Source organism: Vipera ursinii (assembly GCF_947247035.1).
Source record: "Vipera ursinii genome assembly, chromosome: 9".
In the NCBI taxonomy this organism is placed as follows: Eukaryota; Metazoa; Chordata; class Lepidosauria; order Squamata; family Viperidae; genus Vipera; species Vipera ursinii.
The window spans coordinates 18081739-18142686 of record NC_139523.1 but is presented as its reverse complement, the minus strand read 5'-3'; the positions used below and the strand labels follow the sequence as shown (position 1 = coordinate 18142686).

Genomic DNA, 60948 nt, shown 5'->3' with positions numbered 1-60948 from the left:
CCAACATTATACCAAATATATTCACTAAGCCCCAGAGCGGTATGTACCCTGTAAGGTGGACTCCACTTCCCTGTGCCTGCCACGTTCAGAGCCCTGACACGGATCACGTACACGGTGCCGGGAGTCAGGTTTTCCAAGTTCTCTTCGGTCTGTGAGCAGAACCAATGGATATCTTTCCCTTGGCCTTCTAGCTTAGCCTCCTGCAATTGCAGTTCATAGAAGGAAATCAACTCACCGTTTTGTGGGCCTGCCCAAGAGACCTGCATAGGAGAGAGAACTGGAATTTGTACTGGAACTCACAAGCAGGGATCAACTTGTCTACAAACGTAATTGCTTCCCGAAAACTTGGGTTAACATTCCTTTTATGCTGGTGGGGAAATAAGTTGGAGCATTGCTGACGAAAATGGGCTTATTTCTCCTCATTAAGGGGGGAAAAATGGAAGAACACAAATCAGGAATTGGACAGGCAAGTCCCTGTGACTTTCCTCATTGTAAATTTGACCAACTGGATTCACACTTCATCCTAAGCCATCCTGGAGTTCAGTTAGCTGGTTCCTGCTGCACACTGTTATAATCTGTCAATCATTATGTATGGCTTAAACTGTAATTTGGAGCAAATCACAGTTAAAAGACAATATGGCTTAGTGCATCGTAGCACCCCATCCATTGTGTTCTGACAACTATGGCTTAGGATTGCTTTTTTTTAAAAAAAATGTTTATTGAAGTTTAAAAGGAAAAAAGAAAAAACTAAGGAAAATATACATAAAAATAATAAGTGCAGAAAGCAGAAAGGTGGCAGGGGGACGGGGAAAATATATAAAGAAAGAAGAAATATAAAGAAATCATTTCCCCCTTCATCAAAATAAGTACAAACAGGTTGAGTAACTTATCACTTTCTCTAACAATTTCAACCAAAGTTTTCTTCATTCCATATCATCTTTTAAAACTATGGCTGAGGGCAGGGGTAGGCAACCTCGGCTCTTTTATGACTCGTGGACTTTAACTCCCAGAATTCCTGAGCCAGCCATGCTGAGGGGAAAGGAAGAGTTTCCAAGCTGAGCCATGCTGGCTCAGGAATTCTGGGAGTTGAAGTCCACGAGTCATAAAAGAACCAAGGTTGCCTACCCCTGGCTTAGGGCAGGAGTCTTCAAGCTTGGCAACTTTAAGACTTGTGGACTTCAACTCCCAGAATTCTTCAGCCAGCATGGCTGCCTGAGGAGTTCTGGGAGTTGAAGTCCACAAGTCTTAAAGTTGCCAAGTTTGAAGACCTTTGGCTTAGGGCTTGAGGTTATATAAGAAACAAGCTGTGATGGCTTGCTCAACAAGCAAAGGTTAGCAAAAATCCCGTTTCACCCCATGTCCAATGACGAAGTTTGTTCGTTCATGCTCAGGAGGCTCACCTTAGCATTGATGGTGCTGACCGTGTGCTCCTGGATGATGGGCTGTGGCGGCAACTGCACATACACAGGGGACTCCGATCCACTGTCCGAGGCACTGGTTTCTCCATCGCTGACGTCCAGATTGATGAGGACGCTTTTGTTCCTGGTGCTGTCCTTAGAGCGGGCTGGTGGAGGCTGGCGGCCTTCTTTCTGTGGGACCTTCATGCCGGCCAGCAGGTCATCCAAGGTGTGAGGCAGACTGCTGGTGGAGTAGAGGATGTTCTTGGAGCTCTCCCCAGGGTTGATCAGACCATAGCTGGAGGTGTCGCTGCTGTCACTGGTGGGCATTGAATCATTTCTGTAGAGCTGAAACTGAATGGAGGAAGAGAAAGAAGAAGAAACAGTTCCCCACTAAGAAGCAGACCTGACGTCTTCTCCTACCTTCCTGAGGCATCTGCAGGGGGAACAAAAACAGCAAGAGGGCAGATCCACTTTTTTTTACATGTCTAATATTTTGATTTCAGGGTCACAACTGTCATTTTGATTATTTTGATTCCTCTTTCTTTCTATCTTCCTTCCTTCCTTCCTTCCTTCCTTCCTTTCCTCCCTCCCTCCTTCCTTCCTTCCTTCCTTCCTTCCTTCCTTCCTCCCTCTTTCCTTCCTTCCTTTTCTCCCTCCCTCCTTTCTTTCTTTCTTTCTTTCTTTCTTTCTTTCTTTCTTTCTTTCTTTCTTTCTTTCTTTCTTTCTCTTTTTTTCTTTCCTTTCCTCCCTCCCTCCCTCCATCTTTCCTTCCTTCCTTTTCCTTCCTTCCTTCCTTCCTTCCTTCCTTCCTTCCTTCCTTCCTTCCTTCCTTCCTTCCTTCCTTCCTTCCTTCCTTCCTTCCTTCCTTCCTTTCTCCACACAAGTTTTCCCCAAGTCAGGAACCTCACCTTGACTTTATATCCCTCCTAGGGGTCACATTGAAGGGAACAAGCAATGACACCAGATACAAAATAGTCATGGCCAAATTAAAAACAGAGATTTGATCCACGTATGCATTACATACATTAGAAAGCCACCTTATGGTCCAGTGAGAGTTCTAGGAAGGCCAGTGTAGTGAAGTGGTGAAGACACTGAAGTGGGACTGTGAAGATACTGGTTGAAGGGCCTTAGGATTCCATGGTTGATTTGGAGTCAGCCATTCCCTCTGAGGCTAATCTATCTCATAGGCATGTTGTAGAATTAAAATAAGAGGAGTCTTTCCCCATTTAATTATACCCCAGGTAGGATGTAATTATAATTGTAAATAAAATAGCATTCTCTCTTTTTGCTTTACAATTCATCACTTACCATTTTCTAGAGGGGTGAGGTCATGCCTTTAAGGAAAAAAAGATTTGATAAAAGTTCCTTATTGCAAGATATGATGATCAGCTCTGAATATGTTTGGACCTTTAAGGTTGCATCTGGTTACTGGAACGAGACAATGTGAACCCTTCAGATTATTACAATGCTAAGAGACTTTTCAAACTTTAAATATGTTAATTCCCAAGTCTACAGAATTCAATTTTAGGACATACATCCAGTTCACACCCGGGGGGCGGGGGGGTTGGTAACAAATGATGCCAATGACACATGACACACACACGTTATTGTGTTAGTACTACTCTTACATCATTGTTGCCAAAACTCACATTAGTATTAAGTCATAGTATTCATGTGATGATGTCACCACACGCATGTTCCACCTCCATGGAAAAGGACGACTAAGAGGAGGAGGAGGAGGAGGTGGCAGCCAAGGTCTATGGGGTCCTTGGTGCTCTCTGAGCTTTGACTGTTTTATTGCACATGTTTCATGATTCAACTAGGAAACCTCATCAATGCTAGAAGGGAGTGGGGTTTGTGAAGAGGAGGAGGAGGAAGAGGGGGAAGGAAGGGGAAGGGGAAGAAGGAGAATAGAATAGAATAGAATAGAATAGAATAGAATAGAATAGAATAGAATAGAATAGAATAGAATAGAATAGAATAGAATAGAATAGAATAGAATAGAATAGAACAATAAAGTTGGAAGGGATCTTATAGGTCATCTATTCTAGTCCAACCCCTGCTTAAGCAGGAGACCCTGTATCATTTCTGACAGATGGCTGCCCACTCTCTTCTTGAAAGCTTCCATTGTGAAGCACCCACAACATCCAAAGGCAAACTGTTCCACTGGTTGGTTGTTCTCACTGCCAGAAATTTTCTCCTTATTTCTAGGTTGGCTCTCTCTCATTGATCAGTTTCCATCCATTGTTCCTTGTCTGGCCTTCATGTGCTTTGGAAAATAGGTTGACCCTTTCCTCTCTGTGGCAGCCCCTCAAATACTGGAACACTGCTATCATGTCACCCCTGGTCCTTCTCCACTAGGCTAGCCATGCCCAGTTCCTGTAACCGTTCTTCATATGTTTTAGCCTCCAGTCTCCTAATCATCTTTGTTGCTCTAGATTTGTAAGTCTACCATATGTTCACCCCAGCAACACTAATGGAATCCAAAATTGTTCTCTGTCTCCTCTGCCCTGATTAAAAAGGGCTCATCAGAACACCAACCCTGCTTTCCAAAACATCTCCTCTTCTTCTCAAGTCACAGAGCTAGAGCTGACTTACCCCCACCAGAGGCTTCAGAACTAATAGAAACACCATCACCTTGAGTGGCTGTGGCTCTGGAGACCTGGCCCAGTCAGGTCACTATTTGCTTATCTCTCATTATGCCACAGTGATGCCCTTTCCCATTATGACCAGGTGTGCCCATAAGGACAGGTGTGCCCTCCAAAGTCTAAGACCCAGAGTCCTTTTTTTTAAAAAAAATGTACACAGAGGGTTCAAGCAATGCTAGGCATTCGCACACACTCCATTGGAAATAAAACATGCACACTTTTGGTATACACAGCCGTTCCCCCCCCCCAGGAGGTGCATTTTCTACCAGTATGCTCCAGGGTGGAGATCTGTGCATCTGGAGAGTTGGTGTGGTGCAACCGTAAGACAATCAGGGTGGGGGATCCATGCTCCTTCAGAGGTTGCTGAACTCTGCTTCTTACAGTCACACCGAGTAAAAAATGCAATTTGGTAAGCTATAAAAGACAACAGGCTGATCATCCAGAATCCAACAGCTACAATATTAACCCCTTTTTAGTTTATCCCAGTGAGTCATATGCTACTTTACTCATGTGCATCGATAATGCTCAATCACTTTCTTTTCTTGAGAATGGATGCCGTTTGCAACCTGCCTTTTGCTTGAGGGGGGGGTGCCATTCCCTACTCAGTTGTTGTTTTTTTTCCCTCTGGCACCATTTGGGGCTCAGCTTGGCTTTGATTTTTTTCAATTGATGGCAAATATTCCGGCTTCATTCCATGAATAGTATGCTGTATTTTTCACTTTCCAACTCAGAAGAACGGCTCAGCTAAAAAGAAACAGTTCCAAACATCAAGAAGACAGCAGGGATTATTTATTACATGGATACAGATGCTCACCTCACACAGGTGGCTCTGGCTGACACACAGCAGTGAAATAAGAACACTGTTAAAATACAGCGTAAACAGTTAAACTGCCTCCAATACCGAGTACAGTATGACTGGTTTTTGCCCTGTGAACCGATATTTGGGAACTGGCGTTTTCTCGATTCATACTGACGATAGGCTTTATTTTGCCCTAGTTCTCCGTTTCTTTTTTGCCCAGAAAAGAATGTTCCAATCAATAAAAACAACTAGTGCCAACTGGTCTTTGATGGACCTCAAACCCTCAAAAGCCAGCTGATTTCCTGATTCTATTTTCCCTGGTGAAAACTTCAAATGCTGCTCCAGTGCATAAGTTGGAAATTGAAGGGGGGGGAGGGGAGATACCCGGTGTTTGGCTCAGATGTTCTTACTCTATGCAAGGGTCAAGTTCAGGGGCGCTGCTCTTTTCTTGGCTTTCCCCCATCCCCTGGGCCAGTTCCAACAGCTGCCCAGGCTGGTTGCCCAGGTAATTAGTAACCGAACCTACAAATCTCTTCTTCCCCTTTACCTCTGAAGCGCTTTTGCTGAACCCACCCGCACCTGCTTTTGCAGCAGTGAGTCATCCACGGACCCCTCCCCTTTCCCCCACTCCTGCGGCAAATGGTTCATTTACTTTGGTCTCCTGAAGGCTCCATATCCCACCACTGGTGAAAAGGCCTTCTGGATTCTCTGGGGTGGCAAATCTCACAGACCCAAGAGAGATCAGTGGGTTTCCCTGATCTGCTCACCTTTGAGCAGCTGAACCACGTTAGACTCGGTGAATCTGATTTTCTGGATTTGCACGGCAATTCGATTTGTTTTTCACACGGCAGGTTTAAGCAGGTTCATTCAGGACAAACCTGCTGCGTTCACACCACACATTAAGCTAGGTTAGTATTTAACTTACTGTGGGGTTTGGGAGCTTAGGGCATGGTACAAAGTGAACTGGCACGACTGTGCTGTTATGGCATCATTTACAGAACTGCTTAACTTGATCATTGAGCCAACCTTCTTCCTGTGACCCCCTAAAACACAGTTGGATAATTTGAGGGCTTGTCCAAACTCAGTTAATCTTCCTTTCCTTTCCTTTCCTTTCCTTTCCTTTCCTTTCCTTTCCTTTCCTTTCCTTTCCTTTCCTTTCCTTTCCTTTCCTTTCCTTTCCTTTCCCCTCTCTTCCCTTTCATACAGTGTTTGTTGTTGTTGTTGTTGTTGTTGTTGTTAAGCTAACTCTGACTCTTATCTTTGTAGCATTTTCAAAAAGTCCGCAGTGTTTTTTAGTTCAATACAAACGGTGGCTGAATATTTGATTCCAATCTGCATGAGAGTTAATGTCTCTTTTATTTAATCATACCCAGTTTGGTTTTGTGGTCAAGCAGTTCTGCTGCCAGTTGGGGAGGATCCTCACTAGGCAGGATGGGACACCATCAAGAGATCCCAGCAGGGTAAGGTAGACCAGAAAGCCCCCCCCCGCCCCTTCCAAGAAACCTCACTGTCTTGGGAAAAGGCGACCCAACTACTTCTGTACAAGAGCTTATTCATAAAGTAGCCGAACACTCCAAGCAGACTGCTCGCTTGGTGGGGAAAAAACTGATTGATGTCCTGCTTGGAGGGGGAACTGCAGTTTTTTTTTTGGGGGGGGGTGTTTAAAAAGAGCCTTGGTGGAGCAGTGGGCTAATGCCTCCTTAAGTAACACCAGCTGCCTACAATTAGTGCAGGTTTGAGTCCCACCAGGCTCAAGGTTGACTCAGCCTTCCATCCTTCCGAGGTAGGTAAAATGAGGACCCAGATTGTTGGGGGCAATTAAGCTGACTTTGTAATAATGCCGCTTGGGGTGTGTGTGAAAGCCCTAATAAGCAGGCATATACATAGAATGAAGGCTATTGCTAAGCACATTGGTTTGTGCTTAAATTGTAAGCCGCCCTGAGTCTTCGGAGAAGAGCGGGATATAAATGGGATATAAATAAAAATAAATAAATAAATAAAAACAGGTGGGAGTCAGTCTCTCTTTCCCTCTCCCTCTCCCTCCCTGTTTGTGTGTGCATGTGTGTGTGTCTGTAGGGGGGACTTGCGCTGCCATCAGCTCCTCCTCTTTCGCTGGCGCAAGTTTCTTGGCTCCTAGGTGCGTCCTCAGGTGGGTCGGACAATGGGCTCTTTCAGAAAGCAGCGGGGCTGAGCGGGGGTGTGTGTGTGTGGCGGCGGAGGAGAAATTGATGAGCTGCTAGGGCGCTTTCCTCGCCAAGCGACGCCTCTGGAAGAAGGCGCGCTTCCAGACGGCGGCGGGGGCGGCGGTTTCGCAGCCTTCTCGCGGGCGGCTGTCTTTGAAAGCCGAGGATCCCCGAGAGGAGCCTGCCGAGCTGGGCAAGGGGCCCCCACAGCCCGAAGCATTCGGATCCCAGTTCCAGGCTCCCCGGCACCCTCTCCTTGCTGCCCTCCAACTTGGCCAGCGGGACTCGCTGCCACACTCCCAAGGCCCGGCTCGGCTTCGGACGGGCTTCCCTGCGTTGCCAAAAGGTGGATGGACCTGGAAGGGGTCAGACGTGGCGCCGCTGCTGATCCGAACGGCTTTGCTTGCGTCCTCTTCCCGGGATGCTCGGCTGAGATGCGCCTTGGCTCCCTAATTTAGGAACCCTACAACCAACCAACCAACCAACCAACCAACCACCCAGCCAGCCAGCCAAGCCAAGCCAAGCCAAGCCAAGCCAAGCCAAGCCAAGCCAAGCCAAGCCAAGCCAAGCCAAGCCAAGCCAAGCCAAGCCAAGCCAAGCAAGCAAGCAAGCAAGGAAGCAAGCAAACCAATAATCTCTCTCCATCTGTCAAGGAAAGGCCAGGATCCCAGCCTTGGAGTTTCCCCATTTGGGATCAAGTCCCGACGTTCCAGCTCGGGGATTCGGCCTCGCCTTTGCCTCCCCGCTTTGCTCGCCCTTCGCTTTAACAGAGGGAATATTGAAAAAAAGCCAACGCCCCGCCCACCGCCGCCTAGCCCCGCCCACTGGCTTGCGCCCCCTTTCGCGTAGATCCCTTCTCGGCTCCTCTGCCTCTCTCTCTCTCTCTCTCCCTCTCTCTCTCTTCACAGGTACCACACCTGCCCGGTCGTCGCTTCTGCGATCTCCCGGCTCTCCTGCAGCCTTGGCGATCGGCCCAGGAGGATCAAGGCAAGAAGCGCCTCTCAGCCAGCAGCGCCTCCGGTCCCGGCGATGAAGAGCGCGCCTCCCTGGGCTGGAAGAAGGCGAGTTCCCCTCGGCTGGGCGCATTTCCCCCGCAGTGCTTGAGGCGGTGAAGAGCGAGGTGAGGGTCCTAAAATCGCCCAGCAGTTGGGGCTGCAGCCTCCCTTCTCCCGAAAACCCGGTTCTTTGGAGAGCAAAGTTTGCCCTGTCTTGATAACCAAAGTCTGCCTGCCTGCCTGTCTGTTTTGTGATGATCAGATTTGCTCCTCACACTTTTCATAGATTACTCCTGTGTGTGAGAATTGCTCTTGCGGCTTTGTAGAATATTGGTAAATGGATCTCAGAGACCCAGTTTGGTGTAAGGGTTAAGGCATCAAGCTAGGAACCAGCAAAGTAGTTCTGCCTTAGGCACAAAACCAGCTTGAGTGGCTTTGGGCCAGTCACTCTCTCTCAGCCCCAGGAAGGAGGTAATGGCAAACCACTTCTGAAAAACCTTAGCAAGAAAACTGCAGGGACTTGTCCAGGCAGTTGCCCAGAGTCACAAATTCTCTCTCTCTCTCTCTCTCTCTCTCTCTCTCTCTCTCTCTCTCTCTCTCTCTCTCTCTCTCTCTCTCTCTCTCTCTCTCTCTGTGTGTCTCTCCCCCTTCCCCCTCCCTCTCTTTCCCCCCCTCCCCCTCTCTCTTAATTAGTTAACTTGTGGGAACAAGTCGCCAGCTACTTTTTCTACACCCCCATCTTAGGGTCAGAAATAAAGCCACCAAGGCTTATAGATGCTTCTAACGCTTTTAAAAATTATTTAATTTTTGAATTAAGGTTTCTGAAACAACCCTTTTTCCAAATTTGCATCGTTGACCGATAGATAAAAGGAGCCAAGTTGTCCTACCACACCAAATCTCGTCAGAAATGAACTGCGTTAAAAACAGTTGTGTCGCGCTGATCTGTTTTTGGTCAACTCTCCTGAAACTCAGCCGCTTTCCTCAGATAGGCCAGAGAATCAGTTTGTTCCACAGCAGTCCAGTTGTTTGCTTGGATTAACCCTTGACTGTTGTGTTACACCTCAGTTAACTTTTGCTGTACTTCACTGGAGCCAAATGTTTCTTTAGAAGGCGAGGCAGGTTACTCGAAACTTGATTTGGTGTAATCGGACCCAAATGAGAACTATCTAAATGTTTAAATGTGTCTGGATGTGGTGTAGGGGGAGAATTCAGAAAAAGTTTGTCTTCTGATAAGTATCCATAGTTATTTCATCACGATAAAGTAACTATTAGATTCCGTGGCATTGATTTGTCCATGTCATTGTAATGCCACCAGAATAAATATTGCTTGTGGCTTTCTAAATTTATTCATGCTTAATAAATTAGTTCAATAAGCCTTTTGCCTAGATTCCACAAGCCATTCATATCTAGCCTTTAGTCAGAGGCACTCTGTATGAGTTGTAATACTTCATAGGGCCACTAAGTGGCCACCAAGAGCCACAGAAAACCCTAGCTCTTTGCTACCCACTAGTGACCATCCATATTTAGTAGCCCTACCTTGGTGATGACCAAAATTTGACTCCAGAAGGGATGGGCAAAATCCCTTCTGCTGTGCCCCTTATTCTGCAGGTGGTTCCTAGCAGGATTATCTGATGTTGGGTCAGTTCTGATAGCATCCTAAACCTGAAACCCAAGTGATCAAAATACAAATGTTGCATTCATTTATCAAGCTATGTTCAAACAAATAAACCACGCTATGGTTTAATAGAATAACCTGGTTCACTCAGCTTGCTTAAATGATGGCTGGGTTCTCTGAGCATAATGACAGAATTACAGAGTTGGAAGGGACCTTGGAGGTCTTCTAGTCCATCCCCCTGCTCAACGTGGAGACCCTATACTATATCGGACTGGTGCCATTGGTTTGTGTGTTTGTGTGGCATTTTAGACTCTGCAGACAGTGAGCTTGGCAATTTTGTAATTTAAATACCTGGGGCTAAGGAGGATTCTCAAACATTTTAGAAAGATGATCTGAATCCATAGCAATAAATGATTCGTCCTCTTTTAAACTTCACCTTTTCATCAAATGATATGCTGTTTGCTCTGATTCCCTTCAATCACTAGTATTCTATGAATATAGCTAAGGTAGGTGTGGATAATGGCATTCCTAATCTTAATGTCTTCTTTCCTTTTGAATACTTTTCTGAAAAGGATTGTAATATACGACTGTGTCTGCATTTTGGATATGTTCTTCCCAGTAAAACAGCTTTCACTAGCAGAGATTGTCAGATGTTCTCCGATACACAATCTTTTTGCTCAAGTACGATACTGTGCCAGACATTCTGGGTGGATTCACATCACTTCCTTGATTTGGGGAATCTAGTTTTACATCATGCACCGAACAAAAGAACCCTAAGGGGTTGGGATCCCACAAAATGCTGAGTCAGTAACGCAACGGCAGCACCCTTACCCCAATGCAAACTCAGCAGTCTCAGCATTTTATGCAAGGATTGCATGAACAGAACCACAAATATATTTTAGGATAAAACTACTTTTCCAGCTGTTGTTGGCTGAGCAATTGAACTGTCCTTTAAAATTTGGCATCTTTGTTTGAAAAGTGTCTCATTTGATTGAGCGAAAGGTGACCAAAAATGGGCATCTTTCCCTAACAAGTTAAACAGGTAAGAGGAATTGAGTGGGATCAAGCCAGGGGCCATATTGTTCTGCCGTTTCTTTCTCACAGTGGCACATACAGTAAGATGAAACAGGATACTGTACATGCTGCAGCAATAGAGGCCCCATCCTGATCCGCCCACTGATTAAACTCCAAGTTGTTGAGCTACGATTTATTCAATTATTCACAACGTGTTAAACCGCAGACTTTGCTTTCTAAACTGTGAAGCCTGATTCCCTTATTTTAATCAAAAGCAAGCAAAGCCACACTGTGGCCTATTAAAATGCAGGAACAGACAAACCAAGCTATCAATTACAATTAAAAACCAGCAATTTATTATGTCCATCTTAAATTGAACGGAAGAAGAATTGATGGTGAGTTGGACATGAAAGCTGACTGGGTTTGTCTCCTTGAGTTATTTATAAAATATAATATAGGCGGGATACAAATAATTAAATAACGTCCCATATGCACAATGGGTTCCCTTAATGATTGCAGCATTTGCTGTGTGATTGCCATATTTCTTAAGTGCCATAAAAGGAGGCATAATTTGAGTCTGCAATTTCAGTCATAAGTCGTGATGGTCGTTAAGCTGGCATGGTCATGTGATGGCCTGCTTAACAACCGTCATGCCTTATGACCAAAATTGCAGGCTCGATCACAGTTGTAAATTGAGGACTAGCTGTATGCATTGGGAGAAAATGTGCTTCATGCAAATGGGATTTAAAGCCATGTTGCAATATGGAGTGTTCGTAAATAAAGTTCCATAGCCGGACTGATGCCATAAGCCAGGGATCTTCAAACTTGGCCCTTTTATGACTTTTGGACTTCAACTCCCAGAATTCCTCAGCCAGGCTGAGTTGAAGTCCACAAGTCATGAAAAGGCCAAGTTTGAAGACCCCCCCTACCCTAAGCACAGCTCAACAACGGAAGTGAAATTGCCATGCGATGGAAACATATATGTGACCTCATGATGTCTGCAACCCAAACTTCTGAAACTTTACTCACTCGTTAAACAATGCAGATTAAAGTCCAGTGCAGTGGATAAGGACAACTAATCAAAAAGTTTGATTAAACTCAATTACAGCAGTGGAAGAGTTAAGGACATAGTAGGTAAGGGGAAAAAAACTGTGGTGTTTCCTTCCCCCCCCCCTTGCCTTGGCGCCCTGCTTATTTTGCTTAATGGTTAATCCAGAGCTGAAGAGAGGCAAAGCTATCTTCCGGGAAATTCCATTCCCCCTTTGCAGTGCGTTTGGGTCTTGTGTATATTGTATGTGTGGGAGAGATTTGCCTGCAAATCTGGAGAGTCCTTCAGGCATGCTGACAGCCTCTTCTTGTGCCTGAATGGACGTTGGCCATGGAGTGGTAATGTGTTTTGCTAGGTTAATCATCTAGGTTTAGGATGCTCAAGGTAAGCCAGGTTTTAGCTTCCTATCATTAGGACCGCACAGGTTCAAAAATGATATGGAAGAAGGTGTTGATTTTTGCGCAAGCAGATCACCCCTCTGACAGTCCCTGAACCAGCCTGACATTTTTTAGGCTTCAATGGAAACCTGGAAGGCCAAACTATTCCTTGGTGAATGAATGAATGAATGAATGAATGAATGAATCCCAAAGCAGCCCAGATTTCAGACTTCAAGGATAGTTGTACCTTTCTCTTCCTCAGAAATTCACCCAATGAAATAGCTAAGTATAAACATGAATTTGGGCAAACTCTGGGAGATTGTGGAGGGCGGGGGGAGCCTGGCACGCTATGGCCCATGGAGTCATAAAGAGTTGGACACGACTTAGAGACTGAATAACAACAAAATAACTATAAAGGTAGAAGCTAAACAACGCTTCAACGCTAGTAGGAAATTCCAGGTAGAATTTGGTGAGCTCTAAGAGGAACACAGGTCAACTTCTGGGCTGCACTGGGCTGCTCTGCCAAGCGCTCTAAGAAAAAGAAACTTGTAACGTGAGTTGTGGGGGCGCAGTGGTTAGAATGCAGTATGGCAGGCAAACTGCTCATTGCCAGGTTTTCGGTCTTGGGCAAGGTTGACTCAGCCTTCCATCCTTCCAAGCTTGGTAAAATAAGGGCCCAGGTTGTTGGGGGCAATAAGCTGACTCTGTAAACCGCTTAGAGAGGGCTGTCAGGCACTACGAAGCGGTATGTAAGTCTAGGTCCTGTTGTTATTCTTTTTCCTTTCTGATCTTAGGACTTGGGGATTGGACCCAAAGGCCCTTGGGCCCGAAGAGCTTGATTTCCAAGCAGACAGCCGAGCAGCTTTGATGATTAGTTGCTTTTGAAATGGCGGAAAAAGATGGTGAGTTGAACTGTACAAAAAGAGAAGGGAAGGAAAAACCCCCAAATCTTACTCTCCTCCTTTAAATCCTCAACCCTCCTGCCGTCTTTCTTGTTTCTAGAGTAGGACTTACGATGAACATTTTTCAGGCATTCAGGAGACGTGCAAAGCTGTTTGCTCACGAGGGTGACCTCTGTCACTTTCTCTCTAATCTGATAATTATAATAATAAGCTTTCCCCACCCCTTGTTTTAGCTTTAGGTTCAAAGGTGGAGGAGTTTCTGAAGAACATCTAGAACAGACATGTCAAACACAAGGCCCGGGGGCCAGATCCGGCCCGCGAAGTGGTTTCATGTGGCCCGCGAAGCCATCCTGGAAACAGTGAGGGAACGGCCCCCACTGCCTTGGCCCTGGCCCAGAGACCCTCCTTCCACCAGAGACCCTCAGATCTGTCCCACTCCTGCCCAGGCCCCCATAGGCACCCTTGATGCCAATGATGTAGAGCTGGCCACGCCCACCCAGTAGGCCATACGCACTCTAGCCATGCCCACACAGTAGGCCACACCCACCCAGGCCATACCCACCCGGCCCCCTGAGGGCAAACACAATGCTGATGCGGCCCTCAATGAAATTGAGTTTGACACCCCTGATCTAGAAGATGAATTATTGTAATAATACTGTATAGTATAGACCTGGTTCACACATACACAAAACCCTGCCATATAGCTTGTTTGCTTTTGGCTCAGCAGGGAATATACAGTGGTACCTTGGTACTCAACTGCTTTGAAACTCATTGGATTTGGTACTCAGTGCAGTCTGATGTGAACATTTTGTTCCTTACTCATCGTTTGTTTGGTCCTCAACTTGTCCGTGTCAGCTGCCTTGTAACTCACTGCATTATTCCTTACGGGAAAAATGTGTTAGTTATTCATCATTTCTGGTACTCATCGTGCCTGCTGGAACTGATTAACGATGAGTACCGAGGTACCACTGTATATCCATCCTCATGGCCTTCATATTAGGATGGTGACTAACATCCTAGGCTGGCGTTATGTACAAAGGCAGGACCTGGTCCTCTTGGATAATCGCCCCGTTTCTCCATTTCCTCTCGCTAATTTGGGGGAAAACCTTTTCTCTGTTATTAACGGCATCTAGGGAGTTGTTTTTCCAACACCTGCTTCTGCCTGATGGGCACAACTCTGAGCTTTGCTGCCTGATGATCTCTCTACCTTTCAGAAGAACTTAAAGCATGCAGCTGGACTCTGCCTAAAGTCATGGCAGTGGGAATCAGCACCTTCCTTCTGTTGGCTGGAATCGGAGCTGGGATTTGGGCAATAGGTAAGATCCCTTGTGAGAGATCTTTATATATTGCTCCATCTTACACCAAACTCTGGCTGGGTCCCAGTCACGAAATTGGGGTTGTTTGTGATGTACAATAAAGCTAGTGATTCTCAGCTGCAGCTTGGCAGAGATGGGGATATGCATGGAAGTGAGAAACACTTGCATACAACAATAGGCTAGTAAAGCGTGAAAGCTGGCTGGGTGATTTTGGGCCAATCACCAGGAGACAGTGAGTTCTAGTCCCACCTTAGGCAAGGAAGCTAAGTGGGTGACGTTGGGCCAATCATCAGTAGACTGTCAGTTCTAGTCCCACCTTAGGCATGAAAGCTGGCTTTGGGTCAACCACTAGGAGACAGTGAGTTCCAGTCCTGCCTTAGGCATGAAAGGTGGATGAATGACTTTGAGCCAGTCACTCCCTCTCAGTCTACCCACCCTATTTCCACTGTGAAGAGCAAACATATTAACTTCTGTAGAATATGGATTTTACTTGTCGTCCTGCTGACCAATGTTCTAATCAATCTTATTATCTCCCACTACAGTGTTGTCTGTGCTTGGGAGCGAAAAGGAAAGCTTATATGCGGGTGAGTGTGCGTCAAAGGGCTGTGAGCTCTTCTGCCACCTGTGACGTAGCCTCACCTTTTCCAGCCTGATGTCTTCAGGAATGGTGGGACGGCAGCTTCTCCAATTCCCACCCAGTCTGATTAAAAAGCAGCTGTCAAATATGGTAGCTCAGCAACAGATGGGATCAGCCGGTCTACCTGGGAGCAACAAAGGGGCAGGGGCAGGGATGGTCCTGTCTTATCACTACCTTTGTTCTGTTCAGTTCAGGTGAATACCGAGGACCTGCGCCTGACTGTGTATGATGAAACTGAAGGGAAGTGGAGACTCCTTTGTTCTTCTTCATCTGATGCCCAGGTGGCAGCTCTTAGTTGTGAGGAGATGGGATTTGTCAGGTACACCAGAAACCTGGCTGTGATGACAAAGTCTAGAGGGGCTTCAGATGGGGAGGTGAGAGGCATAAGCAAAGATAGACTGGTATGAGTCAACTTAGGCAACTGGGCTTGTAGATTGGCAGAGTTGCTCATGTTGATCTGGTCATATTGATTCAGCGTGATTCCAGCTCTCCTAAGCTATAATGCCCGGACCTTTTCATGCCATTGTAAGATTGTCCCCAGAGATTAGGTGGAGTCCAGTGGAACCTGAGTCTACTTGTTGTCAATTTGTTAAGTAAAATTGGATCTGTGCTATTTAAACAGATTGCTATCTCAAAAAGGAAAAAAAGAACACCTCTTCATACACATTCATATCTCTCTTTGATGGAATTCCATAAACATGCGCCAGGAATAGTGGGTCAGAAATTAGGGGAGACACTGCCTAAAAATAAAGACTTTCCCAAAGCAAAGGCTGCTTTGGGCTCAGTGCTACCACTTCCCAAAGCATGGAAAACGCCGTACTCTAATGAAACCTTACCAAGTCATTGGTTGGATGCTGATTTGGGGGGGATTTGTCTCTCTGTTCCAGATCTCTCTCCCATTCAGTCCTGGCTGCAGACAGCATAGGTGCCAACGGAACATCAGGCTACTTCTGCGTGGATGACTCTCGCCTGCCTTTTGTGAGAAAGCTTAGAGAGGCCATCTGGGTGTGGTAAGGACCACTTGCCTCCTCCCCCTCCCTTTCCTTTGCTTAAATACTTAGTGTCCACGCTGCTAACTTCGGATGTTTTTGCATTGCCAACAGATGGAAATGCAGCCATTTTCTTCTTTTTTGCTTTTAGGGTTAGATGATGCTGGGGGGATGGGGAGGAATGTGCATGGGAGTCTAGCTAGACATAATAACACTGAACCTAGCATGAGAACCAAGGTTGTTGAAATAAGAGATGATAAAGAATTGGGGCTGGAGAGCTGGAGGGGAAGCCGTGCTTTAATTGGGGAATGTGATTTATGACTGTTAACTGAAGGAGGGAATTGTGCTTTGATACTATGTGCTCAGGGGAAGGGAAACTCAGTTTTTGGCTTCGACTATGTTAGTGCCAATGCTATGCTACTCAAATAAAGTTTCTTTAAGGTAAACAATGCCTCGAAGTTCTTTGAAGAGTTTCATCTGTCGGAACCATGACATTAAGCCAAAACTTCCCAGCCTTGAATGTACAGGGTAACACCTAGTATTTCTAGCTAGCATGGCCAGAGGGCAAGAATGATGGGAACTGATGCTGCCTAATACACCTACCAACTCCTAATGACAGAAACCTGAGCACTTCTGAGTTAAGGAATGCGTTGATTGATTGATTTAGCAGATGTATATATCCGCCCATCTCACTGAGCATGACTGTGGGCTGCATATAGCCAAGAGTAACAAATAAAACAATATAACCCATTACAATAATTAAACCTCAATGAAACATATAACCTAGGGTTGTGGGAGAATAAGTCACCAAAATGGAATACTGTACAACTAGCTCAGAGGCTCTCCAGAAGATCCTGAAAAAGGTTACATTTTTAAGGGCTTTCTAGAAGGTTAAGAAGGCTGGGGCTAATCTCACCTTGGGGTGAGTGGGACAGGGAGATGATGTTCCACAGGATGAGAGTCAGAGCAGAAAAGCCATGTGTTCTGGGTTCCGTCAGATGAGCTTCCCTGGAGGACAGGACTTGCAACATCCCACCTCCCCTGTTCCCACCGCTGGCCCCGATGGGATGGATAGATGTAATTGGGAAAAGATGTCGTCACCCTTGCCAGGTAAACAGATAGTAATCACCACCAGATGAGCCAATCCATTTTATTGTAAAGCTACATTGACAAATTTTGCAAGTTCTTTACAACCTTTAGAAAGAGAAAGGTGTTTTTTTTAATCTGAGCCTCTTGCCTCACCCATTATCCACCTGTGGGCTCTACTGTCTTATGTCTAACCATTCTCTTGCTAGAGTCTCTTCGCCCATTCTCCCAAACTCTTCCCTACCTGCCATTACAGCTGGTCTCTCGATAGCTGGTTCCTATTGCCCATTTTCTGCTTTATCAGCCCAGAAATAAAACATTATGCACGTCACATGTTTTGAAAGCAAGATGCATATGACCAAGGATTGTGAGATTTCAAAGCATCTTGAGAGCATGGGGTTGTTTTGGCACACAGACACGGAGAATAATTTTTGGTCCAGGAGTTGCTTAGAAGCAACATGATATATATAGTAGCTACTTTTCCTAAATTATCTTGTCTTTGCGTGGGAGACCAACTGGTGAACTTGAAGTCTATCTATAATGAAAGATCCCTGGGAACTGAATGCAATCGGTCCATCATCATTTAAGAAAATCAAAACTAGAGATATTCTGTGTCCCGCAGAAATTCAAACTGCAAAAATTGGGAGTTTGCACTTTTCTTGACAATGCCTCTTACTTCTCCTTCCATAGACTTGAGTTTTCTTATCTTTCTCACAGTGATTGTCTGACAGGCCGGTTCCTGGCAACTCTCTGTCAAGGTATGAAAAACACAAACTATTTCCAGAATATTTTTAGCCCTCTTTCTCTGCCCCCTTCCTGTCCAATCGACGCCTTTCTTTCTCACCTTTGACCTTTCTCCAAATCTCCCTCCGATCTTCTCTTATTCACATGCTACATCCAACTTTCCTGTCTTCCGATTTGCTCAAAGCTAGATTCTCCTCTGCAGCTTGTTGGTTTCATCCCAAGCGCCCAGCTGGGTTATTCTGATATCCTTGCTTCTCATGAATTTCATTCATGAAGGTATGTGGGATACAAAGGTGCATCAGAATGGATATTAACTATTGTATGCTTTGCAGACTGTGGACGCAGGAAGTTATCCGTAGACCGGATTGTAGGTGGCCAAGATGCCAGGTTGGGTAAATGGCCCTGGCAAGTCAGCCTACGTTATGATGGGACACATCTTTGTGGCGGCTCCATCATCTCAAATGAATGGATAGTTACAGCAGCTCATTGCTTTCCAGAGTAAGTCCCGGACTAGAGATGTGTGTAGAATGAGATCCAGATTTGTAATATTGATTGTTCTCAAGAGTTGACCAGATGTTTCTGAGTGCTCACTAGGGAGGAACGTCAACTGTTGATGAGCAATTTCAGAGTTCAGAAGTGCCCTCCAGATGTTTAGCTTTCAATCCCTAGAATTCTAAACCCACAGCCATGCCAGCTGGGGAATTCAAGGAAGCCCTCTAAAGTGCGCCCTGCTTTGTTGCTAATTGTAGATTTTACTCAAAAAAGCATTTAACGCTGGTCTTTAAGGCCATGAAGATTCCTCAGCTTGTTAAGATTGTGACCTTAGGAAGAGGTCCTAACTCAATATACAATTGGTTAGTTCAAGCTTAGCAGGCTGTGAACTCAGACAATTGTGGCTTATTTCTTAATAAATGGAATAAATGAACATTTTGGGTAATGGGTAAATCTAGCCGCAAGGCTGTTCATAATATCAAAATGCTACTGAAAAAAGAGACCGCCCCCCCCAAAAAAAACACCACAGGGCTGCTGTTTTTTGCATTTTGAAGCAAATGAAATAATACATCTGGGCGGGGTTAGCACCATGTGCTCTGCTTGGCCATAAAAGCCATTTCCTGCCTTTAACAAGCCATGCCCAAAAAATAAAATAAAAATAACCAACCATAACCAAGGTTACGACGAATCAAGTTCAGCTTGTGATGTGAATGCAGCCGCTATATCTTTAATTAATTCAAGCAAACCTGTTAGATGTGCCCAGCTCTCAAGAGATCACTAAATCCAAAGTCCCACTGATCCCAGCTGCTGTCCAACTTTCCCCTTTTGGGTTTGCTTTGCAGGAGGAATCGCGTGGTGAGCCGCTGGCAAGTGTTCATGGGCGCCATATCTCAGCAATCCACTAGGGGCCTGCAGATGAATGTGGCCGGCATTGTGTACCATGGTGGGTACAGGCCCTTTGTGGACCCCAATAGTGAGGAGAACAGCAATGACGTTGCCTTGTTGCGCTTGGCCACACCACTCTCCTTCAATGGTGAGAATATTGCGGGGTAGGAGTTGTTGGGTCATGACATCACAATGCAAAGCCCACCCATCCTCTGTTTGTGTGGAACATCTTCACATTAAGATGAACGGATGGAGAAGAAAGGAGTATTAGGTACTGTATATTTGCTGCCTTATTTATAAAATAATAAAGGCAGGATAAAAAAAATATATCTTAAAAATGGCCTGAGAGGTCCACGTTGCCCCTGGCCATTTTCTCCCTAAAGTTGTGGAAGACCAGCACCATCTAGTGGGGATTGCATTGAAAGTCACTTTTCCTTTGAGGAATTTCTCCAATTCACAAATTCTCTCTTCCATTTGATTTTTTTTTTAAAAAAAGGATACATTTTGGGCACACCATTCACAGAAGCAACTTGCCACTCCTGACCATGAGCCAGGGAAAGAAGAATCCTTCCCAAGATAGCAATGCATTTTTTTTTAATTTACAGAATTTATTCAGCCAATCTGCCTCCCAGCATTGGGGCAAACCTTGGTGGATGGCAAGATCTGTACTGTGACGGGATGGGGCAACACACAATACTACGGTAAGGGCCTCTTGCTGCCACAAGATGGCAGTAGTGTTTGCACAGTTGGAGTTTTCAGTCAAGTTGTTTGAGAGCTTAATTCGGTTGAAAAGTTCTGCATTTTAGAGAAGGGAAGGAAAGGAAGGAAGGAAGGAGAAAGAGAGAAAGAAAGAGAAAGAAAGAAAGGAGAGGGAGGGAAGGGGGATGCAGGCAGACAGGCAGGCAGGCAGGCAGGCCTGGCCAAAAGGAAGAAAATACACACAAAATAAAGAGTATTTATAATTGCCCTGCATAGACCTATATCTACCCATGAATATAAGCCTCACAACTGCCATAAAGCTAGCAGATAAATGTTTTCTTCCCCTTCCTTTTCCCCCCCTAGCATTTTATATAGGCTACAGAATTTATATTACTATTCATTTATCAGGTATCATTACATTCTTGTTGGCACCTAAGACACGCAACGAGACGCCAGTTTCTGTGTCTTGCTTCTCTTTGAAGATACTGGAGTTTGCAGACCTCTTTGCGTAATAATACAGTTACAGCGGGACACGTATAAGCTCACATAAATTGGCCTCAGTGGATCAGAAGAGAAATGAGCCGGTCTCTGTTCTGAAGCTGGAGCCAAAGCAGCTCAGGAAAAAGTGAAAGTGAAGAAACTTTTGGAAAGACTGTGGGTTGATAATGGAACATCTCAGATCCAAAGGCCAACTCAACGGATCTGAAAACAAGTCTGAGGTCCTGTCTAGAGAGCCTCTGATTCGCTAGATGTTGATGAACTACAACTCCCAGCATCCCTTGCTGCCCAGCACTTCTTAATCATAATTCAGGAAGGGGAAAGGACTCTGTATCCCTGACCTATACCAGGGGTAGGCAACCTCGGCTCTTTTATGACTCATGGACTTCAACTCCCAGAATTCCTGAGTCAGCATAGCTGACTCAGGAATTCTGGGAGTGGAAGTCCATGAGTCATAAAAGAGCCAAGGTTGCCTACCCCTGACCTATACCCATTAAAGCTGGATAAGGCAGTTGCCAGCAGTTCCCACAACAGAAAGAACAATTATGCGCTATAGGTTAGGTCCCTTCCGAGGCTATTAAGAGAATGGGCAAGGGTCTACTGATCGTGGACGAAGGAAAAAGACTAAATTTGAAATCCAGAACTGTAGATTTCTATAAGGGTTTGATTTCTAAGCACTGCAGTGCTCTATCTTTTCTGCCTATGTGGCTTTATGCTCTTCTGCAAGAATCTGGCTGAGTTATATTCAGTTACTTCCTAGAGAAGGTGAGAAGGAGCTGAAGAAGGTTTACAGCGGGGCCTGGGGGAAGCAGGGCATCAAGAGAGAACTTGCCAACTACTGCAAAGCTGCCTTGAGCCGATGGAAGCACCCAGGCCGTCTGGTACGAAGGCAGCTTCTCCCTTGTCCCTCTTTGTAGGCCAGCAGTCTGATGTCCTTCAAGAGGCCAGTGTACCCATCATCAGCACCAGTGTCTGCAATGGCCCCGATTACTATGGCAGCCAGATAAGGCCCAGGATGTTCTGTGCTGGTTTTGCAGCTGGAGGCACAGATGCTTGCCAGGTAGGGGCTGTTTGGCATGGTGAAGAAGGAGTTGGGTATTGTAGATGAAAAAAAAGGGGTGTATTAAGAGCACTTCTGATCTGTCAAGCATAGCGAGGGGAACATGTGGCCAATTTCCTTTGATGCGAAAAGTAATCAAGGAAATATACACTAAGCTTGTGTTGTTGTTGTTGTTAGTTGCAAAGTCGTGTCCGACCCATCGCGACCCCATGGACAACGTTCCTCCAGGCCTTCCTGTCCTCTACCATCTTCTGGAGTCCATCTAAGCTCACGCCTCCTGCTTCAGTGACTCCATCCAGCCACCTCATTCTCTGTCGTCCCCTTTTTCTATTGCCCTCAACCTTTCCCAGCATTAGGCTCTTCTCCAGTGAGTCCTTCCTTCTCATTAGGTGGCCAAAGTATTTGAGTTTCAGCTTCAGGATCTGGCCTTCTAAAGAGCAGTCAGGGTTGATCTCCTCTAGGACTGACCGGTTTGAAAGCCTTAAAAAGGTAAAAGGTAAAGGTTCCCCCGCACATACGTGCTAGTCATTTCCGACTCTAGGGACTGGTGCTCAACTCTGTTTCAAAGCCGAAGAGCCAGCGCTTGTCCGAGGACGTCTCCGTGGTCATGTGGCTGGCATGACTAGACGCCAAAGGCGCACGGAACGCTGTTACCTTCCCACCGCAGTGGTCCCTATTTTTCTACTTGCATTTTTTACGTGCTTTCGAACTGCTAGGTTGGCAGAAGCTGGGACGAGTAACAGCCTTAGATTCAGTTAAAAAATATAGTGCTTCTAGAACTGATACATTTAGCAATCGTTAAAGGAAGACCAAACAACTTTTCCAGAGTGGTTTGGATTCTTTCCTTTGCCCACTGTGAACAACCTAATCTCTTTTACAGTGAATCCATTCACCCAATTTTGCGTTAAGCTCTTAGAATTGGACTTGGTGCCCTCTAGAACCGGGTTTCTCAACTTTGGCCACTTGAAGATGAGAGGACTTCAACTCCCAGAATTCCCCAGCCAGCCCTGGCAAAGCCACACCCATAGCAAACAATTGGTTCACTTAATCACCATGATGTTCACTTAATGACTGCCACAAAAGAGGTCATTTTACATCTTTTAGGACACACAACCTAAAAACCTAAACTTTCTTTTGTTATAAGATAAAATAATCTTTATTCTCATTTTTTTGTTACTGTGGGCACAATGGCACACATCAAAAATGAAATTTAGTTGCCCGCTCTCAAAGTGAAACACATACGTCACACACACACACACACACACACATATGTATAGACCCACACCCCTACATATACATAAGAGTAAAATTAAATACTGTCCACCTTGAATATATAATGGAAGGAGGAAAAGCCTGAGAGTTCACAAGGTTAATGCTGTATGGAATGAAACTATGGTTGAATCTGGATGTTCTGCTACGGATACCACGAAGCCCCCTCTTCCCAGAAGGGAACAAGCCATAATAGCTTTCCTTGACTTGATGTGGATGGATTAAAACTCCCAGCGTCCCCAGACATCCAGGCCCATGTGGCCTTTGAATTCTGGGATAGCAGTGCAGTGAATACAGAAGTGAGGATGACACGTAAATGCAGGTTTTCGTTTTAACCTAGGTTTCTTCCACACAACAGGGTGACAGCGGGGGCCCTTTTATGTGTGAAGACAGTATTTCACAAGTGTCACGTTGGCGGCTGTGTGGCATTGTGAGCTGGGGCACAGGCTGTGCCTTGGCCAATAAGCCTGGTGTGTACACCAAGGTTAACGATTTCCATGGGTGGATCCACCGCACAATGAAGGTAAATAGCACATGAATGGGGGAATGCTCCAGAGAAGCTGCTGTGGGAATCTGTGGTTGTGCTCACACAAAATGTTTAATCAACATGCTATGTTTGGTTCAAACTTTGGTTAATTGGCAGGAAGACATAAAATGCTGGGCAAACTCAGCCTGTTTGATGAGTTTGTTTCTGTGTGTGCACAAACCATCAAAATGGATTAATTCAGTTGCAACGTGAAGTATTTTATAGCAACACAGTCAGTAAATGAGGTTGTTTTTATTTCTCTCCCTACCCCGCCCCCCCCAGTGTGATTCCAACGTGATCTAACCATGCTCTTGGCTCCTCAAAGCCTCTCTGCCCCGACACTGAAATTTTAGGGGAACAATTGCTGAAAATCAGTAACACAATTTATTTCCAGATTTGAGGTAGGAAGTAAGAAAACCTGTATTGTAAGCCCTAACATAATAAAAACAAAAAACAAAAAAAAACAGCTTAATGAACCTATAATGTACTTAATCACCAAACCAGACACCTCTTCAATAAGGTGGAGAGAACAACAGTCAGAAAGTTTCTGTCTTAAAAACAAACAGAAATACCGAAGGTGCTTCCCCCCCCCCCACTTCAGTCAGAACTGAAGAAGCTTCTTGGATGAGAAGCAAAATGTCTTCAAGGAAAAACAAAGAAAGTCCAGCTGCCTTTTTGGAAGTAAAAATAAAAGCACCTTTGGGACAAACCATGACCTGGATGACTGAGAACCTCCGTGGGCATTTACGAACAGATATATTGCTTACAAATTAAAACAAATCCACTTGCTTGAACATCCTTACTGCTTTTGCTTTCATGAAGTTTGTGAAAGAGAAAGTGACAAGATTGAGGCTGGAGAAGTAATTTTCACCTTATGCAGCTCTGGAGGATTTGACACTATGTTTACCACAGTCCTTGTCTAATCAAGGGTAGATGGTGGGGCAGTTAGCTCAACAGTCATACCTTCCCTTCTGAATTAGCAATTGACCCACCCCCCCATTGCTTTAACAGTGATTCCCCATCACTGATCTGAGTAACTGGGGAAAGAAATCGAACGTGGGCATGGATCAGTCCTCCTTGTAGTTCATTTTCAGCCCCAGAATTCCACGAGTTAAAAAACACACACCCAGTTCAGCTAATATTCTTTTGATGTGTTCCTACGTTATTCCTATGGAGATGATGGAAGTCAGAAGTTACAATATCTGAAGCCTGTCAGGCTTTTTTTTTATTAAAGAGTTTTACAATACATTTTATTTTTAACAAACAAAACCCAACCCCACCCCACCCCCTTCCCACTCCCCAACCCTCCCCAACCCCTCCCTCCCTTCCCCCTCCCCCCTCCCCGACTTCCCAGAGCTAAGTACAGGGTATAAGAATACAAACAATCATAGTCTACCTTATGCAAACAATCATAAACTATTAAAACTGCTTTGGGCTCTGAAGCCTGTCAGGCTTGAGGAAGGCTGGACCACTTTCCTGGCAACTGGAGATGCTTCATGTACTTTTTTGTTTCTTTCTTTCTTTTCTGCAGACTAACTCCCACATTAGTGGGTTGGTGATTCAGAAATGAAATGCATGGAGCTGGCCTCCTCCCTTTCCAGTGAATTGCTGCTTTAAAAAGAAGAATCAAGGAAGAAGAGAGGGGGGGGGGAAGGAGGAATGAACATACTGTACCTGTGGCCTGGCCAAATGAGCAGAATGGGACAGAAAAGTCTTTGCCAATTGCTAAAGCTGTCATGGCTTATTGGCTCTTTAAGGCTTTTGTTCTGCTACCTTGTCTTCATGGCGCTTCTGGTCCTTCAGTGGCTATGTAGGGATGGGTTGAACAGAATAACAGGTTTGGAAGGGACCTTGGAGGTCTTCTAGTCCAACCCCCACTGCTCAAGCCGGAAACCCTATACCATTTCAGACAAATAGTTCTCCAATCTCTTCTTTAAAAACCCCACTGTTGGAGCACCCAGCACTTCTGGAGGCAACCCTGATTAATAGTTGTAACTTCTCCTTAGTTCTAGGCTGGTTCTCTCCTTGATTAGTTTCTATCCATTGGAAAGTAATATTCTGCGTCCAGCTTCCCAACCCATTTTTTAATTGGTTAAAGAATGGCTTCCAGGTGGGCTCCTGCTACAGAAAACCACACACAGAGCTTTGTGACTTTAATGGATGCACTTGTATTAAAGGATTATAATAAAAAATCCTATATTCCAATAGATCATAAGCTGAAGGCCAAAGCACAAATCTGAAAATTGGTTAGTATAGTCACTATACTATACTATAGTGGGTTAGTGTGTCATTTCACATCAATTCATTTTCAGTAGATTGTCATAACAATGTATCCCAATAGACTGTTTTATCATTCTTTGATTTTGGAGCTTTGTTGCCCAAAGTTCTTTAGACCAGCCCTTTTCAACTTGATGTTCCTCAGTTGTGTGGATTATTATTTTCATCATTCCTTGTCAACAGGTTGTGCAGTTATATCCTTCAGATGTGTGGGAGTACAAAGATGGTTGGGAAAGCTTGCTTTATGTCATTGGCCTACAGTCCATTGTGTCCACATCACACATTCTAACCACTGTGCCACCACGGCTCTTTTAAGTAATTGTTAATGATGATTTATAAGTTATCAGCTAGGTACAATGGACATTTTCTTTTTACAAAGAAACCTTCTCTTTTTACCTTTGGCCAAGGCAGTACCTTTCAAGACCAGAAAGCATCAAAGACAGTCTGTTTATTATGCCTTCGTACATTGCATATAGATGACTGTACTGACTGTCTTCAGTCTTACCTAATCTTGTTCACTCAGATTGTGTATATTTTATACTTGCAATGATCTCAATAAAGAAAACTGGTTTTGACTGTGGGCAGTTCTTGAATGGATTTGAATAGTTTTCCCTGAGAATCCCCATTGAAAATGGGGTTCTCCACGTCACAAGTCAATTTAACTAAGACTTACGTCTCATAAGAGGTGTATTTTTTTTCCAGGAATGCCTCACCAATATCCTTGCAAGGAAAGAGAAATATTTATTGCATGATTTGAACAGCAGAGGACAGCAAACCGTAAAATTTGCTTCAATTTTCCTAGGTATTTTCCCCCCCTTTAAGATATTTGGGTATTTCACATAAACTGACTTTTATTCTTGGAACTTTCTGGCCTTTGGAGAACAATTGCTGTTTAGGCAACCATGTCTTGGTGAGTCCATTTAGCGATTTTCATTCTGGAATGCTCAATATACATTGAAATTGTCCAGGACAATCATGGTTACACCCTACACCAGGATCTTCATAAATCATCTCCGTGACACGTCTAACCAGTCTTTGGTCCCTTATGTTCAGCTCTCAATAGTTAGCACCCTTCACTAATTTCAGAATGGCTGGGGAGGTCACTGTGTCTGCTCAAGGAGCTAGTTCTGGGTAAGCAATGCCCTTTTTCTTTCTTTTCCCGGAGTGGCAGGATAATAAGGATTAGCCTGCTGTGAGGCCCCACAGCATGTGGAAACAATGCAAGTGTTGCAGGAGAGAGACTGGACATCCCCTTAAAGGAGAGGAACAGAGCACAGAACAGTTAATGACTTGTTAATGGTTAACCAAACTTTTTTCCCCCACCCAACATTACTAAACCAGCAGCCAGGAATGTCCAGCAGTTAGGGTCCAAATGAGGAATTAAATAACTAATCTATTAGTCTATATTAGCTTCTCACATAGAAATCTACTTTCTGTTCATGGCAGTTTCTCATATATTTGATCTTAAACCCATTCCATTCCCGGTGGGTTTTGCTTGCTTCCTTTCATTAAAAAGCAAAGAACGTTTGCTCTGCTTTTCCCGTGAAATGTAGGCATTTCCTCTAATACAGATAGCAATCGACTGACAACCACAACTCAGCTCAGAACCTCTGTGGCTGAATGACGAAAGTTACTAAGTGAATTTTGCTCCATTTGACACAATTGTTAAGTGGATCAATGCGGTTGTTAAGTCAGTGACACGGTTGTGAAGTGAAGCCGGCTTCCCCATTGACTTTGCTTGTCAGAAGGTCGCACAAGGGGATCACGTGACCCCGGGATCACTGAGACCGTCATAAATATGAATCAGTTGCCAAACATCTGAAGTTTGACCATATGACCCTGGGAATGCGGCAATGGTCATAAGTGTGAAAAACGGTCATAAGTCGCTTTTTCCAGAACTGCTGTAAATCAAGGGCTACCTGTATACTGTCTAGCCATGTTTTTCAAAGGAGGCTGTGACATTTGGGCAAGTTTGTAAATTCATCTCTGTATATTAAGGGGAATTAGGTTAATATGTGGATACGGTCCACATATTAGCCCAACCCAGACCACAATTTTCAGATTACAGTACGTTATCATATTGCTACTTTGCAGCCGGGTTAACTCCTACTACCCTAACCTATGATAGGCTAATGAGTCCTCTTGCTACATGTAGTACTACTACAACATTTTAAAAACACCCCCCCCCCCCCACACACACACGAAACTCTTCACAAGACTATTCTATCATTGGTTCCTTCATGTTGGAGAACAGGCCTAGATTCCAGTTAGTTTCATGGAAGAGATTTTGCAAGTCTCCTAATCTGACCTAATCTTCAGAATAGGAAGGGAATAGAAAGTCTTCTAAAGATAGTCCTCAGTTTATGACCAGATCAGAATATCCATTGCTAAGCAAGGCTGTTGCTATTAGTTGTACCGGATTTTACAACCTTTTTGGTCACCGTTATTAAGTAAATCACTGCACTTGTTAAGTGAATCAGGCGTCATTAAGTGATCTGTCTGTCCTCCAATGATTTTCCTTGTCCTAAACTGGCTGGGAAGATCACATACGGAAGTCACGTGACGCCAGGATAGTACAACCATCATAAATACCACGAATTTTCTGCCCATCTCTTGCCGTTGCTGATGCTAGTGAAATCCATTATTTCCATTTGCAGTTTGTGATGTTGAGCTTTTAGCTGCAATGGGAAAACCCTGAAGAATCGTTATATCCTTGTCCAAATGTTTCTACTGATGCTGGGTTTGACAAATGAACCTATTCTTTCCTATGCGTGCATTCAGAATTAGTTTTCAATTGCACTTTCTGGGAGATTGTATATAACCCCTCCTGAGATAGAGAGAACAGAGGGTAATAAAGATCAGGGATCTGAGCCCGTTCCAGCACTGTGCTGCAGAGAACTGATGGGTAAGAATTTTATGGTGAGCCCATTTTGCTTTCCTTTCTGCAAATATTTCTGTTCATGTTCCCCTACAGTACTTCACTGATCTTTCAATCATGCTTTAGCATGCAAGCTAAAAGAAGAAAGATCCAGGTTGAAATTCTCATTTTGTCACTGAATTCATCAGGTAAGTTTTGCTGGATCAGTCCCTCTCTTCTTTTTTTCCCCCCAGCCCTCCTTTTAAGGCAATTCTTGGATGGATAAAATCAGTGGATAAAATGCCACTGACTGAAAGTGGCATTTCCTAATTGCAGTAAATCTGCAGGATGTTAAAATGAAAGCCTTGGTGGAAAAGATGAATAAACCTATCCACAGGAACCTCAACTCTCCCTGTTAATGAGAGTTTTTAAGACAGTCACAGTTAACTTCATGCTTTAAATGTGAAATAAAAGTTGGGAAGAGGCTGTGAAAACTCTGATGAGAATAAGGGCTATCAGAAGGAGAAAATAAATTGTAAGTCATATCAAGAAGGTAAATAGTAGCTTTTTTAAAGGCAAGGAATATTTCTGAATACTGTATGTGAGTTCTTTTTTTCCCCTTTGCAAGGTCCTGAAGGGCTGAGCAGAAATAAGTTTTAAATGACAGCTGTTGGAGAAATATTTGCTTTAATTAAGTAGACTCTTAGCTATAGGTAATTATATGCGTCCCCATTCTTTGTTTAGGTGCTCAGATATAAACCCCACAGTGTACAATAAATATGGGTAATATTACTGCCAAGAAATGTATTAAGAACAACATTAAGCCAGAAATAAATTTATACATTCTTAGGTTTCCTGCATAATTTCTGATATATGAATGGAAAGAACAGTTGGGGATATGAGATCTTACCTTCCCTGGCTGATGAAGTTCCTAGCCCTGGGTGAGTTTGTGCCAAAGTTCTGTTGAATAAATTACACAGCATGATTTACTTTATTGTCACTATTATTTCTCTCCCCCCCAATTTTTTTTTTGCAACCCATTTCATGGTTTTAGTGGAGGCATCTACACAACACCTAATTTAATTTATTTCTATTTAATTCTGGATAAGACGTTTTAGAATTAGATCTGATTAGCAGCAATTTATAAGAAGGCAGGACTGAGTTCCCCAACTGAGAGAGGAGGAATTGTTGACTGATAGAGTTCCCCATAGTTCAACAAGTTTTCCTTGACGGCTAAGCAGCAACAGGTGGTATCCAATGAGAGAACTGTGCTTTAAATTTCCTGCTGTGTTCCAGAATGGTGTCAGGGGGGATGTGGGGATTTCATCTAGTATCTTCTATATCTTTTGCCCTGCAAAACTCAGATTTCCTAGTTATCTTTTGGTGCAGCTGAGTTTAATAATAATAATAAAGTTGGAAGGGACCTTGGAGGTCTTCTAGTCCATCCCCCTGCTTAGGCAGAAAACCCTATACCATTTCAGACAAATGGCTGCCCAGTCTCTTCTTAAAAACTTCCAGTGTTGGAGCATTCACCGCTTCTGGAGGCAGGTTGTTCCACTGATTAATTGTTCTAACTGTCAGGAAATTTCTCCTTAATTCCAGGTTGCTTCTCTCCATGATTAGTTTCCATCTGTTACTTCTTTTCCTGCCTTCAGGCACTTTGGAGAATAGCTTGACTCCCTCTTCTTTGGGGCAGCCCCTGAGATAATGGAAGACTGCTATCATGTCCCCCCTCGTCCTTCTCTTCATTAAACTAGACATACCCAATTCCCGCAACCGTTCCTTATACGTTTTAGCCTCCAGTCCCCTAATCATCTTTGTTGCTCTTCTCTGCACTATTTCTAGAGTCTCAACATCTTCTATTCACTTGCCTTTTTTTTTCTTTTAAGCATCACAAGTGTTGTCTTTGGAAAGTGTGCCTGACACAGGTAAGTGATCTTCAAATGTTGTGGTAAAGCCTGTAGAATATGCCAGCCAATATGAGACACATTCAGTTTTTGGATCAACTGCACCAAACAATTCATCTGAATGCACCAAGGAAAAAGCCATGAGCGTCAGTTTGATTGAGGTTGTCAAAATGCAAAAAGAACAACAACCTGAAGACATTTTCCTGATATGTGGATTGATCCCAAAAGTCTCAGCTGAGGGCACATCTGGAGAAAACCCTGGTTGAGTAAGGATGGTATCCCCAATAGCACAAATCTTGTCCCAAATTACTCCCGAAAGAACAATAGGCATGATATTGGGACTATATCAAGCTCTTTGGCTGCTGCCTGAATGTGATTTCTTCCCAATCTGGATTCGCTTTAATCTTGTTCGCTTTAACAAGATTTGTTAACATAAAAGGAATATATAAGGAAGCCTACTCATTTTGAACTGAGAACCTATGTATTTCCGGGTATATGAAAGCAGAATCATTTTGACTTTCTTTTGCCCAGCTTTACAGTGAATTTTTTTTTTAAAAAAGCAATTATATAGCCACCCATCTCATACCTAATTCTGGGTGGCCCCCAGAAGTGGCTTCTTTTCCTGGAACTACTAAGAATTCCACAGCTTTTATATTATGGCTGCTCAAATCAATCTGGAGAACTGACGCTTACTGATATTGTAAATGTTGCATATTAGGTCTTCTACTTACCTTAGAGGGACAGAGTGGCTCAGTGGGTTAGGATGCTGAGCTTGTCGATCAGATAATCAGCAGTTTGGCTGGTCAAATCCCGAGTGCCGCGTAACAGAGTGAGCACCTGTTACTCATCCCAGCTTCTGCCAACCTAGCAGTTCGAAAGCACGTAAAAATGCAAGTAGAAAAATAGGGACCACTACGGTGGGAAGGTAACAGCATTCCGTGCACCTTTGGTGTCTAGTCATGCCGGCCACATGACCACAGAGACGTCCTCGGACAAGCGCTGGCTCTTTGGCTTTGAAACGGAGATGAGCACCAGCCCCTAGAGTCGGAAACGACTAGCACGCATGTGCGGGGGAAACTTTACTTTTACCTTTTACCTACCTTAATCTCTTTTGTTTCCTGGGGACCTTTCCAGACACCCTGCTCTATCCTTATGGTCCCCAGTATCAGGACAGAAGCACTCCCAAGGCAGATGATGGCGCATCTCCTGAGATCTCCATCTCAGAATATTTCTACTTTTATGGGCGGAAATATCATTCCCTTTACGTAAGTATTCTCCGACTGTCTCCTACAAAGTTACATTTATCGATGGCTTGACCATACCACAGGCCTCTCCTTTCATCCCTCCAGGTGAACAACAATGGGGTGGTGTCTTTTGGCAACCCTGTCAGTCAGTTCACCCCGGATCCTTTCCCTCTGATGGATGGCAGAGCCTTTGTCGCTCCCTTCTGGGCTGATGTTGACAATCGCATCACAGGGGAGGTATACTATAGGCAGAGCCAAGACCAGGGGCTACTGCAGAGAGTCACGGCTGATATAAATGCTTACTTTCCACATGAAAAGTTCACAGCAACCTGGGCCTTTGTGGCTACCTGGGACCAAGTGGCTTTCTACGGATCATTGTCCACCAAGGTAGGCTGGTTCAACTGAACTTGAACGAGGGAACTTTTCACTCAAAAAGGTTTTGATGGATGCCTCCTGTCATAAGAACATCTATTTCTAATGCGAAAGAGCCAGTATGGTGTAGTGCGGGGGTCCCCAACCCCCTGGTCCATGGACCAGTACCAAGCCATGGCACGCCAGCAACCGGTCCGCACAAACAAAGCCCCATCCGCGAGATGCAGGTAGCACACAAAGCCACTCACTCTCCGGTCCGCGGAAAAACCTTTCTCCACAGAACCGGTCTCTCGTGCCCAAAAGGTTGGGGACCTCTGGTGTAGTGGTTAAAGGCCCCCAGCTAGAAACTGGGAAATTGTGGGTGCTAGTTCTGCCTTAGGCACAAAGCCAGCTGGGTTACCTTGGGCCAGTCACCTCTCAGCCCTAAGAAGAGGTCAACCATTTCCAAAAAATGCTTTCAAGAAAACTGCAGAGGCAATGACCAGAGGTCAAGACTGACTTGAAAGCACCAATTAATAATTGATATAATTATAATGTAATCAATTCTCTACAGGTGAACACATTTCAGGCTGTTTTAACTTCCGATGGCAAAAAGTCTTTTGTGATGCTGAATTATCAGGATATTCAGTGGATATCAGGGCAAGCAAGCGGTGGAGATGCTCACACAGGCTTAGAGGGCACACCTGCCCAGGTAAGTGTCTCCTAAAGGCACATCTTTCCCAGCCTTTCCTAGCCAGACACTCAGGATTTCCCAACAAGGTCTTTGCTGAACATGCAAGGAACTACTGTAAAGTCCTAGAGTAGGAAATGCCCAAATTAGAGATATTGCATCCAACTAGATGACCTTGATCTAGAAAACCTGAGTGAAATTATATCTGGTTATTTGGGTGAGATATTACCCAAAAATTACATGGACGCAATTTCCTGTTAAAGAAAACACTTATATTGTAAGCACCTAAAGGCAAGTGTGACTTACAGAAACATTTATCTCCATCCACCCAGTTTATTTTCATGCTTATTTTATGGCCAGTAACACAACCAAGGTTGAATCTTGGGGATAGAAGGCCAAGGTCCCATAACCCAGCATCATCCCTTGCTCTTTTCCCATCTTTTTATAATGCTTTTTTCATTTCTTATAGGCCGGATTTAATAATGGGGATGCTGATAATTATTTCAATATTCCTGGTTCTTGGACTCCAAGCATAATGAACATCAGCTCAACAAGCAACATTGTGGACCCTGGGCGTTGGGTATTTGAGGTGGACGTTTTTGCAGTGCCCAATGGCTGTGTGTACAAAGGTACATTGAATGCTACCCAATGAGATCATAAGAAAAAAAGCCATAAAGGAATCAGCCAGAAGTTCATTAGTCTAGTGATGGGTAGTCATGTTCCCCTCATAATTTTAGCTAGAATGTCAACAGCAATGTCCCTTTATTTGCACCAGGTTGTTGCTTTTGATGACTCTCTGAATATAGACCTTCTATCAATTTATGATGGCTAGCCAATATTCCACGAAAGTGCTTCATTTATCCCAAGAACTAGATGTAGAATATTCATCTGTTTATGTTTTTTTATACAGTGAGATGTTCAGCAAGCCTTTAGACATAACAGTGGCATATCGACATAAATACAAATAAAATTAATATTGAGGAAGCACAAGAGCTTCACAGTACTTAATATGGAAGAAATATTTATGTTCTGTGTATCCCCTACATGTTCAAACATAGGTCCTTGATAGTCTCTGAATAGCTTTGCTTTTGCTTGCACATTAATCTAAAGTCAGTATAACCACAATTGCATTAAATCCCCCTGTATATATGCTATGACTACTTACATATGATATAGTTCCTCTAAGAGGAGCAATCTTTATTACATTAAAACATGGCTTTTGATTTATGAACCACATGTCTCCCTAAACTGCCACTGGGAGAACAATAAGCACATCATTATTACCAGAATGCTTTAGAATAAACATGTTTACAGCTAATTCAAACTGTGATCCATAGATAAGCTGTCATTTTTACGCTTTCTAGTTCTGTATAAGAGTTCTGTTGACCAGTCTCTGGCAGACTCTAATCCTCAAAATCTATAGGCGTCCTAGTAGTGGCATTTCTAGTTGAAATAATGGGATGTTAATTTTATTAATTTTAAGGATGCACATGTTTTGCTTGCATCCCCCAAATTTGGAACTGACCAAAAACATCAAAAAGTGAACTTTCCATACGGGGTGGGTGTGGGTGGGGAATAACCAGAAGAATTTTAATGCAAAATGATAAGAACAAATTGACATATAATTTGTAGCAATGGTTTAGAATTTGTGAATGAGGTGGGGGCTTTGTTTTCTTTTGTTCTCAGCATCGGAATAAGAAAATGGATTTCTATTTCTTGTCATATACTTGGAATATTTCGATAAGTGTCCAGGCCTTCCTGTTACAAATATATGCATTGTTTTTCCATTATAGGGGTATGGGTATTATTTTTTTGAGGAGGGTGGGAATTATTTTGTTACTTCTGTTTATGTATTTAACTTTTCTTTTTGTTAGTTCAGTGCAAATAATAAGCTATGAGAGGCTTTCCAAATATTTGTGATGTGTCCTTTGTCTTCACAGCTAACTTCTTACCTCTCAGTGTCATCTTCTGGAGTGAATCAACCTGTGAGAAGAAGTGCCAGTGCATGCTGGACACTCACACAGTGATATGCCAGTCTGAAAACTGCTCTGCAGATGAGATCTGCCAGCCGGTTTCCTGGTATCACATGTGCCAGCCTATTCTCAGTGCATCCTGCCAAGTCTTAGGTGGACAACATTACACCACCTTTGATGGCCAACTATACCATTTTCAAGGTGATTGCACTTATGTGTTGTCTCAGGCATGTGCACCCTCGCACAACCAAAGCCTGACGTACTACCGGTTGGAAGCCAAGGTACAAGGAACAGCCTCAGATGCTCCCCGCATAGAATATTTGCGCATGGTAGTCTATGGGCAGGACATTGTTTTAATGACCAACTCTACTGGGCATGTCATGGTAAGTCATCTGAATTAGTGTCTCCAATTCAGCTCATGGCTTAATTCAGCCCCACCTTCTAGATGTTGTTGAGGGATGATTTTATTTAGTTCAGTTTAATTCATTAGTAGGACTTTGGCTCATGGGCCTAAATCAGGTGTAGGCAACCTTGAGCTCTTTTATGACTTGTGGACTTCAACTCCCAGAATTCCTGAGCCAGTTCTGGGAGTTGAAGTCCACGATTCATAAAAGAGCCAAGGTTGCCTACACCTGGCATAAATGGACCTTTCTAACTTTCAGAGTCTACAAGGTGATGATTTTAATTTTCAACCCACCTCCTAGATCAGGGCCCATCAATCTTTTGGGCACCAGGGACTGGTTCTGTGGAAAGAGGTTTTTCCATGGATTGGAGGGGGCGTGATTTCAAGTGGTGCCTGCTTCTCTGCTTTGTGTGGCCTGGTTTCTGGTAAGCTACAGCCCAGTCCCATTTCATGGACCGGGGGTGGGGTTGGGGACCCCTGTCTTAGGTTATTGTATAGTAACAAGGGCTGTTCAGAACTTTGGACTTTAAGTGAGAAAAGGCCTCAGAGCAATGGGAGCAGCTGTTAGCAATTCTCTAAATCCCAAGCCTGTGTCTAGTAGGACATAGTAGTTTAGGTTGTTTCTTGCACAGCAGATTTGGGTCTTGGGTAGCATCAAATGCCAGCAACACTTTCTTAAATCCAGTATGATTGATTGATTATGGAACAACAAATTGGTTTTGACTCCTAATGACCAGATAGATCGATTGATCCAATCTAGCTAAGATTAAACCAGTAACTCTGATTCCACTTTATTGTATGGAACCCCTTGGTAGATTGGTGGAATAAAGACACTTCTTCCTGTGGTCCTGCTTGGTGGCAAGATCCAAATGCGTAAGAGTGGCTTCTCCGTGAAATTAGATACTGATTTTGGAGTAACCTTTTCCTACACTGGGAATCAGCATGTGGAGATTGGGGTTCCTGCCAGATATCAAAATGCTACTTGTGGCCTCTGTGGAACTTTGAATGAGAATCCCTCGGATGACTTCTCAACCCCTAATGGATCCTTGGTGGAATCAGTGACTCTATTTGCTAGAAACTGGCAGGTCAAAAATGTTGAGGACCGCTGTGGGGACATCCAACAACCAACAACTTGCCCCTTGACTAAATTAGCCAATTATTCCAGCTCAGAATACTGTGGCATTCTAGAAAAATCCCCAGGTCCTTTTGCTAACTGTGCACAGATGGTGCCTGTATCTAGCTTGATGGAAGTGTGTCTTAATGATGTCTGTACCGCTGGAGGGAACCGGACTGTGCTATGCAATCTCCTCCATATTTACGCTGAACGTTGTCAATCAGCCAACATCACAGTTGGGCAATGGAGAGAACAGACACAATGTGGTGAGTAAAATTAATAAGTATAAATAAACAACCTCTCAATCCCTGGAGGGAATTGTAATAAATGTCATAGTGCAGTGAGTAATCAGTAGAGAGAGATGCAATTTGTACATTCTGGTCCATTAAAAATATGATTAATGGGACCTGGGGCACATCCAGACAACTGATGGGGCATGCTTTTTTCTAACCCAGGAATCTCCAAATATGGCAACTTTAAGACATGTGGACTTCAACTTCTAGAATTCCTCAGCAAACCATGCTGGTGGGGGAATTCTGGAAGTTGAAGTCCACAAGTCTTAAAATTGCCGAATTGTTCTTAAAACCTGTAAGATGGCAGAAATATGTGTCCTGATTGCTGTGTTCTGATGGCTGATCTTCCTGGTAATGAAGTTTGTGATTAGGTAAAGGTAAAGGATCCCCCGCACATGCTTGCTAGTTGTTTCCAACTCTAGGGGCCGGTGCTCATCTCCGTTTCAAAGCTGAAGAGCCAGCGCTTGTCCGAGGACGTCTCCGTGGTCATGTGGCCGGCATGACTAGATGGCAAAGGTGCACGGAACGCTGTTACCTTCCCACCGGAGTGGTCCCTATTTTTCTACTTGCATTTTTACGTGCTTTCGAACTGCTAGGTTGGCAGAAGCTGGGACAAGTAACAGGCGCTCACTCTGTTATGCGGCACTCGGGATTCGACCTGCCAAACTGCCAACCTTCTGATTGACAAGCTCAGCGTCCTAACCCACTGAGCCACTGCGTCCCTTAGTTTGTGATTGGTACTATCCTAATAGCTTTAATATGGGATGCATGAAGAAAAGGGATTGGTGGACTTTTGGTGAGAGAGAAAAACAATATGTTCTTGTGTGTGTATTTCTGTGTGGGTCTGTCAATGTATGTAGATGTGAAGGACCAATTACCACAAGCTCCTATTGCAACATGTTACTTCAGTCTTCCCATCTAACCTTGCAGACAGTAGCATTGGGGAGAATGAAAGGCGGCTAGATGCACCTTTTCCAACTTGGTGTCCTCCGGACATGATGGGCTTCAGCTTCTAGAATTTCCCAAGCTGCTGGTTGTTGCCTCTGATGATCTTGGAAATGAGATGCAACACATTCATAGGGCATCATCAAGTTGGAGAAGGCTGAGAGCAGATGGAGGTGGAACGTGTGTCTGAATGGAGCAGCAGGACATAGTTAACGATTCACATTTGCATAGCGGAGGTGTTGGGACTTGGTTTGATACAAAACATGACACGGTCTGCACCTGATTTTTTCCCCCCTCTTCCTTCATGTGTCCTTTCTCTCAGACATCACTTGTCCGGAGAACAGCCATTATGAAATTTGCGCTACTGCTTGCCCACCCAGCTGTCTGGATTCCACTGCTCCACTCTTCTGCTCTAAGCCTTGCCGAGAGGGCTGCTGTTGCAACAAAGGCTACATTCTCAGTGGAGGTGCATGTGTGCCCCTGAGCCACTGTGGCTGCACGTTGAACAACCAGTATTATGAAGTGAGCGGTGAGGAAATCCTGATAGATTCCTGCAGCAAGAAATGCGTTTGTAGGCAGCCTTCCCACCCAATGGAGTGCCAAGAGCACGCATGCAGTGGTCAGGAAACCTGCAAAGTGGTGGGTGGCATCTTGGGATGCCATGCTGAGGAAGTTGGCAGTTCCTGGGTGTTTGGAGATCCCCATTATGTCACCTTTGACGGAGTGGCATTTGATTACGAAGGGACGTGCACATATACTTTGAGCAAGTACTGTGGCCCTTTGAACAAGCTACCAAGCTTTACTGTCAAAGTACAGAATGAACATCGGACATCTTTGGCCGCATCATGGATCCACCAGGTGGAGGTGGAGGTCTACGGGCAGCAGATTGTTATGATGGCGGATCACTATGACAAAATACAGGTAAGAACAATACTGGTGGCTCTTGTTTACCCACCATTCAATTAGCAACCGTTTGGTTAATTCACCATCACAATACTTGATGAATGTTCGCCCTATAGAACAAATGTGCCTATTGCTTTTGACCCATGCCTGCAGAACACAATTCCTTGGCTGAGGTTTCTGCTGTGGTCATTATTCAATCTCTTCTTCTCACTCTCTGCGGTTTCGCCACAAATGTACAACCAAGTCTTCTTGACAAAACTCTGGACCGTCAAAAAAGGGAAGCCACAGCAGTAAATATTTAATGAGATTACAAAAATGTCCATTCCTAAAATAGTTTTGACCAAATCCAAGAATAGCAATAAAAGCTGGAATAACAAAAACAGCTTAACCAATCTTGCGTCATATAGAAGCCACATGCCTGAAGTTGGTGGGGCCAGGATAAAACCCTGCCTTTCATTTAATTTTAATTTAAAGTAATGAAATACAGTTTACATATTCACTCATAATCTGTTTGATGGTTTTTAGCTTTTCCCACTATAATTGCAATTACTTCTGATGATTACAAAAGTCTCAACCCAATCCATTTTAAAGGGTGCCACTTTAGCAATAGCAATAGCACATAGACATACACACTGCCCCATAATGCTTTATAGTACTCTCTGGGGATTTTACAATGTCAGCGTTATTTGCATTTTATTTGCCCCCAACAATCTGGCTCCTCATTTTACCCACCTTGGAAGGATGGAAGGCTGAGACAACCTTGAGCCAGTCTGGATCGAACGCCAGGTTGTGGGCAGAGTTAGCAGCCTGCTATGCTGCATTCTAATCGCTGCGCCATTAGTGGAAAAGTTGTAATGATTTACTGTCAATGATAACCAATGTTGCCTTGACTTCTCTTCCTTTCTTTCTCAGGTGAATGGCCTTCTGGTCAACCTGCCCTTTATTCTTCCAGCAGAAAAGCTCTATGCCTACTACAGTGGCTTTTCCGTCCACGTTCAGACCGATTTTGGTCTCTCCGTCTCTTACGACTGGTCCTACTCTGTATCAATGTCAGTCCCCAAGAACTATTCCGGGTTGCTTTGCGGCCTTAGTGGAAACTTCAATGGAAATCAGAAGGACGATTTCCAAAGCCCCAATGGCAGGATTGTTTCCAGTCCTATCGCTCTCGGCAACAGCTGGAAAGAACCCACTTCATCTTTCCACTGTACAGTCATTGGGCTTCCCGCCTCCTGTGACGAATCTCAATACTGGCCTTTGCGTTCCTGTGGCATCATCCGGGATCCAAGTGGGCCATTTCAACTATGCAGTGACCCTGCTACTGCTCAAATCCACTTTGATCACTGTGTGAAGGATATGTGTGCCACCTCTGGCACCAGCCTATGCAAAACCCTGGGAGCATATACCCAGCAGTGCCAAAGCCGTGGCATTGCCATTCAGCCCTGGAGGGAGATGACTGGGTGTGGTAAGCTGGTGCTGATTTACGAGCCTGGTGGGGTTATAGTAATGTTACGCATATTCATGTTGTTTCAGAACAGCCTTCCTTAACTGGTCACCTTCCAGAAGTGTGGGACTGCACCTTTCAATAACTGTAACCCCCAACTAATCGAAAAGCATCAATTAAATGAAAATTACTTGTGCACATAGTCTATCTTATTCATAGCAATAGCAATGGAGCTTAGACTTATATACCGCTTCCCAGGGCTTTACAGCCCCCTCTAAATGGTTTACAGAGTCAGCCTATTGCCCCCAACAATCTGGGTCCTCAATTTACCGACCTCAGAAGGATGGAAGGCTGAGTCAATCTTGAGGATCGAACTCCAGCCAGTGGGCAGAGTCAGTCTGCAATAGCAATGGAGCTTAGACTTATATGCTGCTTCACAGGGCTTTACAGCCCCCTCTAAATGGTTTACAGAGTCAGCCTATTGCCCCCAACAATCTGGGTCCTCAATTTACCGACCTCAGAAGGATGGAAGGCTGAGTCAATCTTGAGGATCGAACTCCAGCCAGTGGGCAGAGTCAGTCTGCAATAGCAATAGCACTTAGACTTATATACCGCTTCCCAGTGCTTTACAGCCCGCTCTAAATGGTTTACAGAGTCAGCCTATTGCCCCCAACAATCTGGGTCCTCAATTTACCGACCTCAGAAGGATGGAAGGCTGAGTCAACCATGAGAATCAAACTGCTGGCAATCGGAAAAATTAGCTGGCAATGATGTATTCTAAGCCAGGGGTCCCCAACTCCTGGTCTGTGGACCAGCACCAGTCTGTGGACCAGCACCGGTCTGTGGCATGACAGCAACCGGGCCAGACAAACAAGCAAAGCCCCATCCGTGGGATGCAGGCAGCACACAAAACCACGCACTTTCAGGTCCATAGAAAAACCTCTCTACACAGAACCGGTCCCTGGTGCCCAAAAGTTTGGGGACCTCTGGTCTAACCACTCTGCTTTGATACTTACAAATATCCCTTAGGTAAATTGGGAAGGCTAAAACTGAACAAAGATGTTCAGGATTAGAATCTAGTCTTTTGGAACAGTTGCTAAGGATCACCAGTCCCAACTGTTACTACCTACTCCGAACTTTTCCAGTTCTTTAAAAAAATAATAATCTCATTCTGCTTCTCCAAAACATTGCATTCATCTGCCCTTTAAATTTTCCCAAGATACCCTTGCCACTGCATTGCTCTGCAGTTATGGGAAGTTAATACAGTATGACAGATAAATGCAAATGCCCATCATTAGCTGAGGCCTGGCATTGCCATGTCCACTGAGTAGGATCTCACCTTTTCTATTTAACGTCTCAGAATCACATGACTAGGGTTGTGCTGATGTGCAGGCTGAAGCAAAATTATATTGCTTCTTGGTTTGCCTTCCTTTTCCCTTAGGTTAAGCAATAGGAAAGAACTTGTACTTCTGCGTTCCCAGTTTCTGATAGGAGTGCTTTTTTTTTCCTCCCCAGAATTGTTGTGTCCTGCTAATAGCTTTTATGATCTCTGCGGACCTCCCTGCTCATCTTCCTGTGCTTCCTTAGCCACACCTTCCAGCTGTCAGACGAGTTGCGTGGAAGGGTGTCACTGCAACCCTGGATTTGTGCGGAGTGGCGTGGAGTGTGTGGTCCAAGATCAATGTGGCTGTACTTATGAGGGAAGATATTACCTGGCTGAGGAAAGTTTCTGGCAGGGAGAGGATTGCAGGAGCTTCTGCAGCTGTAACAGCACCAGCCATGCTGTGGAGTGTGTCAATTCCACCTGTGGTCCTGGAGAGTTCTGTGGCACCCAGAAAGGCGTTCATGGGTGTCACAAGCTCTCCGAGGGCTTCTGTCAGGCGTTGGGGTATCTTCACTACACCACGTTTGATGGGCAGCATTTTGAATTCCAGGGGACGTGCAAATATGTCTTTGCAGAACTATGTGGAAGCATGGCAGACTTGCCCTTCTTTAGAGTTGAGGTGAAGAATGAGAAGTTGACCAACCAGCCATTGCCTGTGACTTCAGAAGTGTTTGTTCAAGTGGACGCCCATCAGATACGTCTGCAGAAAGGTTTCTGGGGAACCATCAAGGTAACACTTCTTGGGCAAGGCCTTGAGCAGTCTCACCCAGCTAGGTACCTGTGGGACTACAACTCCCAGAACACCCTATCAGTGTGATCCAAGTTGTAGTCCCTACTTACCACCAGGTTGGGCGCCAAGAGGGCACCAAATTAGAGAGAATTCTTCTAGATATGTCTATGGAGATTCTCAATCACCCAAGTCACGGTTGTCCCAAAGGTGCTTCTTCCAAAAGGTAACTGGACTTTCTTGGTGGTGTTTTTTTTTTCTTTGAAAACATTTCACTTCTCATCCAAAAAACTTCTTCGGTTCATTAGTGCCCTAATTCAGAGAAATAAGAAAATAAGTTGCAAATGCATTTAGAGAGAAAAAATGGAAGAATGCAATGGCCTCTTTTGCTTTTGAGAGGTTATCCCAATCTTGTCTATTTAGTTCAGTGTTTGTTTTCAGTAATAAGAAACGTACAAGCAGGACATCTAAGAAGCAGATTTCTTTGTAATGTAGTAGTCTGATGTCTCGGAGAAACACACACTCCGAATACGGCTGTTCTCCATAACTGCCATAGCTGAAAGCTGTTGATCAACCTGACTTGTTGACATTATTTAAACTTTTTTTTTATTGAAAAGTTTTACAATACATTTTTTTTAAAAAAAACAAAACCCCTCCCAACCCCCTCCCCCCCTCCCCAACCCTCCCCAACACCTCCCTCCCTTCCCCCTCCCCCCTCCCCGACTTCTCAGAGCTCAATACAGGGTATAAAAATACAAGCAATCATAGTCTACCTTATGCAAACAACAATAAAATATTAAATCTATCGCACTTTAACTCTTATAAAATAACTAGTTTTTTGTTTTGTTTTTTAGCTGAATGGAACAATCTTGTGGAATTTGTCATGGTGTTAGCAACTGTTTTAGGTGGCTTTTTAAAAAGTAAACTTAAAAAGCTTTCTTTTTCCTTTCCTGACAGCGGGCAGTATGGACCTTAAATTTTAAACTCTCTCTTGAAAGTCTAAAACCTGCTCAAAAACCTGCTCGCTTAAAACAACCAAATAACAACGTAGATTTACTAAGCATGCAACTTCTGACAGCGTGCATCAGCCTCCCAAGAAAGCATCGACAGTTTGTTGAGCCGCCCCAAGCAAAGGCAGATGACCACTTATATACCTTTGGCTTACTACATTTCAAAGAGAAGACAAAGGAAAAGGCAGACATGGCCTTCTCATTATTTGTCCCTTCCTACTAGATCAGCATGCTAGCTATACTATTGATTTCTTTTAATGGAAGTGATAAACAACTAATGGAAAAAAAATCCATAGGGACATAGAAGCGGCTGACAGGCTAGCTTTCTATCACAGTGTGATGCAAGTGGCTGAAAAAAAAAGGTGGTTTAGTGAATGAAAGAGGGCAGCACAAAAACGAAGGAGAGAGAAGTGAAGAATCTTAACCTTTAAAGCTCCTTCCAATGAGTAAAAACAGAGGAGTATCTATGGAGATTCTCAGTTATCCAGGTCACAGTTGTCCCAAAGGTGCTTTTTCACGAGGCCACTGGGCTGCCTTGTTTTTCTTTGAAGATGTTTGGCTTCTCATCCAAGAAGCTGAAGAATCTTCTTGGACGAGAAGCGAAACGTCTTCAAAGAAAAACCAGGAAGCCCAGTGGCCTCGCGAAAAAGCATCTTTGAGACAAATAGATGAGTAGCTTGTTCTTGACGGACCTTCAAATTAACCAGTCTTCCTGTCTTCTTTGCTTCTTCAAATCAGATCAACGGAGCAACCGTGAATCTCCCAGTGAACCTCAATCAAGGAGAGACTGTCATTTTCCAGCATGGGCTGAATATCATTCTGAAAACAAAATTCAACCTGATTGTGAGCTACGACTTAGTGCAAAACCTCCTTGTGGTCCTTCCTCCCCAGTACATGGGACAAACCTGTGGGCTCTGTGGAAATTTCAACGGCGTGGCCAATGATGACTTTGGGATGCCAAATGGCTCTTTAGGAAAGGATGTCTTCCATTTTGCTGCCAGCTGGAAGCCAGAGACTAGCTGTAAGGATGACTCTGCTGGTTCTTACCCAGAATGTTTGGAGAAGCAACATCTCATCCAGGCAAAATACAAATGCTGGATCATTCAAAATCCCCACGGGCCCTTTGCTTCTTGTCATTCTCAAGTTAATCCTGAGCCCTACATGTACAATTGCGTATTGGATCTGTGCATCTCTGCCTTGGACCACACTATCCTATGCCACTCCATTCAGAACTATGCAGCAGCCTGCCAACGACAAAATGTAAACATTTCTGCCTGGAGGAATGAAAGTTTCTGTTGTATGTATCTCATCGCTTATCCGACATGCCATTTTGAATTTGTACTACTGTACGTGATACAGGAAGACTAGATATAGATAATGCTCCCCTATAGGAGACAAATGCACTTATTAGATAAGCATGTTTTCTGAATCCAGCAGCAGTCCTGCCGTGAAGACCCATCTAATGGTCTTCTGGGAATGTTCATCTACTGTTTTATCATCTAGAGCTTGGGTGGACAATATGCAGCTTTCCAGCTGTTGTTGCATTATAACTGGGGACATTGCCTCTTTTGGCTTGAATCGTGAGGAACAAACACCATTTCAGGATCCTGTACATCTTACTGCTCTAGCGGCTTTAGATCAGTGGCCCCCAACCTTTTGGGCACCAGGGACCGGTTCCATGGAGAAAGGTTTTTCTGTGGACTGGAGGGGGCGTGGTTTTGCATGGTGCCTGCATCCCACAGATGGGGCTTCACTTGTTTGTGTGGCCCAGTTGCTGGCATGCCACGGACTGTTGCCAGTCCATGGACTGGGGGTTGGGGAGCCCTGCTTTAGATAACAACTTCCTTTATCCTAAGTTACTGTTGTAGGAAGGACCAAAGCCAGTATTGGGTGGAGCTTTCTCCTACTTTTTCTAGCACACTTATACTTCCTCCCTTCCTCCCTTCCTCTACTTTTTTTACTAGATGTGCACTTCGACTCATAGCTCCCCCAGCAGATATATGCAAATTGCTGCTTCTCAGATTATCCCATTTTTCTCCCCCTAGATTTTCGATGCACAGAACATAGTCACTATGGGCTGTGCGAGAATCCTGTGGATAAAGAATGTTCTGCCAGTTTTCTTCAGGGTGTCCAAGGCATCGCTTGCTCTGAAGGGTGTTTCTGCAATGATGGGTACTTTCAGAGTGTCAGCAAGTGTGTCCAGCTAGAAGAGTGCGGTTGCAAGTATGACGGACACTATTATAAAGTAAGTGGGATGCCCCCATCAAAGCCAACACTTCATAACGCAGTGGAACATGTACTTTGCTTACGGGCAGCTTTTGGAGAGAATTAGGCGAGTGGGGGAATCGAGGAGAAGGTACCATAAGTCATCGTCTCAATAAACCCCGCAGAACAATCTGGAAAGTTGAATAGAGCAGAGGAGATTGGATGAACATTAGAAAGGGGCAACTTGTATGGGAGGCAGCCATGACTATTTGTGACATTGCTTTTCTTACCTCTGTTCTTTAGTGTTATGAATTATATTCATCCCAGCTTATCCATTAAGATTCATTTGTTCAGTAAAAATAATTATCTTGCCTTTGGTCTTACCATTTCTTTCTTCTTCTTTTTTTTGCAGTCAAGTTATTTTATGGGAGTTACAACATTTTCGTTTCACTATACAATATATAGGGACGCGGTGGCTCGGTGGGCTAGGACGCTGAGCTTGTCGATCAGAAAGTCGGCAGCTTGGCAGGTCGAATCCCGAGTGCCGTGTAACAGAGTGAGCGCCTGTTACTCGTCCCAGCTTCTGCCAACCTAGCAGTTCGAAAGCACGTAAAAATGCAAGTAGAAAAATAGGGACCACTCCGGTGGGAAGGTAACAGCGTTCCGTGCACCTTTGGCGTCTAGTCATGCCAGCCACCTGACCACGGAGACGTCCTCGGACAAGCGCTGGCTCTTCGGCTTTGAAACAGAGATGAGCACCAGCCCCTAGAGTCAGAAACGACTAGCATGCATGTGCAGGGGAACCTTTACCTTTAACTATACAATATATGCACTGTTGAATAAGTTTATGAGAATACAGTCTTTCTGAACAAAACATTTAATTTCTCTTAACTCATTCTCTTGTACCTACACGCTATTTTTGTAATATGTTCATGCACACATGAAAGGGAGAATAACCTACAAGGCAATGAGCTGGCTGGCTGAATCTTTTGTTTTTATTAGAAAATTTTATTAAATGTACCTTTAAAAACAAAAGTGGACATGATTCAACTTCCCTGGCTACAACACTACTATTAGTATTACCTTATGTTACAGAAAGAAAAAACAAAAACTTAAAATACATTCTATGACAGGACAGAGTATAACAAACTGTACATATAGCATCTGTACCATTTCTTAACTGGATCATGCACACGACATCTAAATGTGTCATTTACCAATTAGAAAGATACACCTTTTTTCTGAGCAAGGAGTGAAAGCTCCATGGGCTGTTATTAGCAATGAAATTATCTATTAGATCTTACAAGAAAGAATTCCAACACAATTTCTTTTGGTAAAATTATGACTTATCGCCTTGTTAGACTTCTGATTTTCCTCCATAGTTTTAATTCAGTGTCTTTCTGATCTCTAGATAACACAAAAATAATTGAAAAGCACACTCTGTTCTCATTGCATCTTCCGTATTGACCTCTATGTTCGGCATGCAGGTTGGAAAGCACGTTTGGCTGCCTGGCTGTAATAAAAAATGCCATTGCCATTCCCGAGGCAATTTTCGCTGTTTCCCAGCTAGATGTAAGCCAGACCAACAATGCACATTGAAGCAGGGATCGTATGGCTGCCACAGTCTCTTGACTACCTGCGTTGTCACAGGAGATCCTCACTATTTCACATTTGATGGTGCACTGGTGCACTTCCAGGGCATCTGTGGCTATGAGGTCTCTCACACTTGCAACTCCACGCTGGATTTCTCCTTCCGGATTGTCATTGAAAACCGACATTTCCAGAATTCCAGAGTTTCCTTTGCTTACCGTGTGGAAATCTGGCTTCAGATGCACCAATCGAGTATCCACATTCTCCTTGAGCGAGGCAAAGCTGTCCATGTAAGTGGTGGTTAAGTGACAGAGACTCGTTGACTTATAGAATCATAGGGTTGAAAGGGACCTTGGAGGTCTTCTAGTCCAACCCCCTAGGAGTCCTTATATCATCCCAGACAAATAATTGTCCTATATTTTCTAGAAAACCTGGAGCACCCACAATTCCAGGAGGCAAGATGTTCCATTGAGTAAACATCTTTTGTTGTTATTGTGAGTCCCATATTAGTTTGGGGAAAGCAAATGAAGTGGGTTTACTTAAAAAGAAAATCATTCTAAATCCTAGAGCAATGCTTCCCAAACATATTAGCTCTAGTATAAATTACCCAAAATTGGGTAAAAGTATTTTTGGACCCACAAATACAGGATCCAATCACAACAGGGACAAGTGTTTTACAGACATTGGGTAAAAAGGACTTTCTGATGAGCAGTTTGGGGTAAACGAAGGAAACAGTTTGGGAAGCACCATCCTAGAACATCTCTACTTTGTTGCTGACAGTGTTGGTTCTAGATTTCCATCAACTCCTTGTTTAGCAACATAGCCAGTCATTCAGAGAAGATGAAGTTAGGGGACTGGAGGCTAAAACATGTAAGGAACAGTTGCTGGAATTGGGTATGTCTAGTCTAATGAAGAGAAGGACGAGGGGGACATGATAGCAGTCTTCCAATATCTCAGGGGCTGCTACAAAGAAGAGGGAGTCAAGCTATTCTCCAAAGCACCTGAAAGCAGGACAAGAAGCAATGGATGGAAATTCATCAAGGAGAGAAGCAACCTAGAACTAAGGAGAAACTTCCTGACAGAACAATTAACCAGTGTAACAACCAGCCTCCAGAAGTTGTGAATGCTCCAACACTGGAAGTTTTAAAGAAGAGATTGGACAACCATTTGTCTGAAATAGTATGGGGTTTCCTGCCTGAGCAGGGGGGGTTGGACTAGAAGACCTCCAAGGTCCCTTTCAACCTCCTCCTCCTCCTCCTCCTCCTCCTCCTCCTTCTTCTTCTTCTTCTTCTTCTTCTTCTTCTTCTTCTTCTTCTTCTTCTTCTTCTTCTTCTTCTTCTTCTTCTTCTTCTTCTTTGTTATGTTAGCACTACAGAAACTTTTACAGTGTTTCTTTTATGAAAGGTTAATGGCAGAAGAACCCAACTACCAGCCAATGTAGGATCCGTTGTTCGGATCTTGAGAGTGAGCAATATGCTGACCGTGAGAACCAAGGCTAATATGGAAGTCCAGTTCAACGGGGCAAGTAGTGTCTTCATACGTGTGGGTCCAGAGTATCGGAATCAGCTCTGTGGCATGTGTGGCAATTTCAACGGTGATGCTTCTGATGATAAAGCTTTACCCTCTGGAGACAAAGCTCTGAATGACGCACAGTTTGGAAATGCTTGGATATCAAACACCACCTCTGCACGGTAGGATGACCCCTTTTTCTCCCCCATCTGAAAAGCTAGAGCACCCTGGAATCAGAGAACCCAGAAATTCTGATGGTACCAACCGACTGCAGGATATCAGGACAGCATCATTTGAGAAGAACAGTGTTTCAGAAAGAGAGCAATTAAAACAATTTAATTAGATAGATCAGCTAGTCCTCTTCCGGACAGCTCAGTCTCCCGGGTGATGCGTAATCATGCCTTTGTAACTTTGTTCCTTGTGTATCTTTTTCAGCTGTAAGAACAAGACCGAAGACCTCATCCCTTGCCCAAATCAACTCAAGTACAAACAGTTCTGTGCAATCTTAATTAACAGCTCGGGGCCGTTCTCTGAATGTCACTGGCTCAATAACCCAGACTTGTATTATGAATCCTGTGTCTATGATTTATGCCACTACGGATCGGGCAATCGCATGTTCTGTATGGCCATTGAAGCCTATGATGAAATGTGCACCATTTCTGGTGTGAAGGTGATGGACTGGCGGCAGGCAGTAGGATGCAGTAAGCAAAATAAGGAGGGTGTAATTCCCATTAGGAAAATGTCTGTCGATGTATTCGTAAGTCAAGGTGCAGCATCTGTATATAACATCTGCCCTTGGAAATGCTCATTATCATGAACGAAGGCAAATTATCACATTTGCGAATTTGATATGCTGCATGATAGCAAATTATCATACAAATAATTATCATGCTTGTACCACCAAACCTGGTTTATTTATTGTCAGGCACAAGCAACCTGAACTATTCATGAACAGTCTCAATCAGAAACTTTATTGTTACGCACTTATGTTGCAAGACTCTCACCAGACTGACCGTATTCCCCTAGGAATGGTCAGTTAAGGTTTCAGGGATTCTGGGGGGAAAAGTCAGGTTTGTGCCACTTTCTCTAAACTCAGCCCCCTCTTTTAACACCACCTTCCAGTCCAGCTGGAGATTCTACCACATTTATGTTACAAAAATATTCTGGGCGCACTGCTTTGCCTGAAAGCTGATGAGTTCCCAAACCCATTTGATCTTTTTCTTTTCAGGCATCACCTGTCCAGCCAACAAGTACTATGACTTTTGTGGCCCAGCTTGTCCTGCCACGTGTGCCAATCTCCAGGCCCCTACCCTTTGCAAAAAACCTTGCATCTCAGGCTGCTTCTGCAGGGAAGGCTATGTTCTGAATGGCGGGGTCTGCATGCCTGTGAAACTCTGTGGCTGCACACTGAATGGCCGTTATTACCAGCTGGGAGAACAAGTGATCCTGGGGGATGCTTGTAGCCAAAGATGCATCTGCATGCAAGCTGCTCACCCAATGGAATGTCAAGAACATGCCTGCCAAGCTCAGGAAATGTGCAAAGTTGTGGACGATGTACGGAGTTGTTATCCAATGACATTTGGCTTGATGCATCTATATGGCCCTTCAAACTATATTACTTTTGATGGTGTGTCCTTTAGTTTTCAAGGGGCCTGCAAATACACCCTTGTTTCATACTGTGGTCCTCCAGGAAAACTTCCAGGCTTCAACATTCGAGTATTAAATATGCATAAGGATTCTATCTCAGTATCCTGGATAAAGCAGTTGGAACTTGAAATCTATGGGGAGAAAATAATTGTCGCAAAAGGGCAGTATGGCTTAATAAAGGTAAGAGTATTGTAAGTTCTAACTAGTTTCCATTGGAATGTCTGTAGGATCTAAAAAACTGCTTTCTTTACAATGAGTCTATATTAGCCCTTCAGACTAGACCGGACTAAGATAGAAAGTTATGAAATCAAATATTACTTTTATTATAGGGTTATAGTAACAGAATCTTGAAAGTCTGAATGTATTTTCCTTCTCTCTCCCTTTATCTTTAAGGAAACCAGGGAGGGATCAAATTTAAGACATTTTCTCAAATTACATTTCTGCCTTGGACTCCAGGTTCTTTTATCTAACCATTGTCTTGGTGTCAGGTCTTCCTCCTGTTCCTCAAGGTTATTCTTATAGCTCATTATATACTCTGTACAACAAGCTTATGTAGATGTGCATTCAACAACATGCTAACTTTGGTTCAACCATAGAATGGCTTAATTCATGGATCGAGTTAAACATATAATGTGAACCCTGTTAACAAGTTGATCAGTTTTGTTGGGAATCTACTTTCTACAGTGGCAATGTAGAAAGAAATATAAAATTAGAATTGCATTTGCAGAAAGATCTCTGAGGTTAAAAGAATCTTTCTCCCACATCCCCACAACAGCCCTAAGAATCTGGGAAACTCATTGGATCAAGAGTGTGTGACTGCCCCCCCCTCCTGTCACACAATGAGCTCCATGGGTGATTGGGAAGTTGATCATAGGTATCTCTGATCCCAAGACGGTACCAAACTTTCACTTTGTTCAGGGAGGAGAGACTAACTTGAACCCAAGAGTACAGTTACTAGTGTTGGTGCTATTGCCTAGCCTAGCCTAGTTTAACATAAATGAAAATGTCCTGTGTTTCCTGGCCTTCATGTGGAATAACATCCACCTGTTGTTCAACATCCACCTAGATCTTTAAGAGAATAACATTCAACATTAGGAAATTGGGCTGGAAATAGAAAATCTTTTTGGTCTAGACCAGGGGTAGGCAACCTTGCCTCTTTTATGACTCATGGACTTCAACTCCCAGAATTCCTGAGCCAGCCATGCTGAGGGGAAAGGGAGAGGTTTCCATGCTGAGCCATGCTAGCTCAGGAATTCTGGGAGTTGAAGTCCACGATTCATAAAAGAGCCAAGGTTGCCTACACTTGGTCTAGGATTACCTGAGAAGAAGGTAATTTGTCTGTCTAATTTTCTGTCTAGTGATCCTTCTAGTTAGCTAGTAGAAGATGGAGGATGTACTGACTAGTTAAATACACCAATGAATTTGACAAGGACATTGTTCCCCTGACTTTGTCTCAGTTGAATGGTTTTCTGATGAATCTGCCCATCAACCTTGCAATGGGAAAACTCTATGCCTATTCTACCACCACCTTCCTCACTATTAAGACTGATATCGGCCTCTCTGTTTCCTACGATTGGTCTTACCACATGTCAGTTTTAGTTCCTGAAATTTACTCAGGGTCTCTCTGCGGCCTTGGTGGAGATTTCAACCAGAATCACCACAATGACTTAAGGACTCCCAGGGGCTCCGTGGTTCAGGATCCAGAGACTTTTGGCAACAGCTGGAAAGATTCTGGGTCCCCATTCCACTGCGCAGCTGTCGTGCCCTTACCAAATTGCAGTGAAACTGAATTGGCCCAGTACAGATCGCTGGCTTATTGTGGACTCATTCGTGATATTAATGGGCCATTTCAAGACTGCCAGGACCAAACAGAAGCTCAGTATTATGCAGAGAATTGTGTGAAGATCCTATGCACAACACAGGGCAGCCGCAAGATTCTGTGTGAAGTACTATCTACCTACGCCCAGAGATGTCAAGCAAACCACGTCAGGATTCAGCCATGGAGAAAGATCACTGGGTGTGGTAAGTCATATTCAGTATAAAGACTGGTTTTAAAGAAACAGAAATGAACATTTTTTGCAGGTTTGCAGATAAAATATGGTGTCTGTTAAACATGGCATTCCACTGTGTGAGAATCTTGCTTCTCTTTCTGTTAAATAGTTTTTAAAGAATGAATGAATGACTGGATGAATGAATGAATGAATGACTATATATGTTTGTGTGTGAATCAGATCTTCACTCCTGTCAATCTGCACTGGAAACAGTTAATGAACAAGTTTTCCAGAGTTTCAATTAGTAATATTTATTGGAAGAGAAGTCAATGTTGCAAAACAAGGTACACTGTTGTACACAAACACATACACATGTGGTTTTTAAACTCTCACAATTAGCAGTTTAGTCCTCCGAGCTTTCGGATTTGTGACCGACCCAGATTTGATCTTGCAAAAATATTTTACATTACTGTTCCTACTCTTTTATCCCCATTATATTAATTCCAAAATCTGTCTTTGGTATTAAAACAAATGATCTGATCTTTTGCATTTAGAGTTAACTTGCCCAGAGAACAGTCGTTATGTACTTTGTGGCTCTCCCTGCCCTGCCTCTTGCACCCAGCCAGCTGGACCACCAAACTGCTTCCAGAACATGTGTGTGGAAGGATGCCAGTGTGAAGCAGGGTTTGTGCTGAGTGGCACTGACTGTGTGCCGTGGGAGCAGTGTGGCTGCAGCTACAATGGACAGTATTACTTGAAAGGGGAAACATTCTTCTTGGAAGGAGAAAACTGTAAAAAAAAGTATCGCTGTGATGGCTCCATCTCTGCCGTTGAAGCTGATGGTTCCTTCTGTGGTCCAGACCAATTCTGTGGCGTTCAGAAGGGAGTGTATGGTTGCCACATGTTGTCAGATGGCATCTGTCAAATTTCTGGATTTCTTCACCACATCACCTTCGATGGACAACCGTACAGCTTCCAAGGGACCTCTATGTACGTCTTGGTGGAATTGTGCCCAATGTCCAAGTTTTTGCCTTCTTTCAGAGTTGAAGTGAAGAATGAGAAGACATCTACCAGGCTTTTTCCTGAGATATCAATGGTGATGGTTCTAGTGAATGACACCCGGATACATCTGCAGAGGGAGCACCACGGGAGGGTGTTGGTGAGGACAATTTCACCTATCTGTAATCCGAAAGTAGGGTGTGATTTTAAGTATGTTTTGCATTTATTGTTGTATTCCAAGTGAGCAAATGTTTTAAAAAAGAAGAGTGTTAGAAACATTCTCCTGTAACCTCTGAGACAACAACCCAAGGGACGTAGAATGTATCACCTTATAAGTCTGAGGTTTGAGCTTTAAGTTAGAGGAGGAATATCTGCTTAACCTCCAGCTTTGGAGGGCAATTATTCACAATATGGGAAACACTGACATTGAGTAGGCCAGCAAAAAAAGATCTATCATGAATGAGGTTGAGGGCCACCAGGAGAGGCTGGGAATCCTATGCCTTCAGAGTCTCCAATACGCCGCCACATTTGGAACATATTTAGACTAGGTCTTTAAAATGTAAATGAGTTTAAAGGAGAGATGCCAAAAGCTTCTCTAACTTTATCTCTGAATCTGTCTTTATCTATGAATGCTCCATATTCAATGTTAGGATCAGCACGACCACAACCATTCCTCCTCCTCCTCCTCCTCCTCCTCCTCCTCCTCCTCCTCCTCCTCCTTCTCTCTCTCTCTCTCTCTCTCTCTCTCTCTCTCTTACACACACACATACACACACACACACAAAAATATGGGTTAGCCTCTGCATTTCGTGATGCTTGACACATTATTTCAATATTTGAAGTAGGGTAACTGTCTAAATCCCTTCTTTCTAAACTCCATTAGTGTCCCATAGAGTCAGTCTCCTAGCAATATCTGATCACTACTTTTCTTTCCCATCAAGCCCCGCATTGGCACTGCACCAGAAATTACAGAGAATTAAAATGGTGGCTATGTACAATCAACTGGGACCATCCAGTTCTGAGTCAGAAGAGAAAATGTTAAGTATCCACAGTAGACATCATCAGATATTGGCATTCCACAAGCAAAGGCTTAAGGTCTTTAGGGTCACATTACCTGCCAGCTAATAGTGATTAGGGTGTAGTCACCATGAAGCAAATGAAAGTGTCATCATTGGTAAATGGTAATTGAGAAAAAGATGAGTTCTAATAGCAGTAGCAATAGCACTTAGACCTACGTATATACTGCTTCATAGTGCTTTACAGCCCTCTCTAAGCAGTTTACAGAGTCAGCCTATGGCCCCCAACAATCTGGGTCTTCATTTTACTGACTTTGGAAAGATGGAAGGCTGAGTCAACCTTGAGCTGGTCAGGATTGAACTCCTGACAGTGGGCAGAGTTATCTTGCAATACTGCATTCTAATCACTGCATCACCTGTTTCCCCCCCCTCATATAGATCAATGGTATAGCTCAGCACATTCCTGTCCATTTGAAAAGCCAGAGGATTGCCATTTATCAACATGGATTTTACGTTGTTTTAACAACTGACTTTGGTTTAACCGTGAGCTATGACCTGGCACACAGCCTCTTTGTAACCCTTTCCTCTAAATACCAAGGGCAGGTATGTGGGATGTGTGGCAATTTCAAGAGGGCCAATGACAGCGATTCTAGCTTGCAAATCAGCTCCGTGGCAAAACACTCCTTGGACCTTGCTAGCATCTGGAGTTCATCAACGGTCACAGGTAGCTTTGTGCCTCCTAGATTTGTTAAGGAACGTCTCATCTGGTCTAAATCCATGTGCTGGATCATCCAGAAAGCTGATGGGCCATTTGCTTCTTGCCATTCTCTGGTCAACCCCGAACCCTATTTAACAAATTGCATTCTGGATGTTTATGCATCAGCTGGGGATCAGAGGATCTTGTGTGGTTCCATTCAAGCATATGTAGTAGCCTGCCAGAGAGCCAACATCACCCTCAGGCCTTGGAGAATTGGATTTTTTTGCGGTGAGTCAATTATTTATTATTTATTTATTAGCACAGGCCAATATATTTTATGAAGGCTGGAACACTTCTAGGACATCACTTAATATTCTGTTTATGAATAGGTGTGTTTATGCAATACATTTACCTAAGTTTAAAGTTAAGGAAAAGCTGAGCAGATGCATTCCCACAACATGCTAAGTCTGATTACTGCAAATGTTGGCTAGATTATTAGTGTACTATGTGAAGTCAGCCAGTTTGGTTAGTTTATGGTTCAAGATAATGTGTGAACCCCCAAAAATCAATTAATTCAGCAAAAGTTAGATGCGTTGTGTGATACTTAATCAGATCTCTGAAAGATCACCAAGGCACTTTTTGCACAAAAGCAATGGCTTAATTTAATTACCTATTTAAGTACCTTGTTGTGAACACATAGTATGTCTTAGTATAAATTTCCATGAATTGACTCTGATTTGTTTAATGTCATGTCATATTGGGCTTCCTGCTAAACTGGGGAAGGGAGATGTATGGAAAAATGCCTTGCTTGTGGAGAAAAGTTCCCACTCTATCTTGCTAGTTTTGCTTTGGGGTGCAACAAAAAAGGAATGCATATAAGCGTGAGCAAACTGTAGTTATATGTTGATCAGATTAACATTGCATGACCTCTGAACACATAGAGGAAGTGCTAACAGGGCTCTGTCTAGATCAGGGGCAGAGCACACACAACAGAAGAGATGCCCAGGGTGCAAAAGTGCCAATGGAAGAGAATACTTGTAGCCTCCTTTTATGATACCCCCAGGGAAGAGAATAAATGGTTGATTGGATGAAGAGAATATTCTAGAAAAGCTTCCTCCCTAACAGACTTGGGTTAGGCAACCTTGGCTCTTTTATGACTCGTGGACTTCAATTCCCAGAATTCCTTAGCCAGCATTGCTCAGCTTGGAAACCTCTCCCTTTCCCCTCAGCATGGCTGGCTCAGGAATTCTGGGAGTTGAAGTCCATGAGTCATAAAAGAGCCAGGGTTGCTTATTCCTGGACTTGAAAATACTATAACAGTTTGCTGTAGACTTGGTCATTTTTACATATTTAACATGAGTTATTTGGAATGTTTTCTAGAAAAGAACATTATAAGATTCATGGGCAGTGGCGGGAATATGCTTTTCTTTTCTTTTCTTTTTTTTGTGAAGGAAAAGCTGAATCAAGCCCACATTATTGTTGTTTAAAATGAAACCCAGAAAAATGCATCAAATAGCACCTCCCCAGATTTTGAAAGTTTCTTCTCGTGGATAGGATTGGCAGCAAAATGACTGATTCCTTCCCCCCCACCTCTCTTTTTAAAGATCCAGATTGCCCAGCCAACAGCCATTATGAGCTTTGTCATGCGCCTTGTCGGGGTTTTTGTGCCACACTTACACATCTCTGCAGCCCTCTGTGCTCTGAAGGATGCGTCTGTGATGCAGGGTATCTATGGAGTGGAAACAAGTGTATTCGGCAGGAGCAGTGTGGCTGTGAACACAATGGCCATTATTACAATGTAAGTCAGGTTCTCCCTTTGAACCAAAGGTCTGTGTGGTGAAATGGGGAAGGTTATGAGACCCAGATGCTACAGGCAGTCCTCAGCTTACGAGTGAGCCCGGAATTTCTGTCGCTAAGCAAGACAGTTCTTAAGTAAGTTTTAAGACCTTTCTTGCCACTGTTGCTAAGTGAATCAGGGGCAGTATTCCAAAGTCAAACATATCAAATAGAACACTAGAAACAAATCTATGAATGAATTAACCTTTATTGTCAAAGTACAACCATGTATACATTGAGATTGGCTGAGCCTCCCTTCGTGCTCCCACCCCCAACTCACAGTGACAACAAACCCTCCATCTTATTACACCATGTGAGCTAATTGCACAACACACCGGCCTCGCAATTCAATCATGCATAAAGTTTATAAAATTATTTCCCGTTCAAAAGCCTGACAGCCCATGGATAAAAGCTGTTCTTCAGCCTGTTGGTGCGGCTGGCTATACTCCTGTATCTCCTACCCGATGGTAGGAGAGTAAAGAGGTACCGACTAGGGTGTGAGTCGTCCCTGAGAATTTTCCTCACTCTTCCAAGGCAGCGAGCCCTGGCGAGGTCATCCAGTGGTGTCAGGGGACAGCCCACAATGTCTTGTGCTCCTATCCGCGGCTGTCAGACCAGCATACCAAACCACAATACAGTACAAGAGGACGTATAGAGATGACGCTCTATAGTAGACCAGTAAAAGAGGGTCATTAGCCTTTGTTCTACCCTGTTCTTCTGCAAGACCCTGAGAGAGTGAAGTCTCTGTTGGGCCTTTCTGGCCACCTGGGTTGTATTAACTTTCCAGGTAAGATCTTCTATTCTACCTTCTAAGATCTGCTATTTTACCTAGTAAAATAGATAAACAAAACTCATTTTGCAGAGGTAGGAAACTGATCTGAATAAGATGGGCAGACTGTGGCATAGTGTTCAAGTGTTGTCTTGAGGAATTAACTACTGGTTTACTTATCAGGTTGGAGACCTTCTCTGGCTTTCTGGTTGCACCAAAAGGTGCAGCTGTGAGAATTCATCTACCTTTCACTGCATCCCAGCCAGCTGCAATCCTGGCCAGCAATGTGCAATTCAGGATGGAAAGCTGGGTTGTAAGAATCAGCTGACCACTTGCACTGTTTCTGGAGACCCTCATTACTTCACATTTGATGGGGCCATAGCCCATTTCCAGGGCAGTTGTGCTTATGAGATCTCAAAGACACCGAACTCCTCCTTGGATTTCTCCTTCCGGGTTGTGGCTACTAATAAGAATTTCCGGAATCCCCGAGTCTCTTTTATTTACCGAGTGGACATTTGGCTTAGCTTCAAGCAGTTCAGTTCTCATGTTGTTTTGGAACAAGGAAAAGATGTGAAGGTGAGGACAACTTCTTGATACATGCCAAAAAAAAAAAGGAGGGAAAAAAAATGTATAATAAATCAACATAATCAATGGCCATTTGGAAAATATGGGATGATGATGTTGATAATGATAGCAAAAGTTTTAAGATAATATTTAGTTTGGAAAAAAGAGATAAGATCTGGCTGGTTTGTGCACACATATGAGCAAAGATATGTTATTTCTTGAGATGACAGAATACTAGATTTTAACTAAATCTTACCAGATATGTTTAGTGATAAAAGAAGGTTGACAATGAAATTATCTAATGGGTTGATCTTTACTTTGTTAAAAGTCTTCAAGAAGAAGCTGAAGTCCTATTTGTTGGGATGTTGCACTTTTCCATATATGAGTAGGGAATGGCACATATACGTCCCTCCAATTCTTAGTTGCTATGATTCTGCATCAGTCAGGAATTTCAATGCTTAGGACAAAAAAACCCCAAGTAAATTATTTAACCAATGAGTGACTTTGTCCACTGTGATGGAAGAACATCACCCTGATGTTAGGATAGGTAGTTTTCCCAAGAACAAGACTTTCTTAGGTATGGTAGGGATTGAATCTGAGCTTTTCAAAGGATGTTCTCATAATACAGGGATATAGGAAACGTGAAATTCGGTTGTATATATCCAGTTTTAGCTCTAATTTGGCCTCTAATTATTATGCCTAATTAATCTATTATTATTATTACTATAGCTCATATTTTCTTCCAAGAGAGCTCAAAGAAAATTCAGGGGGTTTCTTTCCCAGGTCACCAGAAGAATTAAATATATCCCACTACTTCAAACTCTCCTCTTAGTCTAGTCCGGGGGTAGGCAACCTTAGCTCTTTTATGACTCGTGGACTTCAACTCCCAGAATTCCTGAGCCATGTTGGTCTAGTCCAGGGGTAGGCAACCATGGCTCTTTTATGACTCGTGGACTTCAACTCCCAGAATTCCTGAGCCATGTTGGTCTAGTCCAGGGGTAGGCAACCTCGGCTCTTTTATGACTCCTGGACTTCAACTCCCAGAATTCCTGAGCCATGTTGGTCTAGTCCAGGGGTAGGCAACCTCGGCTCTTTTATGACTCCTGGACTTCAACTCCCAGAATTCCTGAGTCAGCTATGCTGACTCAGGAATTCTGGGAGTTGAAGTCCACGAGTCATAAAAGAGCCAAGGTTGCCTACCCCTGGTCTAGTCTCATCCAGTGTCTTCCAATTAATATGAATCGGTTTGCAAATGATCATAGCTATTACAGTATAGAATAAGAACCTATGCTCCCCTGTTTTTCTCAAAAACATCCTGATGAGGATTAGGAAATACAAACAAGGATAATTAAAACAATGGCTACAATATTTTGGAATCTCACCCTTCATGTGAGATCACGTGGGCTTCATGTTGTGCGAAAGCTTCAGCCTCTTCTTCTCCCCATACAATTGATTACATACCTACTTGGATTTCCACTATATTTTTAGGTTGATGGGAGACAAGTTGCTTTGCCAGCAAAACTAGAGCATTTAGCCAACATCACAAAGAGAAGCCAGATGTTAACTGTAAGAAGCCATCCCAGTTTGGAGGTCCAGTACAATGGCCGCCACGCTTTGTTTGTTCGTGTGGGTCCTGAATATTGGGGGAAGCTGAGTGGGATGTGCGGGAATTTCAATGGCTATCGTGATGATGACAAAGCCTTACCCAATGGGAAAAAAGCCAAAAATGATGCTGAATTTGGAAATGCTTGGAAGTCTGACATCAGCCCCCCAAGGTAAGTTTGATTTATAATGGATTATCCTTTATGTTTAGAAATAATTTAATGATTTTTTAAAAATATATATATAATAAGAGACATACAAACTTAACTCAGAAAGGGAAAGAAAGAGTAGAAAGTGAAAGAAAATAGAAAGAAGAGAAGTCTGCATATAACGTAATGAGATTTTCTTGCCTTTCAGATGCACTAATGATACAGGTGCTCTTGCACCATGCATAAATCACCCAGGCCTGGAACAGAAGTGTGAGATCCTCACAGATCGATCTGGGCCTTTCTCAGAGTGCCACTGGCATGAGGATCCTGCTCCATATTACAACTCCTGCATTTTTGATCTTTGCCAGTATGGACAAAACAATGACGTGCTGTGTGCGGCTATAGAAACCTATGGGGAGATGTGCCAGACTCTCGGGGTGCAGGTGCACAGCTGGAGGGAAGAGCTGGGATGTGGTGAGCAAGGAACCTCTTTCCTTTTGGTCCCTCAAAACGTCCTAGTGTGAAAATGTGGGGGTGGGGGGGTGGGGGGTGGGGTGTTTCCCAGTTTTGAAGTATGGAAAGTTTCAGAGATGCAATGCTGGACTGTCTTGTGCAGCGGTGATCAAACTTGGCAACTTTAAGACTTATAGAGCTTTACATCCCCAACTCGTGGTTTGGTTTTCTACACCCAAGGTTTACAAAGCCCTATTTTAACCTTCCTGCTTCCCCAAAGGTGGATGATGTTTGTGTCTCATTTTAACCTTTCGTTTTCTTTTCTCCTTAGTTATTACCTGCCCACCCAATGCTTACTACGATTTCTGTGGCACAGCCTGTCCACTCACTTGTGCCAACCACACAGCTCTCATCAAATGCCCCAAGCTGTGCATAGCAGGATGCACCTGTCAGGAGGGGCACGTCCTGAACGAAGGTGCATGCATTCCCCTGGGACAGTGCGGCTGTCAGCACAATGGCCGTGACTATCAGCTGGGAGAAGACGTGGTCCTGCCAGACACTTGCATCAAAAAGTGTACCTGCAAACAACCTGGCCACCCTCTGGAGTGCCAAGAGCTTACCTGTGGGCCTCAGGAGATATGCAAAGCTGTGGATGGTATTTGGGACTGTTATCCTGTGTCGTATGGCACTATGTGGTTATTTGGCTACTTTTATGTTATCACTTTCAGTGGGGCAGCCTTTAGCTACCAAGGAGCATGCGTGTACGTCCTTACCCAGTATTGTGGCCCTCCTGGCAAGCTACCTGCTTTCACCATCCACGTAGCAAATGGGCACAGATACTCCATTGCAGCATCTTTGAATAGGCAACTTACGCTGGATGTATATGGGGAGCGCATCACTGTAAAACAAGGACAGGAAGGCAAAGTGCAGGTAAGAGGGGCATTCTGCAAAGTCTAAAGAAAGGGCCTTCCCAGTAGCAACAGCGATAGAAAAGCACTTAGACTTATATACCGCTTCACAGTGTTTTACAGCCCTCTCTAAACAGTTTACCTAGTCAGCCTATTATGGCTCCCAACAATCTGGCTCCTCATTTTACCGACCTCGGAAGGATGGAAGGCTGAGTCTACCTTGAGCAGGTGAGAATCGAACTGCCAAACTGATGGCAGTCGGCAGTCAGACGAATTAGCTTGCAGTACTGTATTCTGACCATTGTGCCACC

At 43.8% G+C, this 60948-nt stretch overlaps 1 protein-coding gene across 1 annotated transcript; it reads left to right on the top strand.

The window, feature by feature from the left end:
• The first annotated feature begins 12871 nt into the window (after window positions 1-12871).
• HPN (hepsin) lies at window positions 12872-25160 on the top strand. Its single transcript, XM_083369730.1, has 12 exons — window positions 12872-12981; window positions 14196-14297; window positions 14840-14881; window positions 15124-15253; window positions 15822-15944; window positions 17727-17767; window positions 18086-18251; window positions 19088-19278; window positions 19736-19831; window positions 21245-21387; window positions 23015-23179; window positions 24714-25160. The coding sequence occupies exons 1-12, from the start codon at window positions 12966-12968 to the stop codon at window positions 24750-24752; spliced, it is 1254 nt and encodes a 417-aa protein (XP_083225856.1). The 5' UTR covers window positions 12872-12965; the 3' UTR covers window positions 24753-25160.
• The last annotated feature ends 35788 nt before the right edge of the window (window positions 25161-60948 follow it).

Coding starts and splice junctions, on each gene's coding strand:
- HPN (XM_083369730.1), top strand. Junction 15,254..15,821: donor GAGGAGATGGGATTTGTCAG/GTACACCAGAAA, acceptor TCTCTGTTCCAG/ATCTCTCTCCCATTCAGTCC. Junction 23,180..24,713: donor GGATCCACCGCACAATGAAG/GTAAATAGCACA, acceptor TCTTTTCTGCAG/ACTAACTCCCACATTAGTGG.